Here is a 70946-nt window from a genome sequence, read left to right on the forward strand (position 1 = left end):
CAACAAATGAACGACTAACCATGAGAGAACGGAACGAAGCAGAACGGAAAGGTATCTGGACCCGGCCATGCTGCAAAAAGTCAAACATGGCCATTTGTTGCAGGTTTCAATTTCAGTTGATTGCATACCCAGAAAAAGACTGAAGCAGGGGGGAAGAGGGAAAGTAGGGGCCTTCAATGCCTTGCCATTTGACGAAGAAACTGTTGTAGATATTTGGACGTGCAGTCGAGTGCAAAAAAGAACACAGACGGACGGAATCTTTCCGTCTCTTTAGTGCTCAGACATATGTAGAGCTCACATACAAAAATTATAAGGATATGCACTACGTGAAGTCAATAAATAAAACAGTTGTGTACTCCCGTCCCAAAATAAAAAGGAGGAAGCAGGAGCAGTAGCAGCAGAAGTCTTCACACTGAGAGGAAAACCCAGCTATAAAATAACTGAAAATGAGTATTTAGTTCTAACAGATCACGAGTCAATACACTATTTCCCTTTTAAGACCTAGGATCAGGATTTTTTATCTATTTTTTCAGTGTAGCATTCTTGGAAAAGGCAAAGACGACGGCTGGGAACAAACACGTTAATTTAATACAAATGCGCTTAGGTGCGGGTGGAAGGATGGCTCGCTCTGCTCCTGGGCGGGATTTATGCCAAGCGACGCTTTTAGTCTTGGTCCCAGCAACAGCTGCTGCAGAAGCAACCCCACCACCGCCGGATAAGGCGCCTGCCACTGCAACAGCTGCGCTTACAAATGCTCTTGCATAAAGTCGTTTCTGCATCTTGGTCTGCTTGCCCAGCATTTTTGCAATAATTCTCAGCCGAACCATCATGGTTACTTAATTTGCTTGGGCCAAAATAAACATTGGCATAGAGTGGACGGAATGCAGTGGAAGTGTCTTTTCATTGTACCTCTAATCAGAGGTCCCTTCGGGCTGGACCATAAAATTGTGATTTATATGCATTGCACTCGTAAAGACATTTAAGCAATTCCCACAACTAAAAGATAAGATTCTCGAGTAAATTCTTTGCATACTTCCAAGGGCACAGTTGCTTTATCAATATGAGAAACTGTACGACAGAACATACAATAAAACCAGAAGGCACGAGGAATTTTCTAGCTTCTACCGAGTGCATTGCTATTTTTGCACTAAAGATGAGAGATAGAGTTATCTCTAGTGAGAGCAATAAATTATGTTTGATATTAAAATCAACTGAATGTTAATAATATTTTACAAAGACAATCAAATGGTGTTCGTGTCCTTGGTGTTGCTGATTCAGCACTTGTATGTCGCAGACTTTCTCTAGTGGCACCACCTTCTCCTTCTCTTGCCATATGTGCTACCACGGCTCAGAATTTTGGTATCTTTTTCTGGGGTACTCTTTGTGCGTTTGTGCCAACTACAATAATTTGTTGCATAATATCCTTTGACAGGATACACTTTCGTTAAGTTTCAAGGAATTGAGTTGCCTTATAAAATATCCCAAAATTGTTTTTGGCACTACTTGGAAGTACATGCCAAAAGTTTTCCCAGTTAGCACACTCCAGCACTGCCAGAAATTTTATCTAAGGCCCACCCAAGAGCTGTTTTCTGCCAAAACCTCTTCTTGTCCCCACTTCCAGACTGCCACTATTTTTTGTTTGTTTATGGCTTGTCCCAATAAACAACATTTATGCATGTTTACAATTTAACATGCTGGGCGCACATGTGTAAAAAAACAATTTGTGCGGTATTGCGACAGGAGCAAAAAGCGGGCCCAGGTCCCAGGGCAAAATAGGCAAACAAGCTTTGGCGGCTGCTTCAAAATTGTTGCTTTTACTTGGAAGGTAGCCAAGGAACAAAGACTACTGCTACTGCTCCTGTTCAAGCTGTTCCTGCTGTTCCTGCTGCTGTTGTTGCATTGGTGGCCACAATTGCGAGCCGCTTGCGGCAAGGACATGGCTAGGAAATCGCGTGCATGTTTATCATTTTAATGATGAGGCACTGGGGAATAAAATCCTGCGTGCACAGAGTTCTTTTATCATTTAATGAGCTGTAATCGCTCTTAATTACCCCAAAGAGTGAGTTCTTTCCACATACGAGTATATGCATTGTATGGGGGCCATTAAAGCTGTTCCAATTGGGCCACTGGCTGCGCTGCAGCACTTCCACCACTTCCATTTTGGTGTGCAAACGTGCGTCTATAATGGTTTTATCTGTGTGTCTGCAGTTTTTTTTTTGCTATCGTCAAAGGATATGCGTGCTTGTGCATCCTTCGTAGGCTGCGTGTCGTGCATGGCATAACAAAAGACCACCAACTTTTTCCTCCCACCAAACTCCAAATGAATTTTTTCCCTATTCTTTGCGTTTCTTTCTTTATAATCAAAGTGTTAGCTTTGTCAAAAGTTTGGGACCCTTTCAGGCACCGGCCTTTCTGGAAAACTTGCAATTTAATTATGCTAATTGATACTACGGCATTTTCAATTGATGAACAATAACACATGAAGGTAAACAAAGTTCTTGGAGGTAGCCGCCTGGTGCTTCCTTGGGCTTGGGCATCTGGGAAATCGAAATTTCCCAATGTAATTATCGACTGTAAGCGTTTCTTCGGTAATTTGTTTTCTTTCTGTTTAAGAAAATTTCGGAAAATTACTTTAAGGATGTAGAAATGTGCAGCCCTTCCGATAAAAAATGTGAAGGTGGATGCCGATAGGACTTCATGTGCTGTCTCTGTCTCTGATCAATACAAGTCCAAGCTTCAACTAAAATGTTTCCAGATTCACATGTTGTAACTCTTTCCAGACAAGCGAATCCAGATTCTGTTGCCAAACAGACCGTTGCTAATCGGTCGTGTCGAGATAAACCTATAACAAATTGGGGGTCCACTGATCTACAATTCAATCTAAGCAATATTTTTTTATTGAATGGATAGAACAAAATAAGCGACTGAGTAGAGGGCGGAGCAACCCAATGGAGCAACTCAGCAATGCAGTAAATCAGGAACAATACAATAATGCGCGCACATGGAGTTGATGGCATTGGCATATAGTTGGGGGTTGAGTCTGGTTTTTTTTAGTTTCTCAGGAATGATATCTTTTAGCAGGGTCTCCATTTCTTGTATGTGCTGCTTTTCCTCATCCGATGGATTATATTTCCTTAAGGTATCGCGAATCCCACAGGAAACGGCGAACAGTTCTGGGATTCGAATTTTGGGTAATTTTACAATGTATTCCTCAGGATTGGTAAATTCTTCTTTTGATGATTTGGAACCTGCAGTGCGCCATTCGCCTAGAAAACCTACAAGCTTACAACTCAATGATAACAGGTTGGACTCAATATTCTTCATCCTAGTTCCTATAGTAGTTTCGTTTCGTTGCTTATTTTGGATTAGCCGCACGGATAGCGAATTTTCAAGGGCTTTTGTATATTCCACCAACTGGCATGTACTATTGCAATTATCCTGTCCAAAGATCATTGGCGTGCCCAGCAATGCTTTATTTGTGGAGATTTTTAGTAGGCATCCACTTGGTATCTAATATCCAACTCACCCAGAAAGAGCACAGGTAAAGGTAAGAGCCGCATTGTCTTGGAAAATGTGCACATTTTTGCTTTGCAGTCACTTTAATAATATTTATTGGCGATTAGTCAAGCACTTCTAGCGTACTCGTATAATATCCATGGCAAAATGATTTAGTTTCGATGCGGTTCCAATCGAATGACAAAACGGAATTCCACCGATTGTGGGAATATATCCCCGTCATCTCTCTTCGCTGTTAGTGAAATTATAGTGGAAAGCCTTTCCATTTTTCGTTCCCACTCCGAGCATTACTGTAGCAATAAAATGGGTAATTTTCGAAGGAATGGAGCAAGGAGCTGCCCTGCTCTGTTCTGCTTTGCCTTATGCATATCAAAACTGGAATCGGCATGCCAAGGCATTACAATCAATTACTTATGCATTAGCTTAAATTGTCACATATGCAAGAGATACATAGATACATACATATACACATGTACGACACCCCATACTGTGAACACAAACGAACGAATGGATCCCTTTTGGGCCGACTGAGTGCCGTCTACGTCTGGGGTCTCGTCTTTCGAGTGAATTCAATTGAATCACAAGTGGTCTATGCAATTAGTTGTAATTGGTTCTTGAAATAATTTATTTCATGGCTTTTTGTCGCCAACTCTATCCTCTATCCCCGACCTGAGGCTGGTGGATACTACGTGCAAGTTTAACAAATTGCAAATTTAATCCTGATTTCAGCAGAGGTATTTCAAAGTCTCTACTGCTTAAATTAATTAGAGCAGATTTTACACTTTAGTCCTGATTCAATTTAAGGCAAGAGCAGGGCTGCAGAGCTCGCTTGTAATCAATTTTCCAAGGAAATCTGCCACAATTTTCACCAGGTTTTGTGGGCAGGACACAGACATATACACACACACACAGTGAAAGGAAAATCATTCTTTATCAGCATCTCTTCTGGTTTAGTCTGACTTATTTACGAGTATTCTTCCTCCATTTGCCACACAATTATTCTGTTGGTGTTGGTTCTAGTGCTCTGCTGCTCTCGCTGGCAAATAATTTAGTGGGTGCACTTTGATGGCTGCTGCATGATGCATTCGGCACTCATCTTTGACCTGCGCCTGCACCTCCGCACTGTACACCCAACCTAAGTTCCCCAGGTGATATTAAAATTTCGTACTTTGCAAATAAACACTGGGAGGAGTTGGCAGGGGCAGAGCCCCTCCTCCTGTTGTAGTTCTTGCCTCGTTGCTAATTCCACGAAATCGAAGAATCATCTAACCCTGATGCTGCCAAATCGGGGACACCTGCAGTGTGGGTAGCTGCCTGTCATTTTGTTAGTTTTTCGCGCCGCTCCAAAGCCACTTGTGTGCCTGATCAGCACTACTAGTAGGTGCATCAGCACGATGACGAGGACGATGGGGCACGGCTCGGCACGGATGGGGGGAGCTGTTTTGGGGCTGCAATTTATTTATGAGGCTGCTGTGTTCATGAATATTTCGGTTGGTGGCTGCTGATGTTGGTTGAATGCCACTCCAGTACCCTTCTTTACCTTCGACTTTCATTCCCTTCCGCACTGTACGCTTCGTTTGGTTTTGGTTTGTTGTTGGGTTGGGTTGGTGTCCCTGGTCGTACCTAAAACGAGTTTTGTTACAAAATGGTGCACTATTGATTGTTACCTCAGCGCATTGACGTGCGAGACTCCAGGAGGGGGGTATATGTATACTACATAAGTGCGATTGGAAATATTGGGAAAATGAGAGAAAACGCTACACATTGGTGATCTATGCCCCAGTTACAAGTTAACTTAATTTGGGAATTTTAAATGTTACACGATGAGCACAACAAATTGAGTAAAATGTGGGAAATCACCAAATAATATTCACATTCTTATATGCAGAATGGGGGCTGGTACCTAAGTAATATTAGCAGCTTTTAATGCTAAGGCCGCAAAAGAGCCGTGTGGAGCTCCATAAATAAATACAAGACACATTTACCAAACATTTACGTTGTTATTAAGTCATTATGTTCCATGCTTATGCTTAGCCCTGAAGCACGAAGATGGGAAGTAGCCGAAGGGTCGAAAGTATTTTGAATTATCTTTTTTCTGCACTTTCCCACAGTCACTAACCATACAGTATGGTTAGTGCTCCAGTTAAGCAATTTGGGACTCTTTAGAAGCAGTTAATATGCCACTGGAGAATTTTGGCTGGCAGAGCCGGGTCTGGTCAGCAGATTGACCCATATGCAGTGGAACGCCTATTACGTAAAGGCAATTTCTGAGTCCAATTTGAACATGGCCTACTTGGGCAATATTTAGGCAGTTTTAATGCAAGAGCGTCGACAAACCATAAATAATTTAAAACTGCAGAGACGTGCAAAAAGTGACCAGACCAAAGGCCAGCGCTTATAAAAAAAGCAAGCGCAGCAATGGGAATGTATGGAAACAACTTTGAAACAGAACTCAGACCTGGCGGAGGAGGAGTCGAAATAGTCAGCAGCCAGAGAGCGCGAGTTGTTGTAGGGAAGCATGCTAAAGTCCCATTATGGCTAATAGGCCCGAAAGGAGCGAAAGGCAAGAGACAGCTTCCAGGCGCTGGTAGGAGGGGGTGTCAGGGTGCAATGTCACCGCACACCTCCAACGTTGGCCGCACCTTTTTTTCTGCCACAAATAAGTAGGCTGCAATTTTCAGGCTTTGCTTGGAACAGTCAACTGCGAAGGGCAACAGGAGAGCGGGTAGCTTCTCTCTAACATTCCGAGCAGTAATTTTTTTTCCCTGCCAGCTGTTGGCTCATTCTAAGCTGTGCCAGCACTTTCCAGCACTTTAGCGTCGCTTATCCTAATTGTGGTTTCACTCGTATTTGTATGTGCGAATGAGTGTCCTGAGCTTCTCACGTCCAGTTCCGTGTGAATTCCTTGCACTGTGTGCATAATTTTTTGGCCTTCAGCCAGTTAATATTTTTGCGTGCTCAGCTCAACGGGGGTCGGCGGTCTGCCTCTGACTAGAGTTGACTATCTACTGCTCCTATCCGCAGTCCGCTGTGCAATGTGTCCTCACAGGACTACATTATCTGATATTGCTTTTGATCCGTGTTTCCCTCACATCCCACACAGTCTTGTTGTTTCTCTTTAGGTCTTTGATTTATACGATTTCTTTTTTTTTTTTTTGTTAAGATTATATATTAATTGAGTTAGCGGACAAGGATTAAACACAGGTTCCATAACATGTCATGGGCCCTGTCCTGACAATGACAATACCGGCCACTGATATAGAGTCTTTCGATGTCATTTGACACTACATAGTACAAGTATTGCAGAAAAAATGCAATCAAAATGAACATTTTGCTTGTTGAACTTGTTCCGTGATAATCATTTTACGCATTTTGCATTCGCGTCATTTCCAGCCGTCACGGTTGCGGTTTCTTCTTGTAGTTTTTGCTGCTGTTGTTTCTATCAGGTGTACAAATGACAGCGAAACCAACATCGAACACCAAAAACTCCATATCGGATGCTGCCCAATCAACTTTTTTACTGTATATGATGGCAGCAGAAATAAGAATGATGTCGGGTCCAGCAGCATAAATATCATTTGGAAGGTGTGTGCAGTGTGTGCAGCCTAAAGTATATTTGTACTATTTTTTTTGTTCACTGCTTCAAGAGTATTATCTGCGTCTGAGAGTCGCAAGTGTCAAGTACATACATATAAACATATTTTTAAATATATTGTAGGAGTATATACTTTTATATTAATTTTTAATAATTATTTTTAGTTTATATTGTGAGTGAAAATATTGTTAATTATGCAATACATATGTATGTATGTTAAGGGGTTTAAAAGTTTTAAGTTTTCCAATTCGTGTCGTTAAAATAAATAAAAAAAATTAAATTTCTTTTTAGACCCGTATTCTCTCTCTCCTTGCTGCGTGGCTCATTCTCTTCTTTGAGTTCCACCCACTCTACGATCTACGCTCCAAGTGAACTCTGGAATTACAGAGAAGAAATCAAGTCAAAAATGTTTCCAGTTACATTTGCACATATGTACATACCGTTAGCCTTAATTCATGTCAATCCTCCTGTAATAATCGGGTCGCTCCACCCCGTCCTCCGATTCTGTCTCGGACACAGTTTCCTCGCTGCTTTCCGCTTTTGCTGTGAATTTATGAGCCCCCCATCCATGCGCACGCATCAACTGGTTGGTTTTTTTCATGTCTCGCTGATGCCACTTTTCCTCGATCACCGTCTTGTCGTAGTTCGTTTGGAAGTACTTTACGTGGACGAATAGCGTGGGGTAGAAGCCTCTATTCGCCTTTTGAAGATCGATGTATACCGTGCGCCCCTTCATGGCATGTTGTATGCCCTTGAAGACTATGCCTGTGTTTACAAAGAACTCGAAGGTGGACCCTTCAGTGGTGCAAGAGGAGGATGCGCCTGTAGGGGTGGCCTGAAAGAAGACACTGGTGCCTCGTATCACACGTGTCCGGTAGGACATTCGTTCATCGACCATGGTCACCTGCAGATGGAGCGCGTCGAGGGTCTGGAAGTACTTGACGAGGGGACGCGATGCGCGTCGCACAACACGAGCAGCATTTGATGATGAAGCACCTGCGCAGGCGGATAGTGTCTCGCCTTTGGATTTATGACTTTTTTCTAGATTCGTCTGTTTTGGCTCTTCCTGCATGGACTCCTTGGAGCGCTGGACTGGGGCTTCCTCCGAAATTTGATGGGCTGTTGCCTTGCTGTTGACAGCCGTGTCTGTTTCCATTTCCTCGCTGCGATCCAGCGCAGCGCATCTCATAAAGCAGGCAATGAAATCGGCCATTGGGATCACCTTTGATACCGCACTGTCCGATTCCGATTCTGATTCTGATTCTCCAGGCATGACACTGCTCTGGCTCTGCTCGGCTTCCAGCTGGGCGTTGGTGGTCTTAGTCTCGTTTTCGCGCTCCAAGAGCATCTTAAGCCTCTGGTCCAATACACGCTGGACTCTGGCCGGCAGCTTATGGGTGTCCTGCTTTGACTGTGGGCTCTGGTCTCTGTCCTCGCTCTCGGCGATCTGCTCTTTGTGCTCATTTTTGGCCACACGTACAGGCTCACATGGGTCCTTCTCGTATTCCAGTTCTGGTGGATCTTTGGGGTGCTTCGGCAGGGGTGCATCCAACTTGATGTGCTCTTCGAAGAATTTCAGAATGTTCTCTTTGGTGCGGGCACATCGCTTGCTCATCTTGGCCTCGATCTGGGCTCTGAGGAGGTTCAAGTGCATATTAAAAGTCTTCACTGTCTTCAGGTATAGCATGGACACCATACATGTGGCGAAGATCGTGTGCGAAGTGGAGAACGCGACTTTGGCCTGCACGAAGTGCTCCTTGGGCGCCGTGTCCAGCCAGTCTTGAACCGTCTCCGCATCTTTGGCAGCCCAAATGCGCTCACCCATGTGATTAACCAAGCCCAGGAGACGCAGATCCATGCACAGTGGCGGCTCAGCGACGTACTCATCGGGGCAGACATGGAGCGACATGCACTCGGTCGCGAAACGACGTGTGCTACAGTCCATTGCCTGGACGACCACCATGAGGTGCGACTGGACCACATTCACGTTCTCAATGGGCGGCACACTGAGCACTCGGACACGCTCGTAGGAGTAGCCAGCCACTGTCGCCGGCTCAGCCTTCCACAGGCACACGGCTTGGTGTTGCGGTGGCCAGTAGCGAGGCGGCGGCTCCACATTCTCCCCGGTGAGGTGCAAGTTCAGCAGGGCAGGCAAGTTACGGTCGGGATCTAGATCGCGCCATTTGCCCTCCGGGGGCATATGCTCGTAAACGATCACACAGTAGTGTCCGGGGGAGTACACGTGCAGCACATTCACCTTGATGTCCCCCGAGCAGGGCATGGCCGATGAATGGCGATCTGCTTCGTGCAGATAGTGACGATCCACGCACCTGGTATTCCGGCAGTCGCCGTGACCCAAAATCTCCCTGCATAGCGGCTTTACAATGCTTTTCCTTGTGTTCATCTCCTTGCGGATGCGTGCAGCCATTGCCACAATATTGGGATCCAATTTCTGGCGGAGCAGCATCAGGTCGACCAAGCGGGGCAGCTGCCTGGCGTTCGCCTCATCCAAGAGGACAAGCGAATCCAGGATCCTTTGATCGCTGTTGGTTGCTGTTGGCTGCCGGGCGGCTGCCTTGGATATCAGGGCATTGGGCACATTGTCGGATAGGAACAGAAAGCGACGCTTGAACTTGCCCCATGAGCTGCTCATGCTGTAGTGGATAATGGTGTGGGCGTTGCGTACTCTCAGCTCGGGACAGTCGTCGGTGCAGACAAGGATCACGCCTCGGCTGTCACACGTCCAGCTGCTGACCTTATCGAGTTGCTCCAGATCCATGGTCTGGTAGTAGGCCAGGCATTGGTACTCGAAGTCCGCCAGGTCTGCCAATAGCAGGGCCATTTGCATATCCGCATCGCAGAAGATTATGGTGCGATACTCCGCCGGCGGGCGCTGACGAAGCAGCTGCACGATCGCAGCTACCCTGTCCTTCGCCCCGACCATGTTGACTAACAATCGCATCCCGCCATAGAGAGCAGCTTCCAGGAGATCGCCAAAGATCAGGCAGGGATGCTGATTGAAACGGCGCAGCTGGGAAATCAGGGACGGAGTGAAGTGCTGGCAAACCGTCACCACCTGCGGACGGGGATAGTGATGGGTGCCCTTGCGTGTTGGCCTGCCGTGTTTGGCCGCCATGCTTGGAATGTACTGCTCGGCCAACTCCAGTTCCTCCTGCTGCATTAGGTCCGCGTCATCGAACACCACTGCCTGCAGCTGATTCAGCTTTAGCAGGCCTTCTCCTTGCTTGCACGCGTTGACAAATCGGGCGGGGGTGGCCACCAAGACGCCGATTTCGCTGATCCACGCACCCATGAAAGAGGGCGTGCACTCCGAGGGAACGGTCAACACCTTCGTCACCTGAACGGTCCACATGTCCTCGACGGTCTCTTCCCTGGGCATGAGCGCACTGCATAGCGCGGCAACCTGCTCCATTCGCGGCAAATCTGGCACTAGAATCAGGGCAATGGGTCCCATTCCATGCGAGATATCGAATAAGTCGACCGCCATTTCTCGCCTGTGTCGATTCGCGGCCAGGATCGTGCTGGCAACGTGACAAATGGGCGGCACATATCCCATCGTGCGGCCGCTGCGTGGGGCACTCACAATGAGGGCACCGTGACCCGGCCCATTGAGCAGATGCGGCCAGGCATAGCTCTGCAGCCGCTGCAGACGGTTCAGGCCCAGTTCTCTCATCCTCTGCAAAATATCCGGCAAAAGGGAAACCTCCGCGAACGTGCGAAACGGTGTCACATTTACAGTTGCATGGGCCACGGCATAATCAGAGCAGTTCGACCCTTCAAGCGGCTGCAGAATATCCTCAAGGTTGGGCCATTTATTTTTCTCGCTGTCTGACATTTTGTTGGGGCTGATCGCTTTCGGGTTGCCGCTGAAATTCACCGAGTTTTCTTCTTCTTAATTACACTTTACACTCTGCAAAAATTGGCGGAAGTAGGAACGGACGAACGATGGCACTATCGATAACACCAATGGTTTTGGAAACTGCGCGATAGATCGCTGGCTTTTGCGTCCATCGATATATCGTCTGAGAGAAAAAGTAGGATATCGCAGAATGCAGTGACGCGCACAACTAGCATTAACAAAAAATAGAAATTAAAGAAAAAACATCAAAATATACCGATACAATTTTTAATACAATTGAAAATACATCTGCCTCGCTACTTCTCATTTACTAGAACACAATTTTGATTCGAAATAATTCTGATTCTGATGATTTATCTAGGATGGGGTTCATCGGGCGGCAAAGCTGATAACAGACAGAGCCGATGGCTTGAAGACTAAGGGTTTCGGCTCACACACTGCCTCCATCAACGCACGCTTCTGGAGGGCCAGATCCTCCTCGGCCAGTGATATCGGAGTAGGCAGGATACAGTAGCCTCCTTGCTCCATCTGCAGGAATCCAAAGCGAACCCCCTCTTTGAGGGTGTGAACTACGGTGTCGTAGGCCCCATTGGGAAGCACGGTGCACTGGGGCGGCAAGCATAGCATTAGTAGGATACCCCAATAGATGATCTCTCATCAATGTACTCACGCCAAGACGCATCATCAGCTGGGCCATTATCTCCTCTAAGGTGGCAACCTTGTTGAGATCGAGAATGGCTTGGGTAATTATCTGCCCGTTCTGGTTTAGTTTGCCGGTACGGGAGGGCGTACGGCAACTTGGTCGCGGGTGGGGGCAGGCGCAAATCGCGTTTTCGATGTCACGGGGCATCGCCACCCGACGGCGCTTAGCAGCACGGGAGGCAGAGCGCGGGGGATCCGCGCTGCGTTTAGCTGCGCGAGATGAACGTGCCGATTTGGGAGGCTGCTCCGGATCCTTCAAAATAAGTTTGGCCTTGGACTCTGCGCGCGAATTGTTGCGAGAGCGTGGCTGCACGTTATCCTCCTTGCTCCCCTCTCCCTTCACCGTTTTATTCTTCGGAATCACCATTTTCAATCAAAAATTACAATCCCGATTACTAAGCGGAACAAAAAAAGTTACGAATTATTTTTGACGAGTAGAAAAATGTATAGAATTAAAAATTGTTTCTATTGGAGCGGGAGATGTTTACACTTGGAACGAGAACGACTAACTGAAAACCTACTGAGGAGAGCTGAGAAACTAAGCTACAAATATTGATGGAGAAGTCAACGGCTACTTTGGGATTTATTTTATGCTTGCTATGAACTATGAGGACATTATCAAAACTTTTGTATTGAAGTAGGCGCTTGTTTCTGCTGCTCAGCTTTTAGTACTCTGTGGTTGGACGTAAAATTATATATTTTGTGCATTAGTATCAATAGTCACTTAAACAGCAGTAGTCTGTACGTCCTGGACTTACAACTATCTCTCTCCCAGGGTGAATTATCACTTAAGGGTTCGTTTGTATGTCGAGAAAATCCTCATAGAGAACGCCCATCTCAGCCTTCTCCTTTTACTGATTTGCATTGGGTTTCTTAAATGTTTACATTTAAGCGGGCGTATGGGTAATATTTTGCTTGGTATATGTGGAGGATGGAGAAAAGTATGATAGTGGAAAAATAATCATGACCAATTTATAAAAATAGCAAATATCCATTAAAGCCCAATATATTTCAGCTGTTCAAAGGGTTCCTAAAGTCGTGAGACTATGGAAAATATAAAAGTAATTCACAATAATAAAATCATATTATCTGAAAGATAACGCTCTCCTTTGCTATCTTTTCCTTTTTAATTTCAGGCCACCTTAAACTGTGCTTTGATGCTTTTAAAATTTTTGTAGCTTCGTATAAATGAACGGCTTTTGTATCAAAAAAATTTTACAAATGCAACCAACCCACATGCGTATAAACATATTTATGTGTGTGTATATTTGTATGCATGCCACACCGGAAATAAGAAAGCACGCGGAAAATGTGCACCTTGCTCTTTTCATCGCAAAGTTTTCGGTTTCTGTTTGGTGTTGTGCTTCGCAAGCGATAACTCTCACTCTCTATGTCTCTTTCACTTTTGCTCTGTCTTGTCGCACACTACGTATACATAATGAAAAATTATTTACATTTTGTGTTTTTTATCTGTGTGAGAGAGAGAGAGAGAGAGGGTGAGAAGGAGAGATGTGTGCCACACTTTGTCTCTTGTAACCCTTTCCAGAGCAACTTTTAATTTTTCTATGTGACATTCGCTTTTCTCTGTTTTCCTTTTGCTTCTACTTCTAGTTCCTTTTGTATGGTGGCTTTTAGACGAGAAGAAGACATACACAAAAAGGAAAATGATGTCACAAAAAGTGAAAGCAGAGAAAAAATAAGAAGCTGCGTTAGGTGGCTACAGGTGCAAAGGTAATAAAGAAGTGGCCGTGGCCGACAGCTATTTTTCGGTCAACAGCAGAGGTAGATGCAAACCTTGTTCGTCATAAGCGACGTGGGGCATTCTCTTAGCGTTCTACCTGTACGATTATCACTAAGTTTGTTCCTGTCACAACTTCTTCTTAAAGAGAGAGAGAGCACGAGGGCCACGTGTTTTTCGTTTTTAGCCTTTTGTTTTGGTTTTTGATATTCCGTTTTCTTTGCTATATTCTCTTTCACAGCTGCTTCGGAGATTTCCACCCACAGGGCCACCCTCTTCCTCACATCCCTGCTATCTTCAAGCGACGTCTTCGTGTCTCGTGTTTTGGCCAATTTTTCAAAGAGAGTTTGCTGCCCTTTTGCCTAGTGTTGATTCGCTTAGGCCTTCTTAAAGGCAAAGGATAAGGATGCCGCTTGACGATACTATTCTTAGTGCGGCGCAGGCGTAGGAAGGAGCAGTAATAAATGACTAGCTCTTAAGCTTTAATTTTCAATTAGAAATCGTCTTCGATCGTAGCTGGATTCTTCCTCAAACTCACTTGATTAGCTCTGAAGCTGATTCGGTGCGACTCCCAAACTAAGCCCAGGGTGGGTTAGTGTTAGCCAGCCATCGAAGTGGTTACATGGGTGGCATGCATCCTGCCCTTTCCCTTGCCTAATCCCAGACCCACAGCCACTCTCGGTCAAGCCCCATCCCTCTAACTCCCTTCGCTATCTCGCTCTCGAACAGATGTTTTGTGGCGACTTCGGTTCTGAAACCGAAGTCGTGTTTTGGCCTGTTCCGAATCCCATTTTGTTCCACAGCCGCCTGTTTGAACATGCTGCCACGGCATCCTGCCGCCTCAGTTGTGCCGGAGTAGCCGCTTTGTACGCATTCCTCGTTGCTCATCCTGTGCGTCGGTTTCTTTGTCGCCTTCTCCGTGTTTTGGTGTACGAGTTTCCGTCCTCTTTGTCCTTGTCGCCGTTACGCTACCGATAGATAAAGTTCTTCGCTTTCCACGGTTCATATCTAGGATTTGAAAGAAGGTACACAAAATATAATGTAATGAAAATATTATATAAATAAAATGTAACGATAATTTGTTACTAGATCTACAGCTTTGGCTGTCCAAAAAGTTAATTTTAAAATTTCTGTAATATATTTTACTCTGTTGTTGCTTCGTCTTCTTGGATCTTCATCTAGCTGTGTGCCTAGCGTGCTACATATTTTATAGTAAAATTCTCTAGATTTTATATTAATGCCAGTGGCAGTGTTCCATGGAGAAAAACAGCTGGCCTGCCACTGGCATTGCCTTTTTCTTCTGTATCTTTTGCTCAGTCAACTCCTCTGTCTCATGTGGTGACTTTTTCTTCTCTGCTTTTCTATCGTTTTTTATAATATTTACTTATCTGTCTGGCTCATTTTTGTGTGTTTGGTCTTGCATTTTAACGGGGGCAACCGCACTCTCCCACACTCTCTACCTCCCACACTTATGCAAATAATCTTACACACACGTTGAGAGAACAGTTGTTGGAGCAAGATAAGGCGTGACTGACAAGTGCAGGCCTCATCCGAAAAGTGCCTGCCATGCCCTGCGATGCGGTGCAGCATTCTACCCACATCACTCAAGTCAAAAAGAAGGAAAAAACTTCAACTAGATGCACATAAGTATAAATTGTATTCTATATAACGCCAAAATGTAGGAGTACACACAAATAAACTATGTTTTCATTAAGAGAATTTATTTCTCAGTAGCTCTCTTCCTTTGGGTCTTGCTCCTATCCCCCATCTTCAGTTCCCCTGATACTGCCACATATTTGTCCCTCGCAGTCTCGTAGTGCCTGGTGTCCTTACAATCGACACCTCTAACCACCTACATCAAACGGACTAGCACGGTTTTGTGTTGTCTGCTCGGAGCATTTAAGCTTTTGCCTACAACTTTTGCCAGCGCTGCTGTTTGCCCAGTAAGGACTCATCATCTGCTCGACTTTCAGCTTTGTTTGCCTGTGGCTGTGGCTGACTTCTTGTTTTTGTCAGTGTCTGCTCTTTCTCTCTCTATTTACAATCCTTAGACACTTTAGTGTCCTCTTTCCCCAAAGGCGACATTTCGCCAGGAGGAAAAAGGAAGGAGAAAAGTGGAAATTTGAAAAAAAAATTTGCTGTCCTGCCTGCGTGATTCAAAAGCTTCTAATTATCCCACAAGTTACAGAAGGCACATAGCCGATTTTTTAACTGAAAGCGGTTTCCTTTGCTGCTGCTAATTGCAGAGTTTGTTGTCTCTGCCTCCGTTCATAATGTGAAAATTTATTATTTCTGTATCTGTCAATCGAATTTTTAGCCAATATTTAAGGTAAATATTTATAAAGTTTACAGACGCTTCAGACGCTACCCATGGAACAATTCGGAGAGCAATCATACCCCACACACCCTCTTTCTCTGGCAGAGTTTCCACAAACTACGTAGCGACGTCAGCATGTGCCTTTTCCATGTCTGTGGCTCATTTAACCCGCTGTCAGAGCTCAACTTTTTCTCCATTAGCTCCGTAGTGCAGTTCTTGACACATTTCCCCCTTTGCCGCGAGAAACAGAAAACCCCCAACTGAAAAAATCACTTGCAAATTCAGTTTCAGTCTGCTTTGTAAGTGCATAAGATTTTCATACATAACTTTTTATGCTACTATTTGTGGTTGGACGTGGTATTTAGCGTGTGTGTACTTGTGCCATTTTATTTTATTTCCATTTGACATTTTTTGTATGGTGCATTGTGAATTTTCCGTTGCTTTCCACGCTTCTTTTGATTCTTGCTCTTCCTGCTTCTCGTCCTCTCGCGTATTTCACTCTCATTCACTCTCTGTATATATCTTAATACAAGCTCATTTTTAACTTGAAAACTAGGCAAACGCAAGTTGCACTTTACCGCAGCCTTGGATAAAGAATATTTTGAGAAAGACCATACTTAGAACTGAAGCCAGAATTTACATTTAAGGACATTTTCAGTAGTAGTCTCGGGTACTTACATACTTCCTCCTGATTTTTTTTGAGTATATTTTGCTGTTTTTTTATCAGTTACCTTTTTACCTTACAGGTGGACATTTCTGTTGAATTATTATTCAATCGCCCTCCTAATTAGTTTTCCTCTACCATCTTTGAAGCCTAGTCGCGATTGTTTTTCCCTCTGCTGGGACTGGGACTCACTTCCGTTGCCTCTGGGGAAGCTTTGCCTTTGCCCGAGACTTGAGAGTCACTTGATAATGCTGCTTGCCTCCTGATATACACAGAAGGACCACTGACCTTTGTCCCTTTGGTAGACCCTTTGGTAGACCCTTTGGACTCTCTACTCTTCATATAAAAGCAGTTGGAAAAGTTACGCTTAATAAATTCATCAACAATTTGGGATCTGTCTGAAATTTGGAAACCATCTTAAATATGTTATTCTACTTTTGAGTCGATTCCCCATTGTGGTTGTCGTGGTAAGATTATAATCTTTATGTAAAAAAAAAAAACCTAAGCGACAAATAAGCAATGAAAATAAAATAAGCTGATGGAATGGGAAAAAAGCGAAGAGGAATGGAGCGGCGCATAAATTATTTGGCCTGAATTGGCAATTATTTGTTGTAATTTATTGTGTTGAGAAAATTATAAATTGGCCATGTATTTTTTTAATACGAAAATAATTAATTTTATTTCAGAGATTCCGTTTTGTCCCTGTCAGCTTTGCAAACCTTTATAATGCATAACACAAGAACAGACATGCAGACACATGTACAAACATGTCCACACACACACACACACACATATGGTTATGGGGAATCCTGGCAGCTGCTGCTCCTTCTGGTCCTCCTACGTCTTCTCCTGCATTGCATCCCCTACAATATGTAATGACTTAAGTCAACGATGTCAATCCTTGCTGTCATCTTCGCTTAATCAATAATACACATGTGGCTGGGTGTCCCAGTGTGCCAGTGCAGTCTACTGCTGCAGCTATTGCAATGGCTTGCAGCTGCTGCTGTTGATGTTGCTGGAAGCTCAACTTTGACTCGACTGAATGGACCGTGAACACCGAGTGTCCGAGGGGAAGGGACAGAGCTGGTCCAAAATCTGACCTGTCATCAAAGCAAGCCTACTGACTGCATATCCCCTTCCATCCTTCCCCCGATGCGGAATTGGTAGGAGCCCTAACGACTGAAAGTTCATCTAATTGACTCAATTCTTATTCAATTCTCGTAGAACATGTTCTATTTAATGGGTTGAAAATCTATGGAAATATAAAATGTTCTAAACTGGTGGCAATCCCCGAGAATAGTTAAAATATTGCTCATACGAGTACACAGCGAGTGACGTACATTAATTGAAGCTGTTCTGATTGCACAATGGCGTGGCCCGACCAGGCCAATCCAATGGAAAATCCAAGTCAAAGACATAAATCTTGAAACAATAAAGCAGACAAAAGTGAGAGGCTGAACGAGCTCTTGCTATGATTTACGGCTTCTGGGGTTCATCGTGATGCCTTTTAACAGCATTTACATCCCCGTCGACTCCCAGCTCTGGCTTCAGCTCCGACTGCACATATGAAATATGATTACAAATCGATGTCCGTTTGGTGTTTGACCTTTTGCATTGTGGTACCGTTCCATTCGCTGGTTCCATCTAGATTTCTCCGCACCGTCTCTTTACATTAATTGCCTCATCGATGTCAGGGGCTAAACCAATTTATCTGGCTAAATATATATTGGGGAAATATAGTTTGGAGTACCGACCGCCCAATTGAATTTATGAATTTTTAATTGCCCTTTACACAGCCAAATTAGTCGCTAAACATTTATTTCTGACCAAATATTTCTGGCTGCACATTAATGTACGCTTTAGTGCATAAGCGGAAAATTAATTTATTGCCCTCATTTAAAATCTGCATAAAATATTTGATTTCGTTAACTAGTCGGTCGAGTCTGTTCCCCCTCTCTGAACCTTCTTATTTTGCTTGTGCATCTTTAGGCCAATCCTTTTTGCTGTATTCAATCATCATCATCGAATTCTTTTCCCGCTTTTGTTGTCGCAATATGGATGGCACGACATTTTCTGATGATTTGATTTTGGGCCGTCTTGTTTGTAGGCCTGAATCGTTTCTACCCATGGTTTCTGTTCCCCCCACCACCTCACTGTCATGCACAATTTAGCGGGTGACATCTTGCCCTCTTTTCCGCTACTGCTGCTCCGTTTCTCTGTTCATGTTGGAGTAGGTAATTTTTAATGCATTTAAACGGCTGTCAAGTGGCCCACACACGCCATATACCCTCCGGTTCTACTCCATCCGTCCCCCGCCATTGTTTGTTGCCCCAAAAATATGCAAAAGCCGCGAGCACTTACGACACATACCCCGACGACCTCGTATATCAGTGCCACACAGAGGGTAGCCGGTCTCGACAAAAACCTGAAGTTAGACATTCTTTGTGCTGCTGTTTCTATAGGCCTAACTAGTCTTTTAGAAGGAGCCGTGGAGTACTCTGTGGAAACACATGCCATGCTTTTCATATGAAGGTTGGCACGTGGGCTAATGGACAGCTCTCTCTCAGTTGAATTAGGTAACAACTATCATTTGCATATCTAAAATGTAATTGCTATTGAAATACAATTTGTACCACGAATTTCTTTGCATTCAAGGAGCTTCTTATATGATTATCCACTCATCATGAAATATATATCTAAAAAACATAACAAGAATAATAAAAAAATCGTAACTAAAAGTAATAAAAAGCCTTTGAAGCTTCGTTGAGAGAATCGAAACTTCGTTATAGCTGGGTAATTCAAAAATAAAACAAAAAAATGTCAGACTGTTGTTTTTTTGTTCCCTTCTTTTCATGGAAATGCAGGACTGATCCAGAGCACATGCAAAATTGAAAAAGAATACAAACATGCTGCCAACTTTTCGCAAATCAACAACTACTGCCACTGTCAGCTATATATGTACATAGACTGCATCACACACCCATCAAAGCACGAGGTTTGAGCCTACGTCAGCAGTAGCACGGTAGAGTAGGTGGAATAGAGGGAAGGGTTGGTAGTCCGGAGAGGAAAAAAGTTTCAGCTGATTACGTTTGCTGTTGATAATGTTGAGTGACATTTGGTTTGAGTATTCACTTAAGTGAGCGACAGCGATGACTGCCCTGTTCCACAGAAGCATGTGAAGTGCTTCCACTGATCCCCCACTGAAGCCTCTGTGGTGGTGCCTTTGCGTGCTCCCCTCTGATTGCCAGTATTGCCAGAAGGCTTGTGTTTCAATTAACACAGAAATGTTTTTCATGTGCTCCAGAAACGCTAATGTGGATGTGTGTATTCATTTGAAATCGTTTTTAGCAATTTATTTCGAGAGCTCACATAAAATCAGAGAGAAATAAATATGAAAATGAAGTCAAGGTGAGTTTGGCGGGTCTTAACCTGCCATTTTTCATATGTGTTGAATGCCCATTTGCCAACACACAAAAAAGGCATTTAGCCACAACTACCCCCCTTTGCTGTTTTAATACCGCTTATACATCTGTCGCCTCCCTGCACCCCTCCGCCTGTTGCCGACACAAAATCATGTGCCCTGCAATCAGTCTACATTTACTCTTGGCACTTGGTCTCCTTTTAGTCTTTCTTCACAAGGCTCTCAGTTCTCACTCATTCGAATTGAACATTAGGTGGGAATGGGGAGCTCTGCCCGGAGAGGAAAAGCTCAGCTCTGGGGTCCAACCACTTCGTGAGAAAGAGAAAAAAATAAAGCACTTTAAATTAATAATTCTGGGACATCTGAATATCTGTATACAATTGTCTTTGGTGTCCAGTAGGAAATTCCCTTTTGAAGAGAAGAGAAAATATAAAGTTTTAAAATTATGCATAGCATTCTATAGACGCCACGCAGACAAATGCCAGGCATGGTTGCTGGTGCTTTTGTTGGCCTGCTGTTCTGCCTTTGTCTACCGTGAGTTTCCACACTTTCTACATTCCTGTTCTTCTGCATATCAAAGGAATTCTGTGCACATTATAATGCTTAGATTAAAAGCCATTTTGTTTGCTTTGTGGCTAACCAAGTTGTTAATATGGGGATTCATTTACTCGAGGCAGAGAGACAGAAGCGGATGGCCAGATACGAGCACAGACAAAAGGCACTCTTAGTGGTGGGGTCAATGTTTGCCAATCACACACTTTTAGCAGCCACTGTTTGAGGCTAGTTCAGAAGATTGAGGCACAACTGAGAGCACATTCAATTAAGTGCATTGTTTGTGCATTTGCATATTAACAGTCCCCTCAACTATAGGTTCGAACCGTGTCCAGTTCGTGGTCTGTCTGCCGTCCAGCTCCAACCAATAATATTGATTGCATTTTCATGTTCAATTCTAGATTAAATTTGTGGAATTTTCAATTCTGTAGAGGTGGAACAACGAGTATTTGGATTGAGCAAGAATTGTGCGGTTGGACGGAGAATAATCCACAAGTTGAGCCAGAATCAAATTTAAGGCATATTATGAAGTGCAGTGAGAGTAAGGAATAGGGAGAAATTTATCAAAGATTAGGCTGAGAGAGAGAGAAAGAAAGAGTAGGGAGTGGAAGATGTCACAAGAGAAGACCGACCAACCTGAGGCCCAAGCGAAATTCTGAGCACGAGTTGGAAACTTCTGGAACCAAAAAATTTTAACCAAAGTATTTTGATATAGCAACTTTTCCTTTCCTATTCTGTCTACTCTAATTTTTATATATTTTACCACTTTTCCTAACATTATTTTGCTTTGTTGCCAAAAAAAATCTGCAAAATAAATATTGTTGGTAACACAAAAGTTTAAACCATTTCTTAAGGTGCAGATTTAAGGTTGGCCTTCTCTGACTGCGAGAACTTATTATCATTGCCATTTGATCGCTAAGCCACTGAAAACGCGAGTCCTGACTGGGCTTACCGCCTCTCCACGTAGTGGCTCGTTGGCTGGATGGCAAGAGGCCAGAGGCTTAGGAGCTTGTCTTATGTGTGGAAATAGAGTTGGACCCACACCCAACTTAAAGTGGATGCCATGCTCCTGGCCACGGGCTTAAACCCAGTCAGAGCGCAATCTCCAAAATCTTCCTTTTTTGAGTTCAAAATTTATTTCAAAGTTATTAGCACATTTTTTTCCAATTTTTGCTCAATTCTCTCTCTCTGTTTGTCCTTTGTTTCCCTCTTTTGTCTACCACCCCATCCTCACCTTTGAGTATCTCTGCGTTTTTTGTGTTTTTATTTCCTATATACGCTGCTGCCCCGACTGACGTCCGCGTTTTGAAAATGAGATTTTTGGCACCAATTCAACACTAAATTGATTTTGAACAATGGATCACGCCCCCAATCACGGTCAGTGGCGAGGGCGTTGCATAGGCGGTCCATCGGCATTGCCTTCTATTCTGCTATCTTTGGCAATTTATCTCGCCATGATTTTGGAGCGCTGCTTCCGCTTTACCCTCTCCTTTTACTACACCCGGATCGTCGCCAGCAATTAAAGTTGCAAATAAAAGCCATCAAATTCAATTTCCCAGAGCCATTACCATCCATGCACCCCTGCACCCCTGCACCCATCTGCCGACTGCATGCAAATTGTATTTGTGTGCCAAGGCTCGCTCGGACGACACTGGTGGAAGCGCTATCATAATTTTTCCGCTCCTTGCACACACAAAGGCATTTTTAGCTGCTCTGCCCTGGCAAACCATCCCTTCAATGGCTGCCGACATAATCAATAGTTGTGACTTCCTTTAATGGTTTTCCGGTGATTCAGCACTTCCCGTGGCGCTCCAGACTCCACCCAAACTTACTCCGCTATCCACCAATCCAGCGTCCTGCTTGTCTATTATTTTATTTGCAAGTTATTTGCCTCTTTTGCCAATTGTTGGACTTCGACTCTCTCTACGTCTCCAACTGCCAACAAATTTGTCTCGTTTTCTTAGTTTTTTTTGGGAAAAAGATTGGATCAGTGTCTTTTATGAATCCCAAACTTATAAAGGCTTCTCGTTAGTCGAACCCACTATTGTTCTCACACTCGTGCCATTCTCTCCCATTCCGTTGTGTGTTCACTTTCCATTTTCCCCTCGTCTTTATACATTTTTCTCAGCTCGTTTTTTGTATTCCTTTTTCTGTTGTAAACTAAAACACATGTTACGTGTTGGCCAAACAGGCAGCAAAAAATCTTTTTAAAAACGTGGACAATGTTATGGCAGGACAGAAATTTCAGCATTATCATATTTTACGACTGAAAGCGGGGGAAAAAAATTATCAAAGCTGCCCGGGGCTAATCACTTATATGAGATTTTTTGCAGCACTTTGCCCCATGGGGTATACATTTCTGAAACTCAGCAGAGCCATTAATCAATGCAGGATATTTTTCTATTTATGAAATTCTGATATATATATATATATATTCCTACAGACTGGCAACTCTTTACAGTTCTGTCTTAGAGGTTTGGCATATTAGTTTATGTCTACTTCACTGGGGCCTTCGTTAACACTGAGGTCACGTGTTCCGACTTAATGCATTTTAATTGAGGGAAAAGTCGAGAGTTGAGTCAGCTTTCTGTCAGGGTCTGTTAGTAGTTGAAAAACTGCAAGCTGACCAACGCCAAAGTTTGCCCCTTTGAATTTCTTAGCTTTTGCATAGTTTTCAGCAAAAAAAGTTGCATCCTCGCAAAATATCCTGCTAGAAAAGGGTGATAGGAAAATTTTTAGGAGTGGCTGTGAGACATGAGTGGATAAATACTTATTAATTATCGGATATTCAATTTTTGGATGTAGAAGAAAAATGGAAGAAAGAAAGAGAACTGTATATAGAAATGAAATGATTAAAAAATGTAGATAGGAACATTCTAAGTGAACAATCAATCTAAAAAGAAATCACATTTGCTGTGGGATTTCATATGCACGATAATCGTATGATTTTAAGAATATAAAGGATACAACTTCTGGTTTTTCAGGAATGCTCCTTTACACTTCTCAAAATCCATTACTTAATCCAACCCTATAGCGCATTATTCACTGCCTCTGTACAGCAAAAGGCTACAAAATGTGTAAGTTTTTATCTGATAATAGCTCTCGGCGTTTGTCATTGCATAGGGCAACACCTTCAGGGCAAGCCTCTTCTGCTTTTCCGAGACTCCAAGGCTGTGGACTCATGCCCGACACCTCCGGTACTGTGCTGAGCGTTGTCGTGAATTAATTAAGGAATTCAATTTAAATGCATATTTTACGTTTTGTCCCCGTCGTCCATGTGGCGTATGAGCAACGTCTGTGGACACTCAACAATTCTCAGCGGAGAGAAGGACTCGCGCCACCTCTTTTTGGTTTGTTTGCTGAAATATCTGCTGATATTAATATTCATGAAAATTGAAAAGTTTTTCGTGTTTTTATATAATGTGAACTGAAATCCGGCAAGTCCATCGAGAATGGGATCGTCGTGGGAGGAGTGTGGCACGGAAAGACATGTGTGCATATGTATATTTAAATCATCACGGTTGAATTTTTGTTTTTGAATAAATAATTTATGATAATCATTTGGTACTTATGTATTAACGTGGCTGAGGACCGAAGCAGGATCTGTAAAAAGTTTTAATCGAATTTCATTTTTATTCTCAAATGGGTTCTCTGCTCTTCCACTTTTTGTTTGGCTCTGGGCTGTGCACGGTTTTCCACTATACCGTCTTCCACTTGCCTTTGGAATTAACTTACATACCTATATTTAAATAAAATTACTTACATAAGCAATAATTGTCTTCGATTGGCTTTTGTGTTTGCAAACAATTAAATTTTCATTTCCGCCATGGAATCGAATCACAAATGAAAAGGAATGCGGGTGAGGGGCCACGACATTGAATGGTGGAGTAGTGCCGTTGTGTAGGTGAGGGAGTGGCTAGAAGTCGGCCAGTGGGATTTTTTTTATACTTGACTGGAAGGGTCATCCTGTTTCTGCTCGTTCCGTGTTTTGCTTCAGTCCTGTTCGAGTATTTTGTTACTGGCATGTGCCCAATGAAATGAATGATTTTTAAGTTCTCTCTGCACTCTGCGGACTTCCAAAATAGAAGATAGAGAAAACCCTTCTCTGACTCCTGAATCACAACTCCATCGCATTGAGTGGTATCGGTATCTCGAGCATTAATGTCCTAAAGCACACATCAATACAAAATTAAATTATTTTAAATTATAATTGAAGGTTTTTCTTTTCGTTTCGCTTGGCTTGGCTTGAGCTACCGTCGTCGCAATGCAAAAAGGAAAAAAAAAAATGTTAGACACATATGTATGTAATTCGTGCATGTTGGCACTCAACCCAACTCGCAAACTCCCAACTCCATCTCCCATTGTGACCTTTAGTCGCGTGGAGCTTTAACATATTTTGTGTAAATAATGCAACATAAAGTATGGTATATTTTTGTGACACGCAAAACTTCCTGATCCGGTGCCTAAATAAATAATGCAGCGCCCCACAACATCAAAAATGTATCGCAAAAAATTAATAATAAACAAAGAATGGATATTTTTGTTTCCGCAGATAGTTGGGAATTCGCATAGTGTTGAAATTTTGGAAAATGGATTCTCCAACGAAACTGTGTACAAATTTGTTTACTTTTGCTTACAAAATATGTTCATAATATTTTGGATTTAATTTTCGGTAGGGCATTCCATGTGTCTGAGTTTTCACTTCTCTTTATTTGTCGTGCTCAAACATTGGCGACCATCAATTAATTATGTGACTTGTCGACTGACAAACCACCTGAAAGGTGAGCGTCCCTTTTGTATTGTATTTGCCTTTGCTTCTGTTTTGTTTTTACTGGCCAGGTTGATATATTTTATTCAAAGGTTAATTTTCGCCGCAATGCATTTGACATATTTGAATAAAAACAATTATCACATTTTGTTATCACACGGTTGTTTGCTATTAATGGATGTACGCTGTCTGTCTGTCGCTGGAGTCAATGTTTATGAAATTTTAATTAAAACATTATTGTTCTAGAATTTGGTGGTGGCACTGGGCACTGGAACTGGAAGATCAGGGAAATGCTCAGACTATTCTGGAATTGGAAGAGTGGAGAAGAGTATGGTCGAAAGCACGGGAAGATATTGTTATGTAGAGTGTATGAAGTTTTATTGTTACCCATACATCGAAGCTGAATAAGCAATTTCCGCTAATCTAAACTCCTTTGCTGCTGGGAGGCGACATAATTTGAAACCTGCAAGCGGAAAGAAGTGAAAATGAAATACATAAAACGTATACAGGTACATGTACACATCTCCATCCAATAACAACAGCAAACTATAGTCGGGGTAGATAGGATGATGTGTTAATTGACGAAGTATAATTTCCTGTGCCATGTCTCTCGCAGCGATTTTATCAGCCTCGTATATGAAGAGAAGCAAAGCCATGCAAATTTTGTACATGGGAATTCCATTATGCCTTCCCAGGCAGAGAGGTAGGAGGTAGGAGGATATCAAGGCTAGACAAGGCTCAAACAATTGCTTTAACCCTCGGCTAATGGCGAACGAGTAGCCCTTAAACAGTGGTTGGTAACAGAAGCAGACTCACAGCAATGAAAACTTCATGTAATATAAGTCAACAGCAGTTAGCCTAATAGAAAAAACAGCACCAACAAGAAAATCACATTGTCGACACCAGTTAGGATGGTAAATGGAGAAAAGCTACTTCTAACAGCATCATCATCGCAGGTCGTTGAGGGTTTTCAGAATATTTAAACACCATGTCTCATGCACACAGATCCCCAGGCCGTCAGCTTGTTTAGCTGGGAAAAAGCAAAAGCAAAGGCAAAATTTAAAACCGAGACTGTGCAGAATCCAACGAAGATACAAGCATAGTCAGAAACATTAATGTGCAGAAAATTTACTTGAAAAGAAACTAAAAATAAAATCGATATTTACATGTTATGCGATTAGGACTCATTAAAGTTTCAATGTCCTTAAAAAGATGGATAAAGAAGTGAGGGCACAGAGGCAAGGGACTCTCCACCCATAGTTTGTGGCCAGTTCTTCTCATTTCTGAAGCAGTGGGGGCTAAGCAGCCCCTGACTGCTTTCCACTCAACGTCAATGCTGTCAATTTGCTAATCAGGCCGAAAACCGCCATGTTAAGAAGTTTGTTCTGGGTTCTAGATGGGTGGCACTGGCACTGTACAGTATACTGTATATATGTATGTATGTATATAAAGTTAGTAATATATGTATATATATCGGAGAGAACAGCCTGGCATTTAATTGAGGTCAGGCCTTGACAGATAACTACAAACTGCACTCAAGCATACGCGAAAAGCAATCAGAGGAGCTCGTTAGGGATTCCCGGGATTCTAATTGAAAAGCGAAAGCGTTACAAATTCAATTTTCGACTTTAATATTTGTGCCAAGTCTTGGCCAAAATATCCTTGTAGGATGGTCTCGAATGGTCTCCTTGTGACGGGACTGTAGCTGTGAGCCTTGACTTGATGACTTTGCGTGTGGCCCTCTCTGTGCTCTCGCGGTTTTAGAAAACTCCTGGCATATTTCCCAGTTATGGTTACTACTAAGGGGTGAGGTCTGCGAAATGGTATCAAAAAACAAAGTTATTTAAAATAAAGTCACATTAATGCCTCTTTCTGTCACATTTGATATGCTTTCCTTTTCTGTCCGTTCGAAGTTCGTTTGTGCAGTCCTTACGTACATTTGAAATAACAGTTAACTGAATTTAGCTAACTGACTAGCAATCCTCATTGAATTCCTGACTGAAGGCACGACTGAGTGACTGGTGGACTGAGTGAATGAGTGTTCTTCCACTCGTTTTGGTTGCTTTTGGTGCCTGTCGTCTCTCCTTCATACTGTATTTTCGACATTTAGTTTTGATTGTTTGAACGCCTGTCACGGTCTGTCCGCCTGTCCCTAACTATGGGTTCGCAGCACCCCGAGCAGTCACTCCCCTGCTTCTTCGGTGCCAGAAACGGAAGCTAAGAAATTCACTTCCGCAGCATGTGCTTCCGTTTGGGTGGGTGTGCGCTTGGCTGAGCCGCCGCCGCCGCCGCCTGGAATGGGTGGGGTAGTAGCTCCCGCCTGGATGCCAAGGGTTCTGCCAAATGCGCCCCCTGCTGCACAATGCATTTTTCATGTGTCAGTATTTCGTTGTTTACAGGGATTCAGCGCCGCTTAAAAATTATTTCCTTAAACTAATGGTTATGTTCTTAATTTTTTGTGAAACCCGAAGGATGAAAAGCCGGACCCTTTAAATCATCCCCCGTGAAACTGGGAAACTTAATTGTAAGGGAGATATCCTATCATGATATAATGAGGAATTGGGAATATGTAAAGAAGGAGTAACTACAAACGAGAATCTATTCATTGGGACCATTTATAAGCATAAGTATATGCGGCCATAGTCCCTGCCATGCTATAAACTATAAATAATATTAAATGAATATTTTGTTTCACTATTTTTCCAGGCATTGACAAAGGTTTATACCAGTATACCTCGAAAATCAAAGTGTGAAATTCAGCCGCATACAAAACATATATTTGGAAACCGGAAAAGCCAAGCACACAGTAAACATGTTGGCCTTCCACAACGAGCACATTGCCAGTGAGTACCAAAACTAAAGTGATATCTTTTTGGGGCACCGCCTAAAGGTTTAACTCTGGGCTGGCTGTGGGGTGGCTGTAGGGCCATGGTCTACCGGCCGGCATATTTACTAATATAGTAATCATTTTAAAAGCAGCAGACAGGCAGCAGGAGAGCTGTGCTGGCCCCCTGGAAAAATCGCAAAAATTCGCTCACACTACAAACACTTGGGACACGGCAATTACACTTAAAAGGCAACTAGCGCCATTAAGCAATGGCACTCCGGGAGCGGACTTCCACAGCTGCTCATATGGGATGCGGAGCTCTCGACGGCCAGGAGGCGGATAGGGAATGGAAAAGGGCCTCTTTGCCTCTTTGCAAGTTAAAAAACCAAAGGAGCGAAAGACGCCGCCTGGCAACACTTGCAATCCATTAACAATAATGCTGGCCCATTATGTTATGATTAAAAAAAAGAAGAAAAAAAAGGACGGAAATTCCAGAAAGCCTGGAATTGGTCCCAGTTGGTCCTTTTTGCAGATACTCGTATGAGCGAACACTCGAAGCGAACAGAACTCAAAGGTTCTTCCACTAATTCCACGACTCTAGATTTTGTTCAGCTGATATTGAAGTATGCAATGAAACTTTAGTCAAACTCAATTCAACTTCTGGGCTTAAGATAAAGATCTCAAGGCAGTAAACCACTCAAGGCATAAGCTTGGACTGAGACCATGGCAAAACCCATGTACCAGCAGTAAAATTAACTTTCCTGTTCGAAAGAGAGATGTAGTGGGGGAATGAGAGATTTAATCCGAGCCGGGAGCCAAAAAAAGGGGTGCAGAAAGACTTAACCACTTATGCACGAGCCACAAACTAATCAATTATGAAGGGAGCAGCGTTTAACATTTAAGGCTTTTCCTACCTGCAACTCCTGGAGAACAGAGTCAGGAAAAGAAAAGCCATTAAGCATAACAATTTCCTGTGTTCTTCTGGTGGAGGTAGCAAGGAGCTAGGTAAAAGCAACTCGACGCTGCACTTAAGATGTTGCAGAGGAGCCAACACAGAGGTTTGAGAGTCTGGAAGGGCAAATACTGAGTGGAATGTTAGCCCTGCCAATAAACAATAAAAGCCAGCGAGCAAACTCCTTGAGAGGCCCTTCACATTGTATTGTGTGAGGTTTAAACACATAATAACTTAATGAATAACTTATAAGTGCCTTTCTTCATCCACACATGGCTGCCAAGGGTCGCAGTCGAAGGAACGTCAATTATTTAACTAGACGCCTGTGGCATATTAGATAATACGAGCTCAACCCTCTACCCTTGCCTCTTCTGTTTCTCCCAATTGGAGGTGCATAATTCATGGATGACTAATAAGGCGGCAATTTGGTAGGGCCCGGCCACGCCTCCCTTTCATGTTTGGCTCCCTATTCCTTTTCATTTTTTCACATTCTCTTAGCCACCAGACCACCTCTTCAGGTCATGTTTTTTGGCCAACTTTTGTTTGAGTGCCACTTGTAAAGTTTCGTGGCACGCCATGCAATTTTTCAGAGCTTTTGTTGCCCTTTTATTATTACCAGAGGGTATAATCAGAGGGTCGTATGATTTTACCAGATCCTTGTAGTGCAGAGAATGAATCCTTTTTCATCCTATAAACAGAATGTCCTTATTTTTTCCCCTGTTTGCATTTCAAGATATTCCACTCACTCATTCCACTCCACTACCAGATATTTGGTTTTTTTTTAACCTTATTTAGATTTTATTAAAAGTCTGTATCTTAAAGGGTATCTGAAGTTTCGGTCCCATTTGTTATGTACTCCTTCTATCTTGTCTTCTTTGCTTCCTTTTTTCCCACTTTTCGCCTGTTGGGGTTTGGCTTCGACTTTTGACTGTCTGTCTGCCCAACCGTACTCCCTTCTGAAATTTCTGTTTTATTTTTTGTATTGCATAAAGCAAAGTTCAGCGGCCATTATCAGCGTGCCACAATCGAGTCAGATGGACGGGAAGTATGCTTGTACTTTTATAGAAACTGCGCGAGTGAGGGTGCTGCTTTTCGTGTTGCTACATTATTTTCTCAATGGTTATTTCAGCTACTCTTTTCTGTCTGACTGGCAGCTTATGAAATATTCAATTGAATTTAACGTATTCGACCGACTGACTGACTAATCTCGGTTCTGTCCCGATTCGGTGGTTGAGTGCCAGTGGCTTCGTGTAGTTGCAAGGCCAAGCCACAAAGTTTAAGTCATCAAAGTTGGCCTCACTGCCTCTCGCATTACTGGAGTGAACTGGAGCCATTTTTCCTTGACATTTTGCGACATAGATTATTTTGGAATAGCCTGAACTACCCTTGGTAGGCCATGGTTCTTGGGAGCCTCCGAGGGAGTGTTTCGATAAGGCTTTGGATTTGTATATATCTGTATTCAATTAAAATTGAAAATGGTGTAGAACAACAGAAAGCGATCATCAAAATAAAATGTCCAACGTCCCACTTTTCGTTATGGCAATGCTTTTGCTGCCTGTCTAAAATTCATAAGCGAAATAAAGTTATGAATAGGAAACCAAAAAAAACAAACAGAAAGTAAATATCAAACTAAAAACAAAAGACCAGTAGAAACAAGTTTATTGAATATTCAAAATATATTTTGCATTGTTGCAGCATTTGTAAAAGCTCGGACAAAAGAGAAAGGAACCCTTCACCCTATAGATTTGTATATGTATATATAGATAGGTTGTATGGCTGAATAGCCCATTCCAGACTTATACACCAACTTTTCCTTTGTTTTGTTTTCGTATTTTCTTTGTTTACTCTTGGAAAGTGAGGCAGAGAAGGAAATTTGTGGTCGTTTTTGTACAGAAATTTATTACATTTGCTTAGCCCGAGTCTGAGACAGAGATGGGTGTAGAGTTTTTCTGCTTTCCTGCGTTCTAGCAGAACTTTTTGCTTCTTGTGCCACTTTTCTCTCTATATTTATGTTTGCTTGGAAACAACTTTTTGGGGCAGCTCTTGTACACATTTTCTAAGAGAAGGAAGTTGCGCCTTTGTTCTACTGTCGCTGCTGGAGAAGGAAGAGGAAAAGGGAATATCCTGTTGCCCTGTTCCAAGACTATGTTCAATCTTGGAATAACTATGCTCGGACTGGTAATTAAGCAATCGAGAGTGACTTGATGAGTAGCCTTCAGCTCAAGGAATCTGCAATTAATCAGGAATGTCGAGGAAAAATCTGGGTTGGAGAAATGCCCTGAATTCGACCTGAAAGGGGACTCTGAAGAATGTTTTTTTTTATTGTGAATCTACATCAACATATATGCCGCACACAATTGGAAATCAAATTTAAAGAATATCTTTGATTTTAGTACTACACACCCTTTTTCCCACATCCCTTGCCATTTCTTTGCCCGTTTGTTTTGGTTTGTTGTGGCGGAGCTAAAACAAAGAAAACACATTTTTGGCTAGTTCAAAACCAAACCAGACCAGGCCTCTACCGAAGCGCTTGGCGCTTCAATTTGGAAATTTATCGGGCACTATCTGCATTTTTTCATTGTGCCGGCTGCTGGTCCGCAATGTACGCTATTGTATCACTTTGCATAATAGCTAACGAACTAGGTTTTTTCCACATTCCTTCTTTGGTCTGGCTCGGGCTCTACATCCTTGCTGGGGTCTGTGCCTGGGTCTAGGTCTGGGCTTACAGCTCTCCAGCGTGGAGCTCGGCATTCGCTTCATTGGCTTATCAATCAACGGCCAAAAGCGGGAAATGAATTCGTTTACTCACAACAGGCGAAGAGGGAGAGGGCATGGAACGGTCAGTTGCGGAGCAGGCCCAATGTGCAGAGGGGGTTTTTTTTCTGCAGCCTCGGCCGGATGCCATTTTAATTAAGTGTTGGCGGTGTTGGGATCCGCGGCAAGGACGAAGCCCGGCAGGAGTCCATGTCTCCGTGTGTGCCACCGTGTCTCCTGACCAAAAATAATTTAACATTTAGAGTGGAGAAGATGTCTCGGTCCATGCTCGAGCAGGGAGTGACAGCTCGGAACGAGACAAGAGAAAAAGAGTGTGGCTTAGGGCCGGTTACTGCGCTCCATTGCGACTGACAGTTTAATTATTATTTTTGCAAATGAGTTAATTAATTGAGATACCTCAGGAATTCTCTGTTGGCATGGGTTATTTGGAGGTGGATGGGGGTTATACAAGTTATCTTACGAGGGGATAAATCCAGGCACATTCACAGCTAACGCCACTAGGAGGAATACCCCAAAGAAAGGATTTACTTTCGACTGGTAATGAGTTTTATATGTACATATTTTTTGGGACTTTCACGTAATTTTGTACAAGACAGGGCACTGCATCCGCTTTAAAAACCACAAATTGCCAACAAATTGTTCTTTGAGGTTTCATGGCTGTGAACAAGAAAGATACTAAATTTCCCATATTTCTTATTTTTCTGCTCTGACTTTCTAGGGATCTCTCCTAGACTTTTCTGGGATTAACTACAGCACAGTGTTAACAACCGCTTGATTTGAAATTTTTTCCTGTTGCTGTTTCTCTGCATACTCAAATGTAAATGGCAGAAGCAATTAAGCACACAGCGGAGAGATAAAAAGCCAAAGGAAAAACCACGCATAAAGCAGACACAATTACAGAAAACCCGCCAGCGGAGCAAAGATTAAAAATGTGGAAAGGATGAAACTGGGATGTACCTAAAATCCGCTCTGCAAATAAGGTAAAGGACTTGATGAATGTGAGATTATTGGCTTCTCCTTGTAAAAGACATACAAAAGAGAGGCTCTGTAAAATCCGTTAATGTGGTCGACGGCTACAAGTAGAATATTAAATGCAGGCACATGTGTAAAAATATATATTTCATTAGAAAACTGTCAGAAGCCCGCTGCTGTGCCTTTTGTGTTTCAAAGTTAAATTCAAGACTTTTTTTTGTTGAAATTTTGGTAGAATGAATGGGACCCAAGAGCGCCCTTGGCATATATGTTCCACTTCATTCTGTAAACTAACGGAACAACTATTGGCCACAGACTTTAAAAATATAAACAGCGAGATGCATATGATGCAAATCATATTTATTATGGCAAGAAATGATCAACAATAGAGCCGCGACAATGCACATTCCATTAAAGCGGAAGCCGCATTCACATGACAGAGCTTTAGAAATTTTATTTAGTAATTTATTGAATTTTTAAATATTTTTTACACGCCCTGTCCGGAGAGCACAAAAGACCAAGCTCCGTTTATCGTTTGCGGACGTTTCGCTTTGTGGTTTTTCCATAGAGCTTTTCGCTGGGTTGTTTGTGTCCATTTACACATATTAAGAATTTTTTAACTCCTTTTTTGTTGGCTTATTTCAATATGCTTTTGGTTCGCGGCCAGCGCCAAACGTCATTTTAACTTGCATTATTTTTTGCAGTTTCAATTCGACGCTCGTCACTTGCCAGTTTTCCATTTTCGTTGGCATGCGCTAAATATTTTTTTTAGTTTGTTTTGGCACGAAGAGGAAATTCCCATTTATAGAGCGGCCACCTAAAGAGCAGCTGTTCGTTAGGGTTTGTTATTTGATTCCAATGCTTTCGTACCTTTTTTGGTCCATTATGAACTTATCTGAGTGTTTAAAAGAGTCCGTACAGCAGAGCCTCCAGTAGGGTTTCTCTATGGCTTGATGATGAATCAAATATCGATGTGTGACACTCTGGGCACAGTAACTATATATAGTATGTATACATATGTATTTTGTTAGTAACATAATAAAAGAAAAAAAACATCAAAATATACCGATACAATTTTTATTACAATAATTGAAAATACATCTGCCTCGCTACTTTTCATTTACTGAAACACAATTTTGATTCAAAATAATTCTGATTCTGATGATTTGCACCTTTATCTAGGGTGGGGTTCATCGGGCGGCAAAGCTTATAACAGAGCCGATAGCTTCATTGGACGGATTAGAGCGGTGGAGAGGGGGAGAGGGAGAACCAAATGAAGAGTCAGAAATGCCGCTGGAGAACATGGACAAGCAGCCATTGGAAGAGGTGGTGCCCACTGCCAGCGATGATGATGAAATCATTATTGTCAGTGTTCAGCTGCCACCAGAACCATCAACGGATGCAGAACCCATAGATATCAATTTACATTAGATTTAAGTCGCGAGATGTTTTTGATTACAATTTCAATGTGTGACGATGGGGCGGGGCGGGGCGGGGCGGGGCTTGGGGTTGGCTGGAGTGTGTGTGTGTGGGTTTTTGAGGAAGAGTATCGGTGGAATCCTACACGGGGGTGGAATGAACGGACAGAGTGAAGAATTTTCAGTATCCTCCTTTCTCCATCTGCAGGAATCCAAAGCAAACCCCCTCTTTGAGGGTGAGGCCTACGGTGTCGTAGGCACCATCGGGAAGCACGGAGCACTGCGGCGGCAAGCATATTATTAGTAGGATACCCCAATAGATGATCTCTCATTAATGTACTCACTCCAAGACGCATAATCAGCTGGGCCAGTATCTCCTCTAAGGTGGCAAGCTTGTTGAGATCGTTTGTGTGAACTGGGCTGAGACCGATAAAGGTAGGCGCTGGCTGCTGGTCCGTGGCGCGTGAGCAGCATCAGCGAAGTGCCATCCACGTCCTGTATGTTAAATGCCTGAGCTTCATTCGGATAGAAACGGGCAAGATATGTTGTCACCTCCTCAACAGTCCAGGTGCACACCGGACTCATGGATTCTTCATCCATTGGTGGTTCTGGTCGCAGCTGAACACTTACAATGATGATTTCATCATCATCGCTGGCAGTGGGCACGCCGCTTCCAATGGCTGCTGGTCCATGTTCTCCCCCGGCATTTTTGACTCTTCCTTTGGTTCTCCCTCGGGGGAGAGCCCCCGTTCTAATCCGACCATTGCCGTTCTGATTCGGATCCTTCAAAATAAGTTTGACCTTGGACGTGCGCGCGAATTGTTGCGCTGCACGCGATCCTCCTCGCTTCTCTCTCCATTCACCGATGTATTCTTCGGGCACACCATTTTCAATCAAAAATCACAATCCCGATTACTAAGCGGAACAAAAAAAGTTACGAATTATTTTTGACGAGTAGTAAAATGTACAGAATTAAAAATTGTTTTGTTGGAGCGGGAGATGTTTACACTTGGAACGAGAACGACTAACTGAATATCTACTGAAGAGAGCTGAGAAACTAAGCTACAAATATTGATGGAGAAGTCAACGGCTACTTTGGGATTTATTTTATGTTTGCTACGAACTATGAGGGCATAATCAAAACTTCTGTATTGAAGTAGGCGCTTGGTTCTAAATGGAAAAAATTCAAACATTGTTTTCACCGACGATTATGTGCCAGCGCCTACCCATATCGGTCTCAGCCCAGTTCACACACACGATGGAAAATTGTATGCCTGATGAATGTTGCAAGCATTTAATGGCTTCATACAACTTGGCCGACGTGGCTAGAGTCGCCTCTTCATCATGGAGCTCGTTTCGGTGTTCAGTGGGTGTGTGTGCTCAGCTCTCGTCATCATTTCCATCAGGCTGAATAGCTTTTCAAATGCCAAATTTATGCACATTCCGTCAGAGCCGCTACGACGACAAACGAGAGGAAAGCACACGTCATTTCGTGGACTCTGGCACAGGATCCTGGGGGCCAACACACACACTCACTCCCCCACTCACTTTCGCTCTCTCACTCCGTATAGGAGTATTTTTTGCAATGCCGAGTTTTGGAATTGAAATTTTCCATTTTTGGCGCCCAAGTGGGATGCAGGTTATTCAGGACCTCCCCGCACTCCAAGACCCGCAGTGGCGATGCCTGTGGCATGCCGTGTGTGACATACGTCACTTTTTTGTATTGCCTTCAATCATCAATCAATTTTTTCCAGCATACTTTTTGGGCCGCTGCAGTCGTACGTCGGGGCAGGACCGAGACGTCATGAGCCAGCTGCCAAGGTGGTTGGGGCAGGCGCTCCTACATTGAGCTTCAGTTTGCCCAGCCAATTTAGCAAAGTTTTCGCTACTCCGTCCACTTTTACTCCTTCCCATACATCCTCCACAGAGGCATAATTCATGTTTTTCAGTCGCTTTTAAACGCGCATCACGTGCGTCACAAGGCACTGTCGTCGTTGGCCTCCGTGAGTTCCTTGCGATTTGTAGTCGCCACACATATGTATGCTGTGTACCTTTAGAGCCGCGAAGGTAAATGCTACCGAAGGTCTGGATATGTCAAACTGCATTCCATTAAAAAACTTTGGGCTGATCTTTGACTCATGCTCGTTGGATACTTTCATTTAATTGAGAGAGTTCTCCATCCAAGAGCAACGACAAAAAATGGAATGCAACGACTCCCCGGAAACCAGTCTCTCTGCTCCTCTTACAGCTGCATCCGCATCCTGTACACTCGTCGGCCAAGGTGTTGACTGGAAATTAAATAAATTGAGAATTCTGTTCGGCTACCAAAACGAGAGTGCCGACAAAAGCCTGGCATCGGGATTTTGAGCAGGAACAGGATCTGGCACACGGCATAGGCGATAGGTTTATCGAATGAAAATGGTAACACATGTTCTACTTCCTGTGGGAAGTATCTCTCATCTCACGTGCCAAAGGTTTTGAGGTTCTAAACTTCCTTTCTCTTTCCATCATTCCCTCCCGTCTGGCCTCCTGGTAAACTTCGGCACTGGCCATTGGTCATAATTAAGTTGGAAAGCTTAATTATTGTTAAATTGCCTTTCATGAAGTCAGCGAAGGGAGCGAAAGTTCACCCCGAACTAGGCCTTAGCTTAGGATCCGCCCAAGGATCGAGGTGTGGGAAAGCTACCCGGATGACACTGCCCCGAGGCCATTAATAAGACGAAACAGCATTGTCCGTAACAGGAAATTCGTATTTCCAATAGAAGTAGCAAATAAAAAAAAAATAAAGAAATTGAATTGTTAATTAGAGGAAAGTTAAAAAGTGAATTTTGATTGCCAAACCGAACTCGCTACTAATCATGAAAAATGTCAAAAAAATGACAAAGGTACGAGGTAAATCCAAAGCCAAAGGCAACCCCTAGCGGAGGAGATGTAGAATCTAAATGGTACATGTAGAATATACATGTTAGATGTATAATATAAATAGTATATGTAGATGTAGATAACAGATGTAGCAAAAAAATGTAAAATGTAAAATTTCTTTTTTTTTTTAAGTTCTAAATAATTATATGCTTAAAAATGTATATGCTGACTGAGTACGGGTATAAGTAGAGTCGCGTCCCCAGAAGCGACTCACACGTTCCTTCTCGTTTTTATTGATATTCTGCATCTATTGCAGAAAATGTATGCAAAATTTAACTATGGGAATGTGATCTACTCGACCCTTTCTCTCTCTCTCTCTCTAAGTAGAGGAAAATAAATTTATTCTTCGCACTGTATTTTCCTGTAAATATCACTCATAGGTAAACTCAATTTCTGAATCCAACGACGTGTATAAATAAATGCCGCCCATCCATTTTGTTCAGTTTTTTTTTTTGTAATTGACAATGTAAAAATATTTTGCTTAACGCCTGTCTGCATTCCTTTGCAACTTACTGCTGTGCGAGAAATTAAACAATTTAATTATATTCATATGAAAAAGTTATGATGCTTTCAGTCCGTGGCACGCCTGTTGTCCCTGGCAATAGTAAACACAGAGAATGGGTCCAAAGTGCCGGGCGACAATTGCAATTAATAGAATATGTATTTTAGGCGACCACTGATTAAAACCGCAGACACCCCAAACAACGGCAACAGAAAACGTTATTTCCATAATAATGATATTAAAAACAAGACGGGACGGCCTTATATTTATGTGCCAAATATTCTGACATCCTTGCCGAACGATGCTAATGGAACGGAATATATAAAATGTTCTTTCACAGGGCTTATTTCTCTTCCATAGGAACAAACATCTGGCCAGAATCATAGGACCCTCTGCAGGACTATGATAAACAGAACAGCAATAATTTCCTTTAGTGGTCCAGTCAGTCAGGGAGTACAGTATCAAAGAGATCAAATTAATTGCTCTTTATGACAAAAATGATCAATTATGAAAATAAAATACGTTTGTTATACCCGACAAAAAGTGGGTAATTAGTTGTGGTAAAGTGGTGTGTGTAACGCAGAGGGAAACGTCCCCCCAAAAGAATATTCGTCAGCATCAATAGCCGAGTCGATATAGCATGTCGCTGTCCGCTGTCCGCTGTCGTCTTGTTGAGCGCCGAAGAGCTAAAGAGCAGGGCAACCAAATTTGGTTCCAGCATGTGCCCCTACGTGCACCCCCCCCCCCCCCCCCACAAAGACGAAGAGCGGCACAAAGAAACATAAAACTAAAAACGCAGTTCGGAGGGCCAACTACCACTGCCGAATCTGAATCAGTCGGTCATAATATAGCCAGATGAGAAATTATCGTGCCACCCCCCCCCCCGCACGACAACGCAACTCTCCCCGCTCGCACCGCGTCGCGTTCAGTGCGCGGCAACCCCTAGCGAGGGATGTAGAATAGACATTGTATAGGATGTAGATACAGATGTAGCAAAAAATGTAAAATGTAAATTTTTTTTTCTAAAATCTAAAAAATCATAAGCTCAATAATGTATATACTGACTGAGTACGGGTATAAGTAGAGTCGTGTCCCCAGAAACGACTCACACGTTCCTTCTCGTTTTGATTGTTTTTCGCTATTTTTTAATCATGTTGTGACAAACATAATTATGCACCATGAAAGTCCAGGGGTGTGAGCGCGAGGCTGGTGGCTGTAATCCAGCCCATGCGTTCACTCCGCTCTCTTCAACCGTGCAACCTGCAAAAAATTTAAACGATTGGCCAAGCTGCAAGGACTCGCAGCCATGTGGAGGATGGGAGTGCGGTGTGGGATGGCAGTGCGGTGTGGGATGGGAATGTGTGTGTTCTGGAAGTCGCTTCTTGCTGACTGCTTATCACGCATGCTAAACAAGCAGACGACAGCAGAAGACGAGCAAGGAAAATACTGTTTGAATTTTGATAAAATATATTTGACTTTTTGTGATGCGTTGGAGCGTCCTCCCATTGCCATGGACATGGCATGCCATCTTCCGTTCTTTTTCTCTCTGTGGGTCTCTCAACTTCTTGCATTTGTTGTTGTTACTCTACATGACATTCATAGATATTTTGTGCAAGCGTAGCGTAAATTCAATTTAAATTTGTGTAAATTGGCTGCAAATGCAATTTACAGGTCCAGGCAAGGGCTAGGCTGCAACTGCAACTGCAGCTGCACACTCGTACGTGAGCTGAAGTCTGGCTGTGTGGGAGCAGCTCCTCCATGGCTGGAGATGGAGATGAAGATTTGCTATCCTGGTTATTTTGGAGCGTGTTTGACGGAAACTTTTGGGTCTCGTAACTTTGGTAATTTCTGCTAAACAAATTCAGTTTCAATTTACATGAATAATTCAGTTGGCTCCTGCTGCCGAATAGTAAGGAGTTTTTCCATCTCTCTGAGGTTGGCTCTCCCCACAAATCCAAGGTCTGATCTTTCGCCGAATACCTGTTTATTTAGTGGAAACTTTAAAGTTTCAGGTGTGGGATTTGCCACCAATGCCAACTGTTTTGAGGAGATGCTGGTTTGCACCCCACTTCGGCCGTTCGGCACTTCAGATGGCGTTCTGCTGCGAACACCAACTTTTAGACCATTCACAGCAATCGATCACGAGGGGGTTAATAAAACGTAGTCGAGGATGTTGTTGGGCCCGCAGTGGTATCAACGACAGACTAGCACCTGCCACACCACCTGGAACTACAATTCTGAACCACCCAAAACTACGGCAAATGCGTGTGGAGAAGCAAAGAAGTTTTCAGAGCCATAAAGCTGCAGCGGGTACGCTGCAACGCTACACTGGAAATAAGGTTTTATACTGCCAGTGCTTCTCCAGTGATTTACGCCAATCACTCGGCCCCCACCATGACACCCACCTTTTGATCTCTAACTTTTAAATGGAGTGAGTGTGTCTCCAGTTTGGAGAAGCAAAACTTTTTATTAGACTACAAAGTTGCAGGTGCAAGTCTGCCCTCCATCATCGCATTACATGTGATGGTAGGTAGCATGTTTTTATCAGGGTGAATATGTGGTGGTGTTTGTGAGGTACAAGTAACACACAAATATATTCAGAAAATTAATTGCACGCAGCATTTTGTCAGAATATTGCAAAAATGTATTTGAAAGCAAAAAATCTTATAATTATATTTTGAACGGTCTCGAAACGAAGTTAAAGGTGGGAGGAAGGGAATTTTATTCATGGAAACATCAAGAAGCCAATTTGAGCATTTATATGCAAAAATTCCCTGAAATCACATCGCTAGCTGCAAACTCAAATGCAAAAGACCCACCTTTAGGGCCTTTGACCTTAAGTTCTTTCCAGTCCTTTAATGTACTAATTGCAGGGTAAAAACTTGGTTAATGTTAGCAGTCAACAGTCAGTAGCAGAGATGCTATATGTGAAGTCGGCACAGAGCTAGAGAGGAGAACAGAATGGAGCCAACATCGTCCTCCTTTTAAATTATGCCGAGTTCAATCAACCTATTGGTGTGCCACAACACGTTGAGTGCCTAGTATGGGATTGGAGCAGAAGGCGCAGTAAATCACAGTCTGCTATGTTTGTGTATGTGTACACAGAGAGCGAGTAGGGAGCTGAACGAGGTGAAGGATCTGTTTAGCTGCTCTTTCCAGGCTTCCATCTCTCGTCGCTTTAAGCGGCTTTAATTTGAGGGAACATCTTCAGCATCCTTAAATGTGGCAGAAAATGAAATTTGCTCTTTTGCTGCCTACTTGGGTGTACTACTCGTTGTGTATGCCGTATGAATCATCATCAATATCATATTTATGCTCGGTAGCCTACAAACAATGGAAAACAATACAAAATACTTCGTAATTCTTTTGCTCAGTCTGCCTATACTGTACGTTCGTTCGTTCGAGCTCTGTCTATTTTTCTTCTGGAATGTTTTATGGATGATACTGGCCCAGAGTGGGGACTGTGTGTGTGTGTGTATGTCTGCGTCCAAACTTGGCCTTGTGCCAGAAATTGTTCTCATTTTGCTTGTATATTGTTTTGGTATCGCTTTTTCGGTGCTTTGCTCTTTGTTTTCGTCTTGGGAAGTGGATTCTTGATACCCCATGTGCAAAGCGCACACAGGGCCAGCCCTAGTTTCGATTTAGCCCGTTGTGCATACATATTTGCAATTGAGGGGCGGAATGATGATGTGGGAACTACGCTCTTGAATAAGTTGGTGCCAGTCAGGTTGGGCGATGTGAGAACTCGAAAAGGAGAAGACTGTGTGAGGTCACAGGAAATCATTGTTTTCTATTTAATTGAAATGGAAATAACCTCTTAATATTTATGATGGGAATATGCAATAACCAATCTTGTTCTGCTTCTCATTGAGTTAATTGAAGAAGAAAGCAATTCCCACGTAATATAAAACAATGTGAGTAGAATCTGTGGATGGTTCTTTGACCTTTCCCTAGCACATTTCTCAAAGTGATTTACTGCCTGCTGCATTCAGTGGATCCCAGATCCCAGCTCCATTTGATTGTGCCCTAAAAAAGGCCCAAGTCCCAAGCCGCCAATGTGTGTGTGTGTGTGTGTGTGCGACATTGATTGTGTGAAGCTGTCGGGGGAGATCGAGCGAGTAGGTGGATACCCAGAGGAGTCGCAATAAATCAATCAATATCCTGCCTAGATATGTGGTCGCCAGTCTGGGGCCTCGTGTGTTTCTGTCTGCCAGTGTCACTGCGGTGACATCAGCTTAAAGCCAGGGAAAGCCTGAGGCTTTTCTCATTCTCCTGATCCTGCTCCTGCTCCTTTTCCAACTTCTGAAATTTAGCTAAACTTTTTATTTGTGGTTTCGTTTTCTGGCTCATTAATTTCCACCCGTGAAATGCCTTCCATACTCATCACTATGGTTCTTTGCGTCTTGTGTATTGTCCAGATGGCTCTCCATCAACATGTTTGTACGTCCAATTATATGGTTTAGGGCCAAAACGCGTAACAGATTTAAATTTCACTCGCACACGGAGTAGTAAAATCAATGTCCGCTTCCCAGCAATCACCCGTGGCCACATTTGCTGCTATCGTGGCAGATAATACAGCTGTAATGGGCCACTCCTCCTCTTCCGCCAACTATTGATTAGCCACATGGATTTGGCCCGCTCCGCACAACAGGGCGTACTCGTATGTGGCAATTGGCATGGAAGAACAAACAGTCAGGGAAAAGGCTATAATTATTGTAGCAATGGCTGCGCGTTGTGTTTGAGAGAGTGGAGAGAAAAACTAGCATTGATTGAATGCCAAATCATTTAAGTCAATTCAAAGCCATTGGCAACAACTTGGCAGAGAAGTGGGAAACAGTCAAAAGACAGCAAGCATTTTTCTCTGACGGTTTGTCTTTTTGTACGATCAAAGCTGACAAATGACCGATTGGCAGCTTAATGGCAGCAACGCTTTCCGCCTTCAACTTTCACTCCCATTTTTGGCACGGCCAAGACGGTGGCTTTGAAGGCATGCCAAATAGCAAGGGCGCAGAATATGCCTCCATCCGTGCTCCGCGATGCTGCAGTCCGAATCTGCTGCCTAGCTTTGTACGGTATATACAATTTAATTTCCTCCCTGCCTGGCCGCAAGCCAAACCCGAAACCGAATCCAGAGCTGGAGCTGAAGCCGAGGAAAAGCCCCAACCCAACCAAACCAAACCGAACAGTCCGCAAAGTGATTTCTTCCCATTCCAACAATTGTTGCTGAGTTAACACAAAATGCATCCAATCGTCTTTGGCCAATTCTTTTCTGACTATGGACGTGATTCTGCCGCTGCCGCTATGGACATTTGTCAATGTCCCCTTGCCAAGAACGAAGTATATTTGCCGATTTCCCGATGAGTTTATTAGCGATTCGGACTCTTAGTCTGTCAGAAATTTTGCAAATAATTCTAGCTTACACTTAATGCAGCTCTTGGCCCGGATAGCATTGCCGATTTCTCTGTTTGCCGAGTTTCTTGTTAAGCACATAGTCAGTGAGTGTGTCCATCTATCAGTTGATGCTATCACTATTAATTTGCTATAGACAGAGTGCGTTATACAATTTGAACCTTCCTCCTCGACAAAACGTGTTTGCTTCATAAATTTATTTGCATTTCCAAATCTCTCACTCTGCTGCATTAATTTTCTCTCTGTACAACTGGACGTATGCTTAATATGTTGTTTACGTTGTCTAATGGCCAGACTTTTAACTTTTTTAATCCCTGCTCTGCTTTCCTCATATGGAGCTCCCCCTTCTATAATTTCTCTGACTTTCTCCCCTTCTCTGGCCTGTAACCTCACCGCACATAAAACAAACTTTGCGGTTACTTAATGAAGCTGAAAAATTGCCTTGGTTTTCCCATTTTATTTGCACTTGCTTTCGCTCTATCTCCCCCTGCTCTTGTTGCATGTTTCTCATTATTTCCTGTACTTGTCTATCTTTTCCTTCGGGTTTTCCTCCCTCTTCTTCTTTGCTATCTGTGGAAAGTATCCTTCGTTTAAAGTGGGTGATTTTTAGGATAAAAATGTCCAATAAATGTTGAATTTTTGACACGCTACAAATTTATTGTGGATCTTCACTAAAATTCTGTCGTATAAGAACTAGAAAATCCCGACCCCGAATCTATTTCTTAATGGCCTTCCATGCGCTTACTTGCACTTGGAGCATCAGCAAACGTTGCTTCAGGTCGTCTGACACATTCTGGCCAGGAATCGACCAGCCCTGAGGCTGCATCTGAGGCTGGGTGCGGGCTGGATGCATCCTCAGTGGACTGGTGTTTCTTCCTTTCGAGGGACGCTCGATCTTGGGAATGTGAGGGGCCTTGGGCGGCAGAGATTTCTTTCTGCGGGTCGGATATTTAAGCATAATTTAGCTCGGACTTGCGTTAATCAAAGGGAACCCAAAAGATGAAAATATATACAACAAAAGTTTGATGGAGAGAGAACATGTAACTTCAATTGAAATTTAACCCTGTTGCACTGGTCACAGCCAGCTGTGATTCCTCTCTACCTTTAAGTAATTTCATTAGCTACGCACATAATTCCTGGTCAGTGTTTGAGGGACATTTGCCAATGCAGCCACAAATAGAATTTTTAATTGTCTGCCTGCAAATAGAAATTATGGCCAGGTCATGATTTCTTGAATGCCGCTGCTCATCTGCCAGCCAGCTCCATGGACAGACCGTTATAAAAGCCTTCACTGCTTTGCGCGTACTCGAGTCACTTTATTATGTAAGCATTCTCTTTGGTATCCTCCTCAGCCCATCAACCCCTCGGCTGGCATAAAAAGTTGAGCTCCAGTGCCTCCCCTCGAGCCGAAGAGCGACTGCTGCTGCGGCTGAACTTTGTCCCACCCATGGGGACAGCTTAAGTTATCTTTATGCCTGAAAAGGCCTACAACTGAGGACTCTCTGGGCTTGGGTGTGGCTCAGTTATGTTCTCTGGTTTAGTGTCGGTCTGTCTGACAAGTTGTTGAACAAGAGCTGAGGATGAACTGTGCCCTTGTCTAGTTGTACCCTTGAAGAAATTGTGTGGCACTTGCCACTCCAAAGCAAGACTTGGCTGCGAGACTTGAGATGTTTCTGTGAGTGAGTGAATGGAGCTGTGCTCCTGGCTGGGTTGGGTCGCCCGTTAGGTTCGGACCTGCACCCGCTTTAATAATTCAGATGCACAATTAAAAATCAAGACAAGTTTCAAAATGATGTGCCATAAATGGACAGGTGGTGGTCGGTTCTCATTCTGCGATTGAGGGTGTCTCAGGCTGAGTATCATCTTCCCCACCATCGTTGTACCGATCACTGGTCCTGCTTCCATGTGGCTCTTGCTTTTCCTTTTTTATGTGGCATTGGTGCCTTCTCTTCTCTGGTTCTCTTGTGAGCTTTGTGGGCGGAAGTGCACAATTTATCATTCGCACGGCAACAATGGGAAGAAATTTCATAAAAGAGATGACAATGAAGGGGATTTATTAAGCCCGAGACTAATAAAAACGAATAAAGACAGAAATCTGCAAAGGAATGAAAGATTTAATTTCGGCAATTGAATTATTGAATTTAATTCGAGTTTTTAACTTAAGCTAAATTAAAGATAGCTCTAACTGACTCCTTATGTTTACACCTTACACCGATTTCAGTATATCCCACGTATTCCTAAAACTTGTTTCCTGTTGCAGCTTATGTCGTTGTGCCGTTAAAAGTATTAAAGAGCAGAAAAGAAAAATAAAATCTAACAACTGCTGCACTTGGGTATAAAGGGATGAAGGATTAAAGGTATGAAGGACCGTTGAAGGATCATCACCGCTGCCCAAGCGCATATAATGTGAGTATTCATCAAATATAAAATAAAGCCTCTTTGCAAACCATCTTATCTTATATTAGGGTGTTTATGGAACGGACTTTATTCTCCACCACTTCTGGCACTAATAGTTCTCCGCATTACATGTCCGCAGTTTATTAACGATCAGGACAAGTATGCCTCCAAAAAGAAGTGCCACTGTAACATCGATAACATCTACGGGGGAGAAATTCCTCGGTTTTTTACTTGGGTGGATGGCTTCTGGAACAGAATCCTAAAGCAACCGTTCGCTGACTTCCCCAAGTGCCCTAAAAATCTACAAGAATATGGGCATGTTTTTCGGTTGAATAAATGCTTGAAGAAATTAAGAGAAATTAATTTTGGCCGAAATGTGTGTCATCGTTTCTTAGTTAAGCCTTGTTTTTTGTCACCGTGGAAGCTCCGTGCTATTGGAGGAAATGGTGGAATTAGGTTCCTCTCCTCAAGCACGACAATGGAACCATGCCATTGCAGGGGATAAATTCGCAACAGGAGCTCGAGAAAATGTTCAGAACGAAGAGTGGAAGAGTAATTATCTTATCGATATTACCATCTGGTCGTTGATGTTATTTAAAAGGGACACAGACCCGGTGAGAGAGTACACAATCGATATACAATCTTCCTAAATACCGGCAGCAAGGCTGCCACCGGATGCCGCTTAAAAATCTAAAATGCTAAAATCGTTTATTTGCTCGAGAGCCGTTAAAATGTACAACAAATGAACGACTAACCATGAGAGAACGGAACGGAGCAGAACGGAAAGGTAACTGGACCCGGCCATGCTGCAAAAACCCAAACATGGCCATTTGTTGCAGGTTTCAATTTCAGTTGATTGCATACCCAGAAAGAGACTGAAACAGTGGGAAGAGGGCATAGGGGGCCTTCAATGCCTTGCCATTTGACGAAGAAACTGTTGTAGATATTTGGACGTGCAGTCGAGTGCAAAAAAGAACACAGACGGACGGAATCTTTCCGTCCCTTTGGTGCTCAGACATATGTAGAGCTCACATACAAAAATTATAAGGATATGCACTACGTGAAGTCAATAAATAAAACAGTTGTGTACTCCCGTCCCAGAATGAAAAGGAGGAAGCAGGAGCAGTAGCAGCAGGAGTCTTCACACTGAGAGGAAAACCCAGCTATAAAATAACTGCAAATGAGTATTTAGTTCTAACAGATCACGAGTCAATAAACTATTCCCTTTTAAGACCTTGGATTAGGATTTTTGATCTATTTTTTCAGTGTAGCATTCTTGGAAAAGGCAAAGACGACGGCTGGGAACAAACACGTTCGATTTAATACAAATGCGCTTAGGTGCGGGTGGAAGGATGGCTCGCTCCTGCTCCTGGGCGGGATTTATGCCAAGCGACGCTTTTAGTCTTCGTCGCCAGCAACAGCTGCTGCAGAAGCAACCCCACCACCGCCGGATAAGGCGCCTGCCACTGCAACAGCTGCGCTTACAAATGCTCTTGCATAAAGTCGTTTCTGCATCTGGTCTGCTTGCCCAGCATTTTTGCAATAATTCTCTGCCGAACCATCATGGTTACTTAATTTGCTTGGGCCAAAATAAACATTCGCATAGAGTGGACGGAATGCAGTGGAAGTGTCTTTTCATTGTACCTCTAAGCAGAGGGTCCATACAACTTTTATTTATATGCATTTCATTCGGAACGAGACCAGCTCTGACCGATTCTCGAGTAAACCCTGTGCATACTCTTTGCGTACCACAGAACAAGAAACAAATAGAGATAGGAAACATTCGTTGCAGAGCGAGAGAGATGGCAAGAATTAGAGGGCGAGACACTATTTGGCCTTGCAATGAATTCAAAATTATGTGGGATATGCTTATGGGAAATGCAACAGCTACATACAGAGTGATAAATAGAACACATACCGCACAGACACACACATCCATAAATATATATTTATGTACATATATGTATCAAATTAAAGAATATTTTGTTAAGTAGACAAACTACGATGTAAACATTATTAAGGCTTCCCACAAGAGATTTTCACTTCCAGTCAATTTAGCTAGCGTTTGTTTTTCGAATTCTTCAATATTCCTTTAATTTCAGTGCGACGAACTTTGGGTTGCTCACGAGATTTCATCAGATTGCAGCAACTTCCGACCAATTCCTTGAACCACACAAAAAACGTGCAGGAAGTACGGGACAGGAAGTTATACAGCCCGTCCGGATGGGTGGCTGGGGAGACCATCGCCCAGTTGAACAGACTGAGTCCCACGGTGATCGCCTCCAAAAGAAATAAGCGAGTGGCATCTGTCTCAGTGATGAGACGAAGAATCATGTCAAGAGTACTTTCCAGTTTGGTCCAGAAAAACGCCATAGTAATCTCACTAATGAGAAAGACAAAGACTGTCTCTATAATTATCTTGAGCAACCTACTCTTACGGTACGATTTCTTGGGTAGTAGATTGTTGCCGTGCAGCACATCCATCATTGACAGAAAGAAGATAAGGCTGCCCCAGTAAGATTGTACTTCATAAGCCTCCCCATCAAAGATTAAGAGCGAGAAACTCGAAAACAGGTGCATGTAGCAGGCAAACAGAATTGGTAATAGTTTGGTCATGGCTATAAATGGGCCTGTGGCTTATCACTTATTAGCAAAATTATAGAATTGCATTTAAAATCAAGTAATTACTTACTTTTGACTTCTGTTTCTGCGGACGGACTATTCCGTTCTTATAGTTGAATAAGCTGGAGGCTACGACGTGTATAGACCTACAAGTTACCATTTTAATAATCAAATTATATAATTAATGCGAGTTTCAATACTTACTCTTGAATTTATTGGAGAAATATATGAAAACAACTGAAAGTATCTGAATGTGAAAAAGTCAATGAGATATTGTTAAAAATTTTGTTGAATTTAAAATGATAGACTATATTGATTTAAGTTACTATATTGCTAGATATCTAATAGCAGATATTATTCCTCAATCTAAGAGAATGAGTCCATAAGCAGACCCAAATTAACAATAATGCATTCATGACGTTAAATTATAACCCGCTGTAGATATTTATGTTTAATCCCTTCCATTTATATAGCGACAAGAATAGAATAATGTGTTCCTAAGATTCGAGTTTCTAAGATTAGTTTCTCCATGCGAATATCCACCATAAGTACCTTGATACAAATCAAAATAATAAATAAATAATATGGGGAATGCCTTGAGGTGTACAGCCCGCACACGTCTATGAAATGTAATGCCATATACAACCGTCGCAGATAATATTGACAAATGACTGGCCTAATTAATTACCAGGTGGCAGGTGCAGAGGTTGATGCCGAACCATCCCCTCAATTAATCGGCTCCTTCCAGTATGCCAGCACCCCTGAAAATCGTTGGAGAAACTTTTGACTTAAGCGGAAGGGAAACGGCAAAGTGGAAACTAAAGTCAGGTTGGCACAGACTGCCACACATTGGTTTTGGGGCTCGTCAGTGGGGTCCTCTCGCCTAACTAAGCTGCTGTAAATAAATGCGGTAAATAATTCATTATTTTTCGCTTATGATTTTAATCCGCTTTTGGCGACGACCACGACGCAGGACCTAGGAACCAAGACGAGGGCGACTTTTAAAAGGAGACCGAAGCCTTTTGTTATTTGCACAGGAGCACTTTGGTTAAACATAGCGGCAAATGGAAAGGTCCCCGACAATTGGACACCCCTCTATCCATCCCCACACCTAGCGAAAGTCTCCTCTATCTTTGGCTGTACTATTCCCAGGGGGCAGCGCTCACTGCAGAACAGAGTGCCAACATTTACAATTTCAAATTTCGACTGTTGTTGACTTAAGCCAACTGTAAATATGGGTGTGTCCCTTTTTTTTCGTGTGGGTGTGACTGTTTTTATTTTTTAACTTTTTGTTTCAATTCTGGCAGCTTAAGCAGCACTCTGACGAGAGTTATAGGATATGATGGGGTACCAAGAGTGGGCAATCACAGACAGACCAGACACCCACAGAACACCCTTCTGTAGCATGGCTATGCTTTTTGGCTGTGGGCGGCTTTTAAGGTGAAAAGTTTTGGATCAACTTTTAAGCCCAAGCGGCTAAGCCTATTTGTCTAGCTAAACCGATACACACATGCTGGCAGGATGTAGATGGAGCAAAAAGAAGGTCCACACACACACAGATACAGGTAGAGGGTACAGCTTCCACAGCTGCAGCTACATATACTTATATAGATACGTTAATTGCTGTTGCATTCATTTGGTTGGTTCATCTTTTATAGTTATTTCTTTATTAGTTTTATCGTAATTTTTTATTATACGATTTCTTATAGTTTGCACATGTGTTTTTTGCTTGTGTGCTAAGTTCTTTCCGAGTTACGTAACATTTTCCCGATGCTCCCATATCGCAAATTACAGCCGAAAGCACTACCACTACCCATTCGCGTTCCTAGCATCACTAAGAGCATTACCTGGCTAATTGGCCAAAGATAAGAGCAATACTTCGAAAGGCTGCTGTGCTCTCTGTTCTACTTGGACTTGTGCTTATTCAAACCGAAATCGGCTTGCCAAGGTATTACAATCAATTATGCAAATCGTCACATATGCAAAGGATATCTACGACAAACCAATCGGAGAGCCCACACAAACACACACCAGGTTTAAGCGAAGGCATTGATGCTTGAACGCATGCATCTGGCTGAATGGATCCCTCTGCCCTCCAGCTGCGGCTCATTGGTGAGGGTCTTTCAGGTGAATTGATTTCCAAATGCTATTAGTTGTAATTAATTCTTGAAATACGTTATTTCATTACTTTTTGTTTGCCAACTCTACCCAAAACTGCAACTGGAGCTGCAATTCTACTTGCAAGTTTAGAAAATGCATTTAAGCAAAGGTCTTTTAATTTCGCTACGTCTTGAATTAATGAAAATAAATTGTATATTTCAGTACTGAAATTAATAATAATAATAATAATTTTCAATGCTCTGGTCTTGTTTCTAGTGTTCACTTGCTCCTTAACATGACAAAGCTGGAACGTAGGCCACATTTGACTTGCGCCTACATCTGATACACCCATACCTGACCTCCCCAGGTGATATTAAAAATTCTCTTCTGTCTAAAAAACATCGGGTGGAAGAGGAGAGGGAGAAGGAAAAGAAGAAGCTGAAGCTGTCAAAGTTGTGGCCTCATTGTTAATTCCACGAAATCGAAGCAGCATAAAATCATGATGCACGACTTTGGTGGCACCATCACAATTGGCGGGAACAGGAGCAACGCTGCATCAGTATCAGCAACATCAGACTCCGGCCAGGATGACAAGTACGTTGGCGCATGGATGGAGCTATTTGTGGATGCATTTTATTTATGCGGTTTCTGTGCTCATAAATATTTTGGCTGATGTTCGTTTTACAGGACTCTGCATTCTACTCTAGTCTGCATTCCCTCAACACTTTTATACGAGTAAAATTTATTGATAGCGGATTTTGCCATATCTACAAAAGACAGGAAATCTACTAAAAGTTTGGATAATTTCTAATGAATTGCCAATTAATATTCAAAGCTATTGATATTCTAACTTCCACTTTAAGTACCTCAGCTTTTTATACTGAGGTAAATGTGTTTCACAGCTCGTATTATTAATTAATTTCTTAATCTTTCCCTAAACAGAAATGAGAGTCATATTTTACCAATATTTACTTTGTAATATAGTCATCACGGTTAATGTTCACCCTTAGCCGGAATCTGGTCAAGAGCCCAGTGCTGAAAATACTAAGCTTTTATTTTGGGTCTTTTTTCGTGGTTTTTCATTCTACAATTTCCCCAAAACAAAACAAAAAAATGGTGGATGTGTGCTAAGCTGTTTCACAAATGCAGACAGGAGGAAGGAGTCGTGGTCGTAGCTGCAATTGGAGTCAGAGTCAGAGCCGGGGTCTGGACAGGAGATTGACTCATATGCCGTGGCGTCTGTCCCAGCCAGAGCTCTGACTAAACGTGGCGCTCTGGGCAATATTTGGGCAGTTTTAATCCACAAACTATAAATAATTGAAAACTGCAGAGACGTGCAAAAAGTGTCCAGACCAAAGGGCATTAAAGAAGTATTCAGCAGCCAGCAAGCGCGAGTTGTAGTGAAACATGCAAAAGTCCCATTAGGGCTAATAGGCCCGAAAGGACCGAAAGGCAAGTGGCAGCTTCGAAACAGAACCAGGGACTGAGAAGTTGAGAAGTTTATACTTTTCTGGCATTTAGCCTGATAATTTAGTTACCTGCCCAGCTTAACATGGCTCCGCGGTCTGCCTCTGACTCTGCCTCTTCGTGTCTTTTTTAAGATTTTATTTATATATCTTCTTTCTTTCACCAGAAGGACAAGGTACACAGGCACTGGAAAGTGATAGCCAGATGTCCTTCACAGTATTTTTAATGGGCACCATCTTGACATGGACACTACCTGCCACTGATATAGATACACTCGCGTCGTTGTATTGTAAAAAAAAGCAAACACAATGTACTATGTACTTCCCATACCAATGTTGCATGTTAAGCACATTTTTGTGATAATCATTTTATGGATTTTGCATTCTAGTCATGTCCCTGATGCGGTTTGTTTTAGTGATGTTCTTGCTGTTGATTTTTATGACAGCCTTAACCAAGCCGAACAACCATCACAACCACATCCAGCATCCAGCTTTTCTATCACGTGTTGCCCAATGAGGCGGATCACCAAATTAATTCGTTTTTCTGTTGCTGTCTGCTCTATGTCAGCACTAATAACAACGGAAAATATCTAGTTGCTTAGACTTCTTTTTGTCAGCGTATATGAACTAATTTTCGCCATATGAAAATAAAGATAAAAGTTCAATAGACACATGCAAACATAAATGTGTGTTGTGAATAACACACCGGAATTTGCTCGCAAAACTTTCGCTTTTGTTTTGATGTTGGGTACATTTTTGCATTGGGCGAGAGAGTAAATGACCACGAGGAGATTGGTGAAGGCAGGGCAGTGGCGTCACGTTAGCTTTTCTCCGGCATTTGTCTGCACCATCTGCTTATACTCATACTGCTTTTCGTTTAGCTTCGTTGTTTATATTTTAATGCCTGACACTCGGTGTACTTTCCTGTGTGCATGTGTCTATGAGTGTGTGTAACGTTGTTCACTATCAAGCACAACAAACCACGTGAGTGTGCGTGTCGACTCTTGTTTTTGCACGTGAATGTCTTACTTTACCATGCGCTCTATGCCTCTGCCTGGCTCTTTTTATTTCTCCCTAGCCTGTACTACTTATTCGCCTATGTTTGTAATTATGCTTGTAATTTCCTTTTTTTTTCGCTTACTTAATATACCCCAATCTACCCTTCCCTTCCGATTTGCTCCACATCTCGGAAAAAAAACTCTGATGACTATCCAATTTTTGCTATTTTTTTGATGGCTTAATTATTGCCGGAAAAATGTGATTTTCCGGCTAGACTTAAAGCGCACTCAAGGCGCTTCGCGTGGGCCAGTAAATGAGTTGTTCAGAGAAAGTTGACAAAGAGAGAGAAACGAACAATAAATTTATCGTTTTGAGAAATATTTAGCTTGTTCCTAGACATTTTCCTACTTTTATTCCTTCTAACTTTCGTCTCTCTTTTGGAGAACACCGAAGGGTGTCGATTATAATCGATTATAATAATTATAATTATAAGAGTGGAAGTAGGCTTTTAATTGTAACAACTGAAATTGTTATTGGTAGCCGAGGTAAAAAGGTAGCGCAATTAATCAAGCATGTGACGTGTTCTACTGACATTGGCAGCTTGAACTTGTAATTCAATTAAATGCATGACACGGCATAAGCATGTTCGTGGCCCAAAAATAGCAGAAAATACCAGGTTCCTTTTACCAACAGAGCGGTGGCATAATTTTACTTGTATTATTTGAAAAAAAAATGTAAAAATGTAAAAAAGTTATAGGTAAATAAGATGGAAAACCACATTAAATCCAAGGATATAATTTTTATAATTCAATAAAGAACTATGAGTAAAACTGGACAATGCTAAAAAATTCTGTTATTAAATTTAAGTCTATTTTTTCTTTTTTCCGAATGTCTTTATCCGGCTTATATCTTAATCGGTTACCCATTTCCATTTCCCCCCCACTTCGAAGGTTTCTACTTCAGCCACACACACACATGCACACACATTTAGCCGGCCCACAGATACAGGAACAGTCTTAAAGACAGAGCGAAAAGTGAAACAATATTAAGTTAAGAAGGAGCACGGACACGAGCCCTCCTCCATACCCTCATTTACCACCCACGACTCCTTGGTGTCTCGTGTTTTTGGCAGTGGTTCAAATAGCGTTTGTTGGCTGCATTTTTGCTTAATGTTGATTCGCTTAGGCCTATGTTCATTCTCTGGCCAGAGGCTACGATTCCTAGGAGCAGCTTTTAAATCGTACCGTGGTGCGGCGCAGGCGCCGGATAAGCCCTACTAGAAGTACGAAAACGACTAGAAATTGCAGCTGAATATGGTCTTAGCTGCTAGCTCGATTCTTTCTGAAGCCCAACCGATTAGCTTTGAAGTTGATTCGATTCAGCTCCGAAAAGTTGGCATGGAGTCTTTTTTTTCTCTCAGTCCTCATCTTTTTGCGGTAGGTTAGTGGATGGCTGATTCTGGCCTTTCCCTTTGCCCAATCCCGGACCCAGTTCCACCCCCAGTCAAGCCCCATCTCGTTTCAACTCTCTGTATGGCTATCTCGCTCTCGAACAGATGTTTTGGTGCAACTTCGGCTGTGGACCCGAATTTGTGTTTTGGCCTGTTCCGAATCCCATTATGTTCCACAGCCGCCTGGTTGAACCTGCTGCCACGGCATCCTGCCGTCTCAGTTGTGCCGGAGTAGCCGCTTTGTAAACATCCTGCGCGTCGTTTTCTACGTAGTCTGGTCTACAATCTTGGTGTATTCCAGTTAACGTTGTCGTCTTCGTCGCCGTTATGTTACCGTTGCATTCAACCTGTGACCAATGTTTTCTTTACCGAAGGAGAGAACCAAGTGTCGATAAAACATTGAGAAGAATTATCAAAATCGTCCCAAAAAAAATTCATGTAAATAAAATGTAATAATAATGATAATATTTTATTGGATATCCAGATTTGTTGTTTGTTTTTTGTCGTTTCCATTATTGTGTTCTGTCCACTTCTGTCCACAAATATTTATGGCATATGAATCCACTTTTAGGGACTCCAATCATCAAAGAGCGTCTAACGAGTTTTCATTGTCCGTCTTTTATGTGACTCTAATTTACTTTAATTGAAAAAGTGTCTTTGATCTAAAAAGGAGTATATTAAAATAAACCTGCAGCTCAGTTTGTGTGTCTGATATTAGATTTCGTTCACTTTCAGATGGAAATTAATGAACCAAGAATAGAATGAATAGTACAGCATCGGCATTCCATTTTTTGCACCGTCAAATTCTGATCAGAATTTATTTTGAGGCTTGGGTTTTTCAAACTGGAGGTCCTATTACTCCTGCAACTTCATCTTCGAGCCAGCAATCACTCTTAAATACTCTCCACCAAACTTAAAATCTTCGTTACAATGATATTAAACCCGTACACAAATGGATTAAAAAATGTATTTTTAAATGCGCGCCAATTGCAGAGTGGAAGAAGGTGTTTGCGGTGGCGGTAGCTGTGCGTATGTACAAGTATGTGTTTTTATTTAACAAAAGATTTCTCTTGTCGCGGCATTGCTGGAATCCTTTGTCCATATAAAAACATTCTCCTGATGATGAGGCAGCGAGTGTGGCTGTGGCTGCAGTTGCTCCAGCTGTTACGTGAATAAAAATCGATTATACTTTTTGGCTACTGATACTTTGCTGGATCCCATACACCCTTCCCTCTCTCATCAACATTCCCCAGGAATTTCGCTCTCCATTTCTCTGGTTGTTGATTTGAAATGGTTCTGTATGGATCGGAAGCAAAAGGTGCGAGTTGGAAGTCAGCATACAAAAAGCGAACATAATTATCTGTTTGGGGTTTGTCTGTTCTTTGTTTTTAATTTTAATTAATCAATTTCGAAAGCGCACATAATATCAGAGAGAAATAAGTCTGAAACTCAAGGTAAAGTATATTTTTCCCAGCTGTTGCCGTAGCTGTTTCTCCTGTATGCATCGGATTTTAATTAAAATTTCATTCAAACAATCTCGATAGCCCCGAAAACTTTGTGTTTTTTTGTACTCTTTTATCTTGTTGCAGGTCAGGTAACAAGCTATCATTACAACCATGTTCAACATGCTCCCAAACACACATACTCTCAACTTTGACATTCAAAAGAGGGAGGAGGTGGTGGTGGAGTGGTGCTGCTACCAAAAAACTTGCCCTTAACCTTAGTCATACGAGCGAGTGTACGAGCTAACAGGGCACCAGCTATGGAGCAACCAACTGCTTATACATATGTACATCTTTTAAGCCCTTTTGCCAAACCAATAAACCAGCACTTAACCACAATTACCCCCTTTTCGGCAAACAAGGGCGAACAGTAACGTTTTTTTATGCCCACCTCCTTTTTGCACCTGCCCCCTCCCTGTCGACACAAAATCATGTGCACTGCAATCAGTCTTCATTTACACTTTGCACCTGCGGCACTGGCACTTGGCCTGCTGTTAGTCTCTCTCCACCAGGCTCCCAGTTCTCAGTCACACGAATGGAGCATTAGGCTGGGATGCTATGTGGCAGAGGGTGGAAAGCTCCCAACTCTGGGGTCCAACAACTTTGAACTTGCATGCAACCAGAGCCGAGGACCAGAGAGAAAGTGAGAGAGAAAGGGAGAATAAGTTTGTGTGTGCGTAGGTTGGACAGAGAAAGCGACAAATAAACAAGCAAAAAGTCAGATCCTTTTTTTCGGCGCTTATAGACAAAGAACATCTCAAACGTAGGCAGTAGAGGTGACACAATGTGTGGTAGGCCTACGCAAGCCCACGCAACAATTCTCCTGAGATTCAGCTATCCCTTCCTGCCTTTCAGCCATTATGCTGCAGCTACTCTCTCGGGAAAGCTCGCCGTCTGACTTACTCAGCTTAACACGCGTTGCCTGAGAGCAGAGAGTTTAGTAATTCCATCCAGAAAAATAAACTGCCGTATGATCCAAGTGCTTTTTAATTATAATACCCCCGTTAATGGATTCGTTGAATGTTCGTTCCAATGTACAATGTATTGCAATTGTTTCTAGTTCACTTTTGTTGTTTCTTTTCCTGATGGTTTCGTTTTTCAACGAGTAACCAAAACAAACTTTCTGTACAAGAGAGAGAAACAGAGATTCATATATAAGAGGAGGGTGTGAGAGAGTCCTTCCTGATAATAGGGGAAGTCGTATTTTTTTGTTATTCCACCTCACAATCCGTCCCCTACCACTGGCCACTAATCCCCGTGGCCAGAATCTGAATGAGTTTCATGTTTGGGTTCCTTTTTTGCCGTTTTTGTTGTTGTTTTCTTCGCAGCATTTGTATAAACTTGACTTTTATTTCGACATAAGCATTGAAATATTGAAAGTGAAAATTAAAAAAGAGTTTGTCTGGTCTGTAGTGCGCTTGTTCATAGAGAAAAATGAAATTATTTCTCTATTTTCATTTTTTTTAAATTCAACGGTTTAATTTCAATAACCGCCTGAAGATATGCCGTTCAAAATATGGGTTTCCGATCGTAGTAGCTTTCATAGAGCTTTTTGACGAAGCATATGTTTTGACAAAAAGTGGCAACGCCATCCCGTTGTTTTGATTCTGCATTGTGCTTATATTTATTGCAAATTGCTTTTATTCGAAGTATAAGGCAAAAAGTACTGTACTGGAGGGAAGAAAAAAAACGTGGGCTGCTGCACAATTCTGTTCCGGGAGTCTGTCTTTCTCCTCGTGATCGTCAAACAGTTCAGTAGTGCGATATTCTGGTGCTCTGTATAATAGATGAATATTAACCCTATATACAGCCAGACACCACGCGAATTAATTGAGATAGTTGTGCTCGCCAGTTAAAAGACAAAGTTTCCAACCATTCATATTCGGGTTATATCTGTGAGTATGCTCATATTTTAATCGATATCCAGTGGTCTAAATAAGTGAATTGTCGCAAAATTTTTCGATGCAGCGTGAGGTGTACCTAACCCCAAGACCACGGCAGCACCTGCGTGGTCAGCCACAACGCTCGTATCAACCCCCCTGGAGAAGAAATCCCCGTTTTCGTTTAAAGTGGTGCAGTTCCCATTGGGGGTAAATATCTAGCCGCTCACTCCCAATATTTGGTTTTAAAGTGTTCCTCTGTGTATATAGGACTTAGCACCACTAATTGCGTTTTGCAAGTAACGTCTGTGTGTGCATAACCTTGAAGAAGGGTGTTCCTCGTGCTTTGCCTTTGAACCATCGCCACTCTCCACGCCCGGCTGTACCGATAGGCTGGCCACTACATTGAGCAGCCTCCTATAGGAGCTCTTAGCACCTGGTGAACTGTGCGCCCTCACGATCTAAGACTCTAAGAGAGGCTTTCATGTCGCAGTGAAGGGTGTTGCTGGATCCGTTATGTGCCGTGCCGCAGCACCATCTATGTCCGCCACATAGTGCCAGCCTCGCCGGAGTGCCTGCAGGTCACTGACCTCTACGCCTCGACGCCTTCACGTGGCATTATCTGGATTCTGCACCCTAAGCTGCAGCAACTGTTTCGGCTGCCTTAGTACTAGATCATATGGGTATAATTAGGACCCGATATGACCATATTTTAGTTTAATTTTGAATTTGTGTTTAATGAAAGAATCTCCATGTCAAGGTCTAAGTGTATTTGAATATTTTTGGGAACTCGTATTAACACTATTATATTTCACAGAGACCATCATTCATCTAATCGCTCATATAACCATTCATCTACTCATCCCAGCACAGCTAACACAAGGAAAGATCTTTCTGCGTGGAGCAACGTAACTAACATCGTAAGTGATGAACAAAAAAAAACTGAATTCAAGCCCTGAGATTAATGAAGGTGGTACCCGTTTGCTTTGCATTGGCCTTTAGCCATTAATGAGTTCCCTAATATTTACATCTGCACCTTGCCATTGTGCATGTTCTCCCCTGACCTTCTGTCACGAAGCTTTCCTTGTTTTTTTTCTTGAAATTTTGAAATCATTCGAAAAAAAAAAAAAAAATGAATTTACTTATTGATAAGGTTCCTCATATTACATATTTAATCTGAATATTTCATATTTTTGTATCATATATTCTTTTTATATCTCTATACTATCATTACATTCATTCATCATTACATACAACTTATATACATTTACCCATTTATTATTTAATCTACGCATATATCGTTATGAATCCTATTATAATTCGAAATTAGTTGTACAAACTTTGGGTGTTAGGCTCGGTTAGAGTTAGTTCGTTTTTTTAGTATAATAAATGCATAATTCTGAATTTCTAAAAGTATCTTAGTGTTGCCATGAATACATGCTAAATTTCGTATTAGGAGCCATGCGAGTGCCTGGTCAGAAGAATATGGTGTAAACCTAAATGAAAAGGGATCATTCCATAACACCAAAAAAAAAAAAAAAAATCGCGGAAATGGGGTGATCAAGGTTGGGTGGGCATTGGCTGTTGCAACAACACCTGCACAGCTAACAGGCCTTGCAGTCGTTTCGTTTCCCCTTCCCTTTAAGTTCCCATTCTATATGTAGTTCTCCTAGCATCCTCATAACGCTTAAACGGTCGAAGCAAGGTTATGCACGCGAATAAAAAGAATAAGATTTGGTACATACAGCGAGCACGTATTCATAAGCCCAGATCGGAACCCACTCCTACTACCGATAATACAGCCGGAGCCAACGCGTGCAAACTTATGATATACAACCCAGACCAGCTCGAGTGGCCCATCTACAGCAATTATCGTTGTAGGTGACATGCTACAGTTATCTTATTAATGGCGCCCAACGTGGGGCCCGATCCGGCCTGCCCCGATTATAAATAAACACTTTGGTCATATGTAACACCTGACTTCCACCTTTGCTAGATCGTTTGGGCAAAAGTCCGTTTTCTGTCTCGGTTATCCAGTGGATACTTTGGATCCGTGTAAGCTAAACATGGCTTACATGGCCTAGAATCGTATTTGGGTATACTGGTGTGTGGAAGGTCCTATACACTGGAAGTGTTATAACTTTCATTGGTTATACTCCGTGGTCAACGCTTAGCCTTACATGTTATACCTCAGTAGGGGATATTGAGTAGGAACTAAGCTAGTGGCTAGCTACACCAGGAAACGACAGCATCCCCCAATCGTGATTGAGAAATTTGACTGAAATTGTTCCTTCTTAATACGGCTTTGGTTGTCCCTAAGTAACCCTGAGAAGATTAACGAATCGCGTGATTCAGTAAGCCTAGTTTACTTTGGACTTCTAAACCTAATGGTTGGTTCATACAATCCAGTACCGCATTAAAGACTATATTGTTGATCTGACCTTTTAGTTTTCGTCGGATGAGGGATTTACGATAATTAATATCCAGCCCTTCCGCGGACTAAGCCTGGGATGCAGATGTCAGTTACAAATAGTTTACCCCTATTTCTGTCCCTTCCTCTCCCGTAAACACTGCAATCTGTTCTTTTACTCTATTCTTACTTAAAGGCGATTGCATGGCTCCTAAGTTTATTTTGAATATATCTACATATATAAATTGATTTTGATCTTTTTATCTTTCTTATTCATATTGTATTCCCATTATTGATTTTTTTTATTTGGTTTCATTACCGAAATGGTGGTATCTCGTAGTACGGAGAATTTATCGGTCTCAGTTGATACTGGAAAATATTGTCAAATTTGCACAGAGATTATTGTTTATCAGGCCCAACTACTATTGGCAAGTTGTGGGCATAGTTTTCATAGAGCGTGTTTCACCTCTAAAGTTTCTGGTAAAAAGCAGTGTCCACAGTGTCAGCAAGACCTAAAAATTATATCAGCTTCATCTGAGAATCTTAGTCCCGGTGGTCCGTCTACTTCCAGTTCACGGATGCCTTCTGTTTCTCAGTCCCTTCAGACTAGAAGTCAAAGAAAGAAAGCTGAAGTGTCCAGCCGTCCCGAGATGTCAAACTCAGAGGATGCCAATATGTCTCAAGTCTCTGGCGATACACAACAGAGCCAGGCAACAATGGCAGAGGCCATCCATCAGTCTATCGCTGAAGCGATTAGAGTGGCTATGGTCGAACAGACTCGAGTGCTGGCGACCAGCATGGCTGATCAAACTAGCCAGCTAGTTCGAGCCATATCTGATGGACTCCGAAGTACTCCCGCTGTCCCGTCAACCAACATAGATACAGTTCGAATACAGCCGGTAGCTGAAATCGAACAGCAAACAATGGAACAACTTTTCCGATTTTCCACTAGTGGCCAGATACCAGTTTCAGGGCTTAATCAATCGGGAAATAATCCTTCCCCGGTTATACCCGGACTCTCGAACTTAGGGCAAACTCGTAATGTTGGTTCAGGACTGACCGCCGCTTCAACAGCTTCATCGCTTCGTGCGGATCGTGTTAGCCAGATAATGTCCAATTGGAAACTGAGATTTACAGGAAAGGCTAGTATGTCAATTGAAGACTTTATCTATCGTATTGAGGCATTGACAAAGCAAACTTTGGACGGAAACTTTGAGATAACGGCTCGGTACGCTAGTAACCTTTTTGATGGGAGCGCCAGCGAATGGTTTTGGCGCTATCATAAAAGTGTCCCTGAAGTCCGTTGGATGGATTTATGTGTTGCCTTACGTGGCCAGTTTAAAGATGATCGAACAGATAGGAATATCCGAACGGAGATTGAATTAAGAAAGCAGCGATCAAACGAATCCTTTGATGATTTTTATGGCGCTATTGCCGCGTTGGCAGACAAACTTTCTGAGCCTATGTCCGAGGCAGCCTTGGTTGAGACACTACGAGCAAATCTATTAGCTGACATTCAGCATGAGATCTTGTATGAGTCGGCTGCGAATGTAAAATCCTTGCGTCACCTTGTCCGTACGCGAGAGATATTTATGCAGTCCGTAGCGAAAACAAAGATTCCCCTTGCTGCTCCCCGTGCCTTACCACGCCGTCAAGTTAATTCCATATTAGACGCATCTATAACGACCGATAATGAAGAATTGTCTGCAGAAGAAGACCTTGAGGTTTCCGCTGTAGAGTTCGTCTGTTGGAATTGCACTGGCAAAGGCCATCGCTATCAAGAATGCCTAGAAGAACGTAGAATATTCTGCTACGGTTGTGGCAGGGCAGACACGTATAAGCCGAATTGTAGAAAATGCAACCCCAACACTGCAAAAAACTCGCTGTTGCGTGCACCACCGAAAAGTGCACGCAAACTGGTGAATCAAGCGACCAATACCGAATAAATGACTATCCAAATTCTACTGACATTATTATACCGGACGTATCAAACGGCGTATACGCTGATCCCCTGATTAGACCACTAAACCGATCTCAGCGACGAAGAACCGAATTTAAGAAAAAAATTAGACTTGAAAGAAGTTTACTCCTATCTTCTGTAGTTGGAAATCCTCATGACTTACGACCCCATGCTCAGATTATGCTTTTCGGTAAACCAGTTGTAGGTCTAATGGATACGGGAGCTTCAGTTAGCTGCATCGGTGGAAATTGCGCTGCCGATGTCCTTCAAAGTAAGATTCAATACAAACCCCTTTCCCTGAAGGTAAAAACTGCAGATGGAAAAAGCCAAAGTATAATTGGTAAAGTTTCCACAAAAGTCACATACAGAGGGGAAGCCAAGGAACTTTGCTTTTATATTGTACCTTCTTTGACGGGTGATCTCTATCTAGGGATTGATTTTTGGACAACTTTTAATCTTCTACCTTTGCATCTTATGACAAAGAATTTAATTATTGAAACTTTGGAAGATCCCACAATGATGACTCTTCTCCCTTCTCAGCAACTTTTACTACAGGAGGTAGTTAATTTGTTTCCATCATACTCCAAGGAAGGTTTAGGAAAGACCTCTATTATCACTCATAAGATAGAGGTGGCCGATGCCAAACCTATTAAGCAACGCCACTATGCAGTGTCACCTGCCACTGAAAAGTTAATGTACGGAGAATTAGACCGCATGCTCAAACTTGGCGTAATACAAGAATCAAATAGCTCGTGGTCTTCACCCGTCGTGTTGGTAAAAAAGCCTGGGAAAGTTAGATTGTGTATAGACTGTAGGAAGATAAATTCAGTTACCGTAAAGGATGCTTATCCAATGCCGCTTATAGACGGAATTCTGAGTAGACTACCGAAAGCTGAGTTCGTCACAAGCATTGACCTAAAGGATGCGTTTTGGCAAATTCCTCTCGATCCAAGTTGCCGTGACAAGACCGCGTTCACTGTGCCTGGCCGTCCTTTATATGAATTTGTAGTTATGCCATTCGGCCTCACCAACGCTCCCTGTACCATGTCGCGACTCATGGATAAACTTATTCCAGCCCATCTACGGAATGAAATTTTTATATATTTAGACGACTTATTAGTGATATCAGCTACATTTGAACGCCATCTAGAAGTGTTGTCCATTGTGGCCTCTAAACTTACTTCTGCCAATCTCACTATAAATGTAGAGAAAAGCAAATTTTGCCGAAAAGAAGTTAAATACTTAGGGCACGTGATTGGTTGTGGAAACATTCGCACTGATCCCGATAAAATAGCTTCCGTTAGGGACTTCCCGGTGCCGCAGTCGATCAAACCAGTTCGACGATTTCTTGGAATGACGGGCTGGTACCACAAGTTCATTCACAATTACGCAGCTATCAGTGCACCCATCTCAGATACTCTGAAATCTAAGCGCAAGTTCAACTGGACTGACGATGCTCAGATGGCTTTTGAGTCCTTAAAATCTCAAATGTGCTCCGCACCAGTCTTACATAGCCCAAATTTCTCGATACCGTTCTCATTACACTGTGACGCCAGTCATACAGGCGTAGGCGCAGTTTTAATGCAAAAAAACAACGATGGTGCAGAAGTACCGATTGCTTTTATGTCTAAAAAGCTTAACAAGTGCCAGAAGCAATACACAGTAACTGAAAAAGAGTGTTACGCTGCGGTGTTAGCCGTAAAAAAGTTTAGGGCTTACATTGAAGGCCAAGAGTTCACTATCATTACAGATCATGCCTCCTTGAAATGGCTGATGTCGCAAGCAGATCTCAGCTCAAGGTTGGCTCGTTGGTCGTTAAAGTTGCAGGGATTTGAATTCAAAATTCTTCATAGAAAAGGCAGTGACAATATAGTACCCGATGTCCTGTCTCGTATACACTCGGAAGACTTGTCTTTCTTGTCGGTTGATAGCATGATGGTTGATCCTGATTCTCCGGAATTCGCATCTCCAGAATATCAGGCGATCAAGGATAAGATTCGTTTAAACAGTTCTTGCTTGCCCGATCTCAAAATTAAAGACGATCGCATCTTTCGTCGTGCGGAACATTTCGATGGAGCTAAGATCTCAGACGATTCCTGCTGGAAGCTTTGGATCCCACCGACCCTTGTCGAAACAGCTCTCAAAGCCGCCCATGAGGATCCCCTATGTGCACACTGCGGGATAAATAAAACGCTCGAAAGACTCAGGCGATTTTATTATTGGCCCAACTTGGTTGCAGACGTCAAGAAGCTGATAAATAATTGCCATATCTGTAAAGCCACTAAACATCCAAATCAACCCCTAAAGCCCCCAATGGGAAATACGGGATTGCCTTCTCGATTCTTTCAAAAACTATTTGTAGATTTTTTAGGACCTTATCCGAGAAGTAGGTCAGGCAATGTTGGTATCTTTGTCGTCGTAGACCATCTGTCAAAATTTCCATTTTTGAAGCCGGTACGAAAATTTACTGCTGATTCAATTAAAAGCTATCTGGAAGAAGAGCTCTTCCACTGTTTTGGTATCCCAGAAACCATTGTATCTGACAATGGAGTCCAATTTAAATCTCAAACATTTAACTCACTGCTGGACAAATATAAAATTTCTCATACCTATACTGCATTCTATTCTCCTCAAGCCAATGCTTCGGAGAGAGTTAATAGATCAGTCCTTTCTGCCATTAAAAGTTATGTTGACCCGGATCAACTTAATTGGGATGAGAAGTTAAGTAGTATCTGCTGTGCGCTACGTTCTAGCCATCACTTGGCCATAAAAAATACCCCGTATCGGCTTGCCTTTGGACAGCATATGATAACAGATGCCAGTAGCTATAAACTGCTGCGTAGCCTAGATATGCTAGAAGATCGTAGCGTTCAATTTTCGCGAGAAGATTCATTTGATCTAATTCGCAGCAAAGCTAAGGATTCTATACAGGATCAGCACTCGCGTAATGCCAAAGCTTATAACTTACGTACTAGACAAATTAACTATAAGGACGGACAAGAAGTATACAGACGTAACTTTCAGCAAAGCAATTTCGCGAAAGGTTTTAGTGCAAAATTGGCACCAAACTTTATCAAGTCACGTGTGCGAAGGAAACTAGGAAACTGCTACTATGAATTAGAAGATCTTCAAGGCCGTCTTGTAGGTAAATTTCATGCCAAGGATATAAAACCTTGACCCAAGCTATTGCAAGCGCGGATCCCACTTTGCTGTTTTCCACCCCAAGTGTGATTTGAGTGGGGGGGAATATGTAGTGCGCTTGTTCATAGAGAAAAATGAAATTATTTCTCTATTTTCATTTTTTTTAAATTCAACGGTTTAATTTCAATAACCGCCTGAAGATATGCCGTTCAAAATATGGGTTTCCGATCGTAGTAGCTTTCATAGAGCTTTTTGACGAAGCATATGTTTTGACAAAAAGTGGCAACGCCATCCCGTTGTTTTGATTCTGCATTGTGCTTATATTTATTGCAAATTGCTTTTATTCGAAGTATAAGGCAAAAAGTACTGTACTGGAGGGAAGAAAAAAAACGTGGGCTGCTGCACAATTCTGTTCCGGGAGTCTGTCTTTCTCCTCGTGATCGTCAAACAGTTCAGTAGTGCGATATTCTGGTGCTCTGTATAATAGATGAATATTAACCCTATATACAGCCAGACACCACGCGAATTAATTGAGATAGTTGTGCTCGCCAGTTAAAAGACAAAGTTTCCAACCATTCATATTCGGGTTATATCTGTGAGTATGCTCATATTTTAATCGATATCCAGTGGTCTAAATAAGTGAATTGTCGCAAAATTTTTCGATGCAGCGTGAGGTGTACCTAACCCCAAGACCACGGCAGCACCTGCGTGGTCAGCCACAACGCTCGTATCAACCCCCCTGGAGAAGAAATCCCCGTTTTCGTTTAAAGTGGTGCAGTTCCCATTGGGGGTAAATATCTAGCCGCTCACTCCCAATATTTGGTTTTAAAGTGTTCCTCTGTGTATATAGGACTTAGCACCACTAATTGCGTTTTGCAAGTAACGTCTGTGTGTGCATAACCTTGAAGAAGGGTGTTCCTCGTGCTTTGCCTTTGAACCATCGCCACTCTCCACGCCCGGCTGTACCGATAGGCTGGCCACTACATTGAGCAGCCTCCTATAGGAGCTCTTAGCACCTGGTGAACTGTGCGCCCTCACGATCTAAGACTCTAAGAGAGGCTTTCATGTCGCAGTGAAGGGTGTTGCTGGATCCGTTATGTGCCGTGCCGCAGCACCATCTATGTCCGCCACATAGTGCCAGCCTCGCCGGAGTGCCTGCAGGTCACTGACCTCTACGCCTCGACGCCTTCACGTGGCATTATCTGGATTCTGCACCCTAAGCTGCAGCAACTGTTTCGGCTGCCTTAGTACTAGATCATATGGGTATAATTAGGACCCGATATGACCATATTTTAGTTTAATTTTGAATTTTTGTTTAATGAAAGAATCTCCATGTCAAGGTCTAAGTGTATTTGAATATTTTTGGGAACTCGTATTAACACTATTATATTTCACAGAGACCATCATTCATCTAATCGCTCATATAACCATTCATCTACTCATCCCAGCACAGCTAACACAAGGAAAGATCTTTCTGCGTGGAGCAACGTAACTAACATCGTAAGTGATGAAAAAAAAAAAAAAAACTGAAATCAAGCCCTGAGAGTAATGAAGGTGGTACCCGTTTGCTTTGCATTGGCCTTTAGCCATTAATGAGTTCCCTAATATTTACATCTGCACCTTGCCATTGTGCATGTTCTCCCCTGACCTTCTGTCACGAAGCTTTCCTTGTTTTTTTTTTCTTGAAATTTTGAAACCATTCGAAAAAAAAAAAAATGAATTTACTTATTGATAAGGTTCCTCATATTACATATTTAATCTGAATATTTCATATTTTTGTATCATATATTCTTTTTATATCTCTATACTATCATTACATTCATTCATCATTACATACAACTTATATACATTTACCCATTTATTATTTAATCTACGCATATATCGTTATGAATCCTATTATAATTCGAAATTAGTTGTACAAACTTTGGGTGTTAGGCTCGGTTAGAGTTAGTTCGTTTTTTTAGTATAATAAATGCATAATTCTGAATTTCTAAAAGTATCTTAGTGTTGCCATGAATACATGCTAAATTTCGTATTAGGAGCCATGCGAGTGCCTGGTCGGAAGAATATGGTGTAAACCTAAATGAAAAGGGATCATTCCATAACACCAAAAAAAAAAAAATCGCGGAAATGGGGTGATCAAGGTTGGGTGGGCATTGGCTGTTGCAACAACACCTGCACAGCTAACAGGCCTTGCAGTCGTTTCGTTTCCCCTTCCCTTTAAGTTCCCATTCTATATGTAGTTCTCCTAGCATCCTCATAACGCTTAAACGGTCGAAGCAAGGTTATGCACGCGAATAAAAAGAATAAGATTTGGTACATACAGCGAGCACGTATTCATAAGCCCAGATCGGAACCCACTCCTACTACCGATAATACAGCCGGAGCCAACGCGTGCAAACTTATGATATACAACCCAGACCAGCTTGAGTGGCCCATCTACAGCAATTATCGTTGTAGGTGACATGCTACAGGTCTTCGGGTCTGGTGCCCTTCCCCGCTGCTAGCCAGAAAGCAAATTAAGGAATTTTTAATTAATGATTTCGGGAACTAGCCAGGGCAGGCTCTTTTCCGAATCTCTGTGTCCAAGTCTGGACTCTGCCACTGTCGCACTGGAATCTCAGTTACATTTTCGATTTTCAAACAAGCGAAAGCATAAAGTTACACAAGTTACAAAATTATATACATACCATATTGTACAAGCCCCTTCTACCAAAGGAGTATTCCATACTTCCTTATTGTGTCCTGTATTTATACTGCTTGAGTTTCTACTTGAGTTTCGAATGCATGCTCTGCTCATTATAATTGTTAAATTAAAAGCCATTACGTTTTCTTTGTGGCCAACCAAGTTGTTAATATGCGGCATCATTAACTCGAGCCCGAGAGATAAGTGGATGGGCAGATACGAGCAAAGACAAAAGGCACTCTTGCTGGTGGTGCACTTTAATGCTGGAAAATCACACACTTTTGGTAGCCACTGTTTGGAGATAGTCCAGAAGATTGTGGCTTCCCTGAGAGCACATTCAGTTAATTGCATAGCTTGAGCATTTGCATCTTAGCAGTCCCAAAACCAGATGCTCATTTCGTGTCCTGTTCGAGGTCTCTAATCCAGCTCCAACCAATAATGCTGATTGCATTTTCATGCTCCATTTCAGATTTAATTTGTGGAGTTTTCAACACAAGCTCCACAAGCTGAGCTAGAATCAAATTTAAGTCAAATTACATTTTGCAATGCAAGTTAGAAAAAGACAGAAAGAAACAAAGAAAGAGTAGACATAGAGAAAAAGAAAAAAAAGCCAGCCTGAGGCCCGATGCAAAATTTTGACAAACATCTCCCTCTCTCTCTCCCTGTCTGTCTCCCCAAACTCTCAAAACTGTTTACCCATCTTTAATGGGATTTTTTCTAAATTACTTCTACGAAAAAATTTCTGATTTGGAGATATATGAGTCCCCTCCTAATTACTGGAGCAAATCCTTAAAGATCTTTTTGGTGACAGCTTTAAAATTGGACTTTGCTCGCTGCGGCAACTTATACTCATTGCCAGTTGAACGCTAAGCCAGTGAAAACGCGACTCCTGACTGGATTTACGTTCATTTCGCTGGTTGGCTGGATGTCTGGCTGGCTGGAGGCTTAGGCGTTTGAATTATGTGTGGAAATAGAGTAGGACCCACACACAACCTCGCAAATGCACACAACGTCCCTGTCTGTGTGTGTGAGGGTTCCCTGGCTTAAGCCCCGTCAGAGAGCAATCCCCGCTTAATCTTCCTTTTTTGAGTTCAACATTTATTTGAAATTTATTAGAACATTTTTTCTGTTTTGGCCATTTTCTCTCTCTTTGTTTTGTGCTTTGTTTGTCTCCGTTTTTCTCTACCACTCCATCCTCCACTTTTAGTCGTATAGTCGTTTAGGTACTGACGTCATTTCAATACTCAATTGATTTTGAACAATGTATCCCACAACCCATCCTCATGGTTGGAAACGAGACCCTTGCATAGGCGATCCAGCTATTTAAATTAAAGTTACAGTAATGCCAGGATACACAGATTCCAACATGGAATAAATCTTTCACTCCTCTTGCAGTACCCCTTAAAGGTCCGCTGAGTGAGTTGCATTTTTGTGCAATTGTATGGCAGTTTTTGGGGGTTGAAAGGTATATATTCCAAGGGCTCTCTCATGGGTGTCCCTTGCTTCAAAATGCAACTTTCATCTGTCTGTGTTTTATTGTTTACCGGAATTCGCCTTCACTTAAAAGTTATCTCCTAAAACGAATGGATTTGGTAAAACCTAGGGGCCTTTAAATCATATCAGCTATCAACTGAGCCCTAAATTCATGGATGCAGCTTTAGAGGAACCAAATTGGAATTATAAGAATTGGTCTAAAAGAAAAATTTGAGCTACAAGATATATGTATGATGAATGATGAGGAAATAAGTTTCAAATAAAAGCTACAAACGAAGGGAATATTACGAAAGCCACATGGGCAAAAAAGCATACCTTTAGATGGGGAAGCTTCTTCCATCGTTCTCGTGGGCGGGAAGGAGCCCACCGCTAACTAATTGCTTTGACCAATTAACAATATTGTAGAGGCAGCTTTGGGAGTGGGAGTGGGAATGGGTTGGCCTTTTAAACGATGCCAATTTAAAGCCACTTAACGAACAAGACCAAACCAGCCCCTCTGCCAAGTCTCTTAAGTGCTTGCTATAAAGGGTTCGAGGAAAATACGCACATGTTGCAAATTGTCGCGACTCCAAAAAAAGGGAAAAACAAAGCGCACTACACACCCGTAATGGAAGAGGTGCACTGAGAGAAAATTCTCAGAGGATAAATTATCAGTACGTTTCTATAGGACTAACAAGACCAATTGTGCTGTCAATGTTTTGAGATAGCCTTGCAGACGGATGGGGATGGATCTTAAGGTGTTGCAATAAAGATCAAATAACTAAGGAGCTTTACAATATACAACGAATGTCCCCACTGCCTTAATCTTACAAAAAACAGTTAGACCAGTCAAATAAATCGATAGTGTATCCACATTGTTGCACTCTCTGGCCATACCGGTCTATTTCGCTGCTATTTTTCCCTTGGCCAGGACAAAGCCTGGATGAGACCTGGAGGGGACCTGCAATTAGTGTGTGGCGCCGAGTGCCATTCTTGAGAAATTCCGTGCCAGTATGGGAGTGATTTTTAATTAATAAACTCATTAGGCAGACCAGACCAGACCGGACGTTCAACGCTTTTTTGTCCTTGTTCCTGTTACTCTTATGTTTTAGTAATTTTAATTACTGGCAGCTGGTCACAGTTCGCGTCCCCGTCCCCTCTTTTCCTGTGGTCCTTTACCCATTCTGTTAGAGCTCTTCATAATTCCCTGGCATTGCAACAATGTGCCGACAGTTTTTATGTTTTTAAACAGCGCTGACAGTCGACAGCCGCAGCTTGTCGTTCAACTTTTGACGTGTTGCATGCTGTGGTCTGTGAGGCTTGGGTTAGGGTTAGGAAAAGCGTCCTGGCCTGGCCTAAACGTGCCTTAAAATTAAATATAATTGTTGTGTCAGCTGAGTGGAGTGGGGTGTACGGACAGTCGGTTGCAAGGGCAGAGACTGAGTACGTTTATAACCATATGTCATAGTTTGGGTTTGTGTTGTCTGACTCCATGTTGGTAAATCGGTCTGGCCTGACACGGAGTCCGTGTGCCGCATATGAGGCTAACCCCTCGACACCTGAAAGTCACCACACCGACAGCAAAATAGAAAGAATGAAAAATTACACGGATTTATGAAAATGGCCACAAAACTGTGCTAAACACGTTGACGCGTTCCACACGCAAGGCGTGGAAAGCGTTGGAATTATGTGCGGCTCTAGGGAAAACAAACCACATCGTACCCCAATCCCGCTGTACCACTCTCCAGCCCATCCGGCCAAGCAAGACCACAAAGCAAAGCTTTAATTGAGCAACAAAAATTAAACAGTGATAAGCTCGAAAGGGAGGGCAGAAACTCCCTCTTATAGATAGAAGGACTGGAGGGGAAGCTCCCTATTATTCTTATTTTTTATACTTATATTTTTATATTTATTTTTATTTATATTTATT

General features: G+C 42.5%; 5 protein-coding genes and 1 long non-coding RNA gene across 7 annotated transcripts; all 6 read right to left on the minus strand.

The window, feature by feature from the left end:
- Positions 1-2869: 2869 nt before the first annotated feature.
- Positions 2870-3635, minus strand: LOC111072382. The gene is made up of 2 exons (XM_022364222.2): positions 3527-3635; positions 2870-3470 (listed from the first exon to the last, which is right to left on the minus strand). The coding sequence occupies exons 1-2, from the start codon at positions 3579-3581 to the stop codon at positions 2959-2961; spliced, it is 567 nt and encodes a 188-aa protein (XP_022219914.2). The 5' UTR covers positions 3582-3635; the 3' UTR covers positions 2870-2958.
- A 3659-nt stretch (positions 3636-7294) lies between these two features.
- Positions 7295-11189, minus strand: LOC111072387 (putative ATP-dependent RNA helicase BoYb). Its single transcript, XM_022364227.2, has 2 exons — positions 7552-11189; positions 7295-7486 (listed from the first exon to the last, which is right to left on the minus strand). Exon 1 carries the CDS (start codon positions 10965-10967, stop codon positions 7560-7562), a length of 3408 nt encoding a protein of 1135 aa, XP_022219919.2. The 5' UTR covers positions 10968-11189; the 3' UTR covers positions 7295-7486; positions 7552-7559.
- Positions 11190-11244: 55 nt separating this feature from the next.
- Positions 11245-12205, minus strand: LOC111072388. The gene is made up of 2 exons (XM_022364228.2): positions 11662-12205; positions 11245-11597 (listed from the first exon to the last, which is right to left on the minus strand). The coding sequence occupies exons 1-2, from the start codon at positions 12058-12060 to the stop codon at positions 11361-11363; spliced, it is 636 nt and encodes a 211-aa protein (XP_022219920.2). The 5' UTR covers positions 12061-12205; the 3' UTR covers positions 11245-11360.
- Positions 12206-33960: 21755 nt separating this feature from the next.
- Positions 33961-35130, minus strand: LOC111072383. The gene is made up of 4 exons (XM_041591822.1): positions 34650-35130; positions 34442-34592; positions 34265-34377; positions 33961-34056 (listed from the first exon to the last, which is right to left on the minus strand). Exons 1-4 carry the CDS (start codon positions 34695-34697, stop codon positions 33961-33963), a joined length of 408 nt encoding a protein of 135 aa, XP_041447756.1. The 5' UTR covers positions 34698-35130.
- A 12121-nt stretch (positions 35131-47251) lies between these two features.
- Positions 47252-48183, minus strand: LOC121403750. Of its 2 annotated transcripts, none has more exons than XM_041594056.1 (3): positions 48154-48183; positions 48020-48095; positions 47252-47957 (listed from the first exon to the last, which is right to left on the minus strand). In XM_041594056.1, exon 3 carries the CDS (start codon positions 47941-47943, stop codon positions 47386-47388), a length of 558 nt encoding a protein of 185 aa, XP_041449990.1. In that variant the 5' UTR covers positions 47944-47957; positions 48020-48095; positions 48154-48183; the 3' UTR covers positions 47252-47385. The 2 variants fall into 2 exon arrangements, with proteins under 2 accessions (XP_041449990.1, XP_041449991.1); XM_041594057.1 differs by having other exon boundaries at positions 47252-47970; positions 48154-48168.
- A 13891-nt stretch (positions 48184-62074) lies between these two features.
- On the minus strand, positions 62075-62939 carry LOC111080571. The gene is made up of 3 exons (XR_002608519.2): positions 62850-62939; positions 62550-62796; positions 62075-62398 (listed from the first exon to the last, which is right to left on the minus strand). It is a non-coding gene; the product is annotated as an uncharacterized LOC111080571 (long non-coding RNA).
- Between the last annotated feature and the right edge of the window lie 8007 nt (positions 62940-70946).

This window comes from Drosophila obscura, unplaced genomic scaffold, assembly GCF_018151105.1.
Source record: "Drosophila obscura isolate BZ-5 IFL unplaced genomic scaffold, ASM1815110v1 contig_1, whole genome shotgun sequence".
In the NCBI taxonomy this organism is placed as follows: Eukaryota; Metazoa; Arthropoda; class Insecta; order Diptera; family Drosophilidae; genus Drosophila; species Drosophila obscura.

Excerpts from the sequence above, each read along its gene's own strand:
- LOC111072382 (XM_022364222.2), bottom strand. The coding sequence starts at position 3,581 with ATGTGCACATTTTCCAAGACAATGCGGCTCTTACCTTTACCTGTGCTC. Across the intron at positions 3,471-3,526 it reads TTTACCTGTGCTCTTTCTGG|CATTGCTGGGCACGCCAATG; the intron begins GTGAGTTGGATA and ends CCACAAATAAAG.
- LOC111072383 (XM_041591822.1), bottom strand. The coding sequence starts at position 34,697 with ATGGATGAAGAATCCATGAGTCCGGTGTGCACCTGGACTGTTGAGGAG. Across the intron at positions 34,593-34,649 it reads GCACCTGGACTGTTGAGGAG|GACGTGGATGGCACTTCGCT; the intron begins GTGACAACATAT and ends TTTAACATACAG. Across the intron at positions 34,378-34,441 it reads AGCTGATTATGCGTCTTGGA|TGCTCCGTGCTTCCCGATGG; the intron begins GTGAGTACATTA and ends TTGCCGCCGCAG.
- LOC121403750 (XM_041594056.1), bottom strand. The coding sequence starts at position 47,943 with ATGACCAAACTATTACCAATTCTGTTTGCCTGCTACATGCACCTGTTT.
- LOC111072388 (XM_022364228.2), bottom strand. The coding sequence starts at position 12,060 with ATGGTGATTCCGAAGAATAAAACGGTGAAGGGAGAGGGGAGCAAGGAG. Across the intron at positions 11,598-11,661 it reads AGCTGATGATGCGTCTTGGC|TGCACCGTGCTTCCCAATGG; the intron begins GTGAGTACATTG and ends TTGCCGCCCCAG.
- LOC111072387 (XM_022364227.2), bottom strand. The coding sequence starts at position 10,967 with ATGTCAGACAGCGAGAAAAATAAATGGCCCAACCTTGAGGATATTCTG.